This window comes from Mirounga angustirostris, unplaced genomic scaffold (genome assembly GCF_029215605.1).
Source record: "Mirounga angustirostris isolate CCGP_5_RB_7025 unplaced genomic scaffold, mMirAng1.0.hap1 SCAF_10, whole genome shotgun sequence".
Classification (NCBI taxonomy): domain Eukaryota; kingdom Metazoa; phylum Chordata; class Mammalia; order Carnivora; family Phocidae; genus Mirounga; species Mirounga angustirostris.
Window position 1 is genome coordinate 127,834,785 of NW_026991718.1, and position 58,924 is coordinate 127,893,708.

At 56.0% G+C, this 58,924-nt stretch overlaps 1 protein-coding gene across 9 annotated transcripts; it reads left to right on the forward strand.

The window, feature by feature from the left end:
• The first annotated feature begins 295 nt into the window (after nt 1-295).
• Nucleotides 296-56,870, forward strand: BCAS4 (breast carcinoma amplified sequence 4). 9 transcript variants are annotated; one of them, XM_064573347.1, is made up of 7 exons: nt 688-823; nt 1,409-1,540; nt 8,668-8,878; nt 15,812-15,883; nt 24,956-25,057; nt 30,002-30,136; nt 52,923-56,192. In XM_064573347.1, exons 4-7 carry the CDS (start codon nt 15,842-15,844, stop codon nt 53,244-53,246), a joined length of 603 nt encoding a protein of 200 aa, XP_064429417.1. In that variant the 5' UTR covers nt 688-823; nt 1,409-1,540; nt 8,668-8,878; nt 15,812-15,841; the 3' UTR covers nt 53,247-56,192. The 9 variants fall into 9 exon arrangements, with proteins under 9 accessions (XP_064429416.1, XP_064429415.1, XP_064429422.1 ...); XM_064573348.1 differs by lacking the exon at nt 1,409-1,540 and having other exon boundaries at nt 685-823; XM_064573349.1 differs by lacking the exon at nt 8,668-8,878.
• The last annotated feature ends 2,054 nt before the right edge of the window (nt 56,871-58,924 follow it).

The following is a 58,924-nucleotide window of genomic DNA, read 5'->3' on the forward strand; positions in this document are numbered from 1 at the left end:
TGGGAGGAAAAGGACCACTACACCCGGTTTCCCTAATTCCCAGGACTCTCCGCCTGGCGCAAACAAGATGCTGGAATTAGGGCGGCCTTGGGGGCGGGCGCTTTGGTCTTTAAATGAAAGGATCCCCTGGACGGCCGTTCTCTATCCTGGAGGCTGGAATCACCCGCGGAGCTTTAAAACCTACTGATGCCCAAGCCCCACCCCCGGGATTCCGGCTGAATCGGCCGGGGTGAGGCCTGGCTTCCGGGCTTTGGAAAGCTCCCCGGGGCTTTCTAAAGTGCTGTGGGGGCTGGGAACCGTGGCTCCGCCCGGATTCCAACAAAAAGGGGTGGTCTATACTGGCGGTTCTCAAACTCGGCTGTATGGTGGCATCACCAGGCGAACTTCAGAAAATACTGGTGCCCAGGTCCCAACCCTAGAGACTGTGTGTGAGCGGGACTTTGGAGGGTTTAAGGGTCCCAGGTGATTGCAATCTGCAGGCGGGTTCGAGAAGCTTTGCTTTACCAGGTGCTGCGAGGGCCGGGCGCAGTGAGCGCCGCGTGCCACTGGGTGGCGCTGCCCACTCGGCCCGGCGTTCGGGGAGGCGCGCGGGGCCGCGGCCGGGTGCGCACCTGCCCCGCCTCCTCCAGGCGGGCCACGGGGCATGCAGCCCGTCGGGGGCGGGGCTCCGAGGCCGGGATGCGGCCCCGGGTTCCCCGGCAGCCTCCGCCAGCTGGACCCCGTCGCGCTCCTGATGCTGCTCGTGGACGCCGACCGGCCGGAGCCCGTGCGCAGCGGGGCGCGCGAGCTCGCGCTCTTCCTGACCCCCGAGCCCGGGGCCGAGGTAGGGGACGGGGGATGGCAGTAGGGGAAGCCGGGTCTCGGGGTTGGGGGGTCTGGGCCCTCGCACCCCGGGGCAGGAAAGGGTGGGTGCGGCCTCCGGAGCGCCGGGACCCGAATCCTTGGCGTCCGCGCCGCATCCTCTCGCACCCGGCGCACGGGCCCGAGGGCCGCCTCCTTTGCCGAGAGGTGATGCCTGGCGCCCCCCGAGATCCGCGGCAGGTCGCGCCGCTCCCTCCTCCCGCCGACGAGGCCCCCGGGGACCCAGACTCGCGTCGCATCCCGACCAGGGCCCCCAGCATCGGCGGGGACGGGGGAGCGAGGCGCGCTCGGAGCTGCTGCCCTTTGCCAGGCGAGGCCCTGGGGAGGCCGGCCCCGGGTCCTGCCCCCGGCCGGGCGCTCAGCCCTCTCGGCTCCGAGCCGGGTGCAGAGGCCCGGGAGGCGGCGGGCAGGCTGCGTCTGTGCGGGGAAGCCCCGGGCCTTGGTCCTGCTGTTGCTAAGAGGGAAAATACCTCGTCTCTGTCGGTACTTTCTATTTTAAAAGCACAGAATAAAAAGTGGATCTGAAACTAGGCCCTTCATCTTCCAGCTGAAGCCAGTCTGTTACCAGTGCCGTGAAAAAAGTTATTTATCCAAGTCCGCCAGGAGTCATTTAAGGCTTGAATTCAACTCATTCTCTTTTTAAATCTCAAAAGCAGGACGGAAGTACAGCCAATAAAGGGTGAGCACCCTCTCCTTTTTCTCTGCGTCCCCAACTCCAGTCCCCAGAGATAACCATCACCAACAATGTGGTGTACCTCATCCCAGACACTTAAAAAATGCATTTACTGGGCGCCTGGGTGGCTCAGTTGGTTAAGCGACTGCCTTCGGCTCAGGTCATGATCCTGGAGTCCCGGGATCGAGTCCCGCATCGGGCTCCCTGCTCAGCAGGGAGTCTGCTTCTCCCTCTGACTCTCCCCCCTCTCATATAAATAAAATCTTAAAAAAAAAAAAATTTAAAAAAATGCATTTACAAACGTGGGTATGCATATATATTAATAATACTGTGTGTTATTTTTTGTAAAACCCCACCTGATACTGTAATACTGTTCTGCAATTTGCTTTTTTCCACTCAAAATAGCATGGACAGATGGGGAGTGATTGCTAATGATGAGGTACAGAGCTTTTCAGGGTGATGAAAATGTTCTGGAATTAGTGGTGATGGTTGCACAACTTTGTGAATATACTGCAAAGCACAGAACGGTACACTTCTAAAGGGTGAATTTTATGATACGTGAATTACATCTCAACTTTACAAAATAGCGTGGACATATTTTCATGTCAGAATGTATCCATGAGAGCTGTCCAATAGAAATATAATCTGAGCCACAAATATGAGCCATTCGTGTAATTTGAAATGTTCTGGGAGCCACATAAAAAAGGAAAAAGAAACGGGTGAAATTAGTCTCAATATACTTAAAGTAACAGTGCCTCCAAAATGTCAATCGTTTTAACATGTAATCAATGTAAAAAAAATTTTAACGAGATTTTTACTTTTTTTTTGGTACTAGGTTTTCAAAATCAGGCTTTTTATGTTTTTATTTTTGAAAGTGAGAGAGAGAGAGAGAGAGAGAGAGAGAGAGAGAGATGGGGAGGGGGAAGGGCAGAGGGCGACGGAGAGAGCATCTTAAGTAGATTCCACTCCCAGCCCAGAGCCCGTCCTGGGGCTTGATCTCATGATCCCAAGATCATGACCTGAGCTGAAATCAAGAGTTGGACACTTAACCGACTGAGCCACCCAGGCAGCCCCACATCAAGCTTTTATATTGAACCAGCCACATTCTAAGTGTTCGATAGTCCTGTGAGGCTGGTGGCTTCCGTGTGGGAGAGCGCAGGTCTCTATCGTTCTTTGTCTTCCTAGTATCCCCCAAAGAAGTAACAATTACTCCTGTTTCCTGGGCACATACTATGTCCCAAACCCTGTTGCCACCGACCCAGTGGCCAGGAGGTTTTTAGGTCGATTTTACAGCTGAGGAAACGGAGGCCCTCACAGGATCAGTGCCATCCGCTGGAGGGACTGTAACTTATGACCTCTGCCCCCAGGGACGGGCGTTCGGGTTGTCTACAGTTTTTCACTGGTTCAAGGAATGTGAGTGTCTTTCTCGTTCCTTCTCTCCCTTGCTCTCAGCAGAGAGATGTCATTGTGCCCAGCGGCTGAACCTCAGCTTCATTTTGTCTCTATTAGGAACAGCCTTCAAGAGAAACTGCGGGTATTAACTTCATTTTCTCACTCAGGGCTCTCTTTAACTCAGACACGGGCTGGCTCACACTCATTTGTGAGGGATGTAATGAAGAGCCCAGCTCCCTGTAGCTCGGTGCAGCAATAAACCCACTTAGAGCACTATCTGAAGTTTATTTACCAGAAGAAGCAGAAACTGCTGGAGCAGAGTCACTTGCAACCTCTACTTAAAGATTAATTCATTAGTGGGTCCCCACACTGAGGTTGTTTGCAGCTGGGTCAATGAGCTGGAAAAGGGAGATCTGGTTTGGGAACAGGCCTGGGCAGCTGGGCCCTTCTCCCGGGGCCACTTCTGGCTTTTAAATGGATCCCAGACCAGCCGACTCCAGTCCTAGGGGTGTCCTGGGGGTTCCCAGTGAATGGGCCTGCTGCATGCAACACCTTGAACCTCTACTACGTACGTGCCAGGAGCTGGGGACAGCAGTGAAACATGCAGGGGCCCTGCTCTCAGGACACCATTGGACCACAGACACATCACACGCAAAAGCTCTAGGTGGTGATGCGGTGGTGTGGTAGAGGGTATCAGTGTGAGTCAGCAAGACAGGGGGCGGGCAAGGTCTCTCCAGGGGAGCAGAGACCTGAGTGGTACCCACTGAAGAATGTGCAAGAAAGAGGAAGCCCAGGGACCTGACTTTTTTTGGGGTGCAGTCAGGGAGGGCTTCCTTGAGGCGGCAGCATTTTAGGTTGAGCCCTAAAGTGTGAATGAGACCTGGCCAGGCTAGGAGGAGAAAAATCACCCAGGCAGAGGGAACAAAACCTGCAAAGGCCCTGGGGTGGGACGAAGCAGGGTGCCCTTCAGGATAGAAGAACAGCAGGTGGGAGGGGGAGCCATGGGAGGTGTGGCTAGCGAGGAGGGCAGAAGCCGTGCCCAGGACTGCAGTCTGTCTCCCAGGATCCAGGCGCTGCTGCAGGGTTGCACGCGACATCGGCGGGCAGGTGAGTGTTCTACTGTTTCCGGTGCCTTTAGGGTATTCTGTTCAACCAGTTTTTTGTGTGTTTTACTTTCTCTCTTTTTCTGGTTTGAACTTCCTCTTTCAGGAGGAGTTTCAGGGCAGTCTCCAGATGGCAGAGAGAGAGAGAGACATTTGCCTCTTGGGTGCGCTCTGATTTATGGGGGCAGGTCGCTCAGGGCGCTCCCAAATGGCTGAGCGCTGATACCCACCCACGGGTGAATTCCTGGCCAGGCTCTTTCAAAATCCTATTTGGTTCCTCTGCTGGGACACAGGACAGGCTTGTGAGGTTCATGGCCTGGATGGAAGGAAGTCAAGTCAGCACTTTCTCAGGCCCAGGGTCTCTGCTTGAGTGAGCAGAGGATGATGGCAGAGAAAACACCTGGGTCTATTTTTTTTTTTAAGATTTTATTTATTTATTTGAGAGAGAGAGAGAGTTAGCGAGAGCAGGAACACAAGCAGGGGAGTGGGAGAGGGAGAACCAGGCTGCCCGCCGAGCAGGGAGTCCGACACGGGGCTTGATCCCAGGACCCTGGGATCATGACCCGAGCCGAAGGTAGACGCCCAACGACTGAGCCACCCAGGTGCCCCAACACCTGGGTCTTTTAACTGCATGTGGACTAGATCAGCAGTTGCAAACTGGTGGCCCCCAGTGCTGAATCTGGCACTCTGATGTGATTGGATCTGTCAACGTAGGGTTTCTTAAATGGAGGATTCTCATGAAAAACTCTGAGTTTCTGGTTTATTTAAAATATTAGGCAGTCTGTTGTTTTGTTTTGTTTTTAAGTAAGCTCTATGCCCAATGTGGGGCTTGAACCCACCACCCCGAGTTAAGAGTCACCTGCTCCACCAACCGAGCCAGCCAGGTGCCCCTCAGTCAGCAGAGCAGGTGACTCTTGATCTCAAGGTCATGAGCTCAAGCCCCACGTTGGGCGTAGAGTCTACTTAAAAAAATGAAATAAAACATTAGCCGGTCTGGTAGGTCTGGGTCCCTGTTTGCCACAGTCCGCACTCCTCCCTGTTGTCTTCCCCGTACCGAAGATAGCATCAGTTACCATTTACTTTTGTGCTTGAACTTTTGATTTTTCTGTCGTCTTGTAGGGGAAAAAATGGAACGACTTCCCCAAACCATGTGTTTGGACTAAAGTAGGAAAATAAACTAGCCAAAGATGCCCTGGAGTTTCATGAAAAAAGACATCAAAGAGGCTGTTTCTTTGTGAAAGCAAAGGATACTCTATTATGTCCATCCTGCAAACACCATATGCTTATGCCCACCCCCCCCCAGCATGTGTCCTGCCCTTGTGACCTGCTGGTCCACTTTCCGAGTTCAAGTGGGGGATGTTCAGATGCCCTGTCTCCAGATGGAGTTCTGTGTTCATTTATTCCTCAGATCTTCATGGTGAGCCCGCTGTGTGCCAGGCACTGTGCTGGGTGGGGTACGAGGGAGAGGCCTGCAAGGCCGAGGGGTGCCTGCCCTCAAGGACTGGTGCTGCAGTGAGGGAGGTGAGCAGACAGTCATGATCAAACAGAGTCATTAAATGGTGCTCAGTGCCATGGAGGAGACAGTGGAGGGACGATCACAGACGCCCAGGGAGGCTTGGAGGGAACCACCAGGCAAACCTCCAGCAGCGCGTGCATGGCCGAGGGGCAAACGTGAGGACCGGGGAGTGGGTGGACCTCGGCGGCCAAGGGCGAGAGTGGGCAGGGCGAGACCAGGGCCTAGGGCCAGGGGGAGGGCTCTGGATTCGATCCTAGGGTCCTGGCCGTGAGCAGGGGTGCGCTGGCCCTCAGCAGGGGAAAGCCGTGATCGGGTTCCTGGCCTCACGGCTGCAGGGCTGGAATGTGTTTGTAGAGGCTGGAGCGGGAGCAGGGGAACCACAGATGTGGTCGTCCAAGGACACGTGGCCTGAGCTGGCCATGTTCCCTGAATCAGAACCTTTGGAGGTGTGAGGGGCCAAGGCCAAGGCGGGTACTTGAATGGGGCAGCCTCTCTCAGAAGGAAGTTCCTGTCTTTCTACCCAGTGGAAGGGGTCATCCCTGGGTCTGAACATCCTGCGGAGGGAGTCAGCTCTGGGTGGCAGCGCCCGGCTCCAGGGGAGAAAGGCGAGGTGCACGGAGGTGTGCGTGGTGTATAAACAACGTAAACAGCAAAAAACCCACACCTATTTCATGCATCTATACATAGAAGATGAAGTCAAAGCAGTCTCCAGGGGTGGGGCAGGGCATAGCCAAGGTCGAGAGCGCCGATATAGGGCATGGTACCCAAACTTTGCGGAAGGTTGGAGTCATCTGGGGATCTTCAAAAAAATCATTCTGGTGCTTACCACGTGTACCACCCCCAGCAGCCCCCCCAAACCCCAGGTAGTCTGATCTCACTGGTATGAGTGCCCCCTGGACACTGGCATTCTGAAAACTCTCCAGCAGGGTTTTAAGCCTGGAGTGACCTAGACTGATGGGTGTGTTGGACAATCAGTGTGGTTGCTGATTATGGGGGGCCACCTGTGAACAAGGCCCAGGGCTGGGGGGCTGGGCTGGTAAACACTCCCCTGGGGATTCTGATGGCCAGCCTGCTTCCAGCGGCAGCGCCACGAGGGGGCCCGTCTGTCCTGCCTGCTGCTTTGTCCACAGCACCAAGTGACTTGGTCCATATCAGTTAAAGAAACATCCTTTATGGCTATGTGGACCCCCCCCCCCAATCCTGCTCCTGCCCAGGCCTCGTGGTGGGGCGGGGGGGGGGGGGGCGCGGGTTCTGAAGCCGCTCGGCCTGGGGTCGGACCTCGGCCCTGTGCTCAGTGCCCCTCTGCACCTCGAAGGCTCATCTCATACGGCGGTTGGGGGGTTGGATGAGCGAATCCACAGGCGATGTGTGGCATGGGGTCTGGCCCGTGGTCAGCAGGCTGGGCACATCAGCTGCAGTTGTTCATTCACTCATTCTACAGGCGTTGGTCGAGCAGGTGCTGGGTGCAGACACCTTCCCAGGTGCTGGGAGGGAGAATAGGTGAGAGATACTTTTGTCCTTAGGGACAGCAGGTGTGGGGGTTGATGCACAATAATTGTTCGGTACAGTGTTGGGCAGTGGGAATTTCGGCCCTTTCGAGCGGTTCCCTGGTGCTGAAGATCGTGAGTTTTCACTCACCAGCACGGCCTCGTGGAGGCCTGGAAACCCGGTGTCCACTCTTTGCCCTGCGTACGTGATTCCAGTTTTGGGTTTGCAAAACAAGGTTGCTGAGCCCATGGTCCGCATGAGCCACAAGTTTGCCTAAAGCTGCCTTGGGTTCTGAATCATTCCTTGGTGCAAGTGTGACGGAAATGTGGCCTCAGTGTTCTTTGCAAGTGAACTGCAGTTCGTTTTGCTCTTAAAATAAGTTTTGTTTTAAAAAATAAAACGTGGGGCGCTTGGGTGGCTCAGTCGTTAAGCGTCTGCCTTCGGCTCAGGTCATGATCTCAGGGTCCTGGGATCGAGCCTCGCATCGGGCTCCCTGCTCCGCGGGAAGCCTGCTTCTCCCTCTCCCACTCCCCCTGCTTGTGTTCCCTCTCTCACTGTGTCCCTCTCTGTCAAATAAATAAAATCTTTTAAAAAAATAAAATAAAAATAAAAAATAAATAAAACGTGTCTGCATACATCACAGAATTCCAAGGTCCCAGTGGCCAAGGAGTGGTTAGGGAGCTTCCTCCCCCCCAGTTCCCCCGCCCCTTGCTGCTCAAGCGGAGGCCACCGCTGTTCCTGTCCGTGTCCCCTTCCCGCAGGCATCACAGGTCCTTCCCCAGCCCCACCTGTAGCCTTCCATTGGTGTATCCTGCTTCTTTCACTCAGTATGTCTTGGAGATCTTCCCATATGAGCACATAGAGAGCTGCCCGATTATTTTTAGCTGCTCAACAGAATTGCATTGTCTGGATTTCAGTTCAGGCAGCCATTTCTCTACTGATGGATGATTAGGTTACGTGGATTCTTTACTCCCACAAAACCTGTTGCAAGAGGAGCTCTGTCCACACATCATTTTGCGTTTGTGCAAATATGACTGTCAGATAAATACCTCGTGGGGGAATTCCTGGGTCCAACGGTACCTGCATTCTAAATTTTGGTTGCTGTTGCCAAATAAACCCTTTTAGAAACCAGGGTCAGGGCAAGCGTGGTAGAGTGGCTCAAACCTTGAGGTCAAGGGTCCCTCAAGGCCTGGATGGGAACTCTTTTTTTTTTTTTTTTAAGATTTTATTTACTTATTTGACAGAGAGACAGCGAGAGAGGGAACACAAGCAGGGGGAGTGGGAGAGGGAGAAGCAAGCTTCCCGCCGAGCAGGGAGCCCGATGCGGGGCTCGATCCCAGGACCCCGGGATCATGACCTGAGCCGAAGGCAGACGCCAAACAACTGAGCCACCCAGGCACCCCTGGATGGAAACTCTTGTTTGCCCCGTTTTGGGGCCCGAGAGGAAGGAGTTCCCGTGTCCCCTCTTGGGAAGTGGGTTGTCTCCGGACGCGTCGGGTCCGTCCAGGCCCCAGCTCCCCGGGGGCCCTTCCATCCTGCGCACAGAGACGAGGCTGTTCTTTCTGCCTCCTGTCGGGCTGGCGGAAGAGTGGACGCGGACATTAACAAGGCCTTTACTTTGCTGTCATCTGAAGGGGCCCCCACGACTGCTTTGGGAGAAGAGGTGACATTCCTGTTTGCGTGCCCAGGGCGAGGGCAGGCCCCACGGTCCTTCATTTTGGCCCCGGTCGGTCGTGTCCTTGGGGACCCTGGGCCCACCCAACCGGAGGAAGCCCAGGGGGCAGGCAGCAGGCGTGATGTCGGCAGAAGCCGAAAAACCCGCCCTGGAACTCGGCTCGGCTGCAGGTGGGTGTCCTCTGGCTGGCACTGTGATTTGATTTGAAAAATGCTAAGTAGTTGCCAAATTCTAAAAAAGAGGAGTTTTCTCATAAAAAATCCAATGTCTGTCTTCTCTGAAATATTGCAACAGAAGAGGTCTTCAGTGGCCCTGTTCCTGGCCTGGCCGAACGGGCCTTGTGCTTTCCTAGGAGGGTTCTCGTGTGCACGTGTGCATGCGTGTGTGTGTAAACCGCGTTATTGCGATATAATACATATACCATACAATTAAAGTGTGCATCTTAATGGCTTTTTGTGCAGCCATCAACCCAAATCAAGTTTAGAACATCTTCATTACCCCCAGAAGAAACCCTGTATCCCTCAGCTCCTATTCCCTGATGACCCTCATTGGTCTACTTTCTGTCTCTATAGATTTGGCTATTCTGGACAATTCATACATGCTTACTTTTTATTTATTTTTATTTTTTAAGATTTATTTATTTGAGAGAGAGAGCATGAGCAGGGGGAAGGGCAGAGAGAGAGAGAGAAGCAGACTCCCTGCTGAGCGCAGAGCCCCATGCGATGCAGGGCTCCATACGGGGCTCGATCCTACGACCCTGAGATCATGACCTGAGCTGAAGCCAAGAGTCAGACGCTCAACCAACTGAGCCACCCGGGTGCCCCATATATCCTTGTGTTTTAAAGACACAAGCCAGAGGTTTAAAGGCCACACTCAGCCTGCAGACAGGTTTGTTTGGCTGTCATACTGTGTTTTAATTTGGGGGGTTTTGAATTCTCAAACTGGGAAAGGTTGCATAAATTCCTGGGTCACTGTCTGTCTTGAACGAAACAGGTTTGGCACATTCCCACCTGGTTCACTCTCTGGGGTCCAGTAGCAGCCGCCCTCTTTAGATGGGGAAGGGGTCTCCTGTTAGCCACAATCCCCACCCCTCCCTGTTGTCTCTCTGCCTGGAAACTGGGTATTAGCTGCCACTCACTATCCTGTGTTTGCTCTGTGTTTCTTAGAGAAAAGTAGAAGGTCTCTTTCAAAAGTGAGAAACCGAAAATAAGCAGTGTGCAGAAAGCATATTCCCTTGTAGTCATTTCCTGCCTGGCTTCTGTGTCCACTGCATTGGAAGGCGGTAGGGTCCCAGTTACAACCGTCTTTTGTATGGGTATGGCATCTCACCGAGAGTAACCCAGAGAAGTTACTTCATTGACCCTTCTTAGCTTCCATCTCAAGACAGAGTCTGAGGATTGTCTTCCCCCAACTTTCAGATGGTAAACCAGGGCACGGAGATGTCAGAGTATAGTTAAGACCACACAGCATAACATGCAAGGGTGGGGCTGGAGCGCGGTCTGGGCTGCAGTTCTCAGGCTGTAGCCCCGCCAGGAAGGCTTGTTTCTTCCTCCTTCCCTTGCTCATTTTTCTTTTCTTCCCCGCTCCCTTCTTCCCTCCTTTCCTGCAACAGGTGTTCTCTGGGCACTGTACTGGTTACCAATTGCCAGGTAACAAACTAGCCCAAGTCTTCGTGGCTGAAAACAGCCACCATGTTATGGTACGTGATTCTGCAGGTCTGCGGGGCTCCCCTGAGCGGTTCTGCACCCATAGTGCTGGCTGGGCTCAGGGGGCTGCATTCTGCTGGAGCCTGGCTGTACGCAACATGGCCTCACTCATGTCAGGCAGTTGGTGCTGGCTGGGGCGCCTCAGTCCTCCACGCGGCCACTCTTGTCCTGTGGTCTCTCCAGCAGCATTGCCTACACTAATTCACATGGCCATTGTCTTCCGAGAGGGTGAATCAGATGCTGCAAGGGCTCTTGATGTCACAAAGCATTGCTTGCAGCCGTTTTATTGGTCAGAGCAAGTCACGGGCCAGGCCAGATTCGGGGGGAGGGAAGAGTGGATCCCACCTCTTCCTGGGCAGGGTGGCAGAATCAGATTGCACAAAGGTATGCAGACGGGAGAGAGTCAGAGGGACAGCTCCGCAAGTGTGAGCCACCTACTAGGTGTCAGGCATTGCTCTAGGCCCTGGGAATGCAAAGGTGAATGAAAGGCACTAAGACCCCTGCCCTGTATGAGCTTTTATTTGGGTGGAGGAAGATGACACGAAACAGGCAAAATGTATAAGATGTTAGACAGTGATAGAGGCTGAAGAGAGAAATAAATTGGTGCAGGACAGGGAGTGGTGGGGACTACAAGGCCAGGGAAGGCCTCACTGAGGAGAGATGGTTGAGCAAAGACCGAAAGGAAGTGTGCAGTGAGCTTTGTCAATAATGGGAACAGCAGGTGCAAAGGCCCTGGGGTGAGGATGTGGTTGGTGTAGTTGATGGGGAGTGAGCTGTGGACAGTGAGGTCAGAGAGCAGATGGAGGGTCCAGATGGCGTGGGGCTGGTGAGGCATCTATTAGGTGTTTGCTGAGGGAGGTGGAGGACAGGGGAGGACTTTTTTTTTGTTTCTAATTCAGATATAATTCATGTAACAAAACATTTACTATTTTAAAGTATACGGTTCAGTGGGTTTTAGTCCATTCACTATGTTGTGCAAACATCACCATGACCTTGTTCCAGAGCATTTCCGTCCCCCAAGAAAGGAACCCCATGGCCGTTAGCACTTCTTCCCTCATTCTCCTGCTGCCCATTACCCCCCAGCCAGTGATCTGCTTTCTGTCTCTGTGGATTTGCCTCTTCTGAACATTTCACCTAAAAGGAATCCTGTGATACTTTGCGTTTTGTGTCGGGCTTCTTTCACTCAGCTTCATGTTTTCGAGGATTATCCATGCTCTAACATGTATCAGGTCAACATTCCTTTTTATTGCCACATAATATTTCTTTTCTTTTTTTAAAGTTTTTATTTATTTGTTTGACAGAGAGCACAAGAGGGGCAGAGGCAGAGGGAGAAACAGGCTCCCCGCCAAGCAGGGAGCCCGATGCAGGACTCAATCCCAGGACCCCAGAATCATGACCTGAGCCGAAGGCAGATGCTTCACTGACTGAGCCACCCAGGCGCCCCTGCCACATATTTCCATAGCGTGGACGTGGCACATTTTGTTTGTTCATTCATCACTTGATGGACCTGAAGTTGGTTCCACTTTTCGGCTCTCATGAATAATGCACACGTTTTCGTAAGAACATCGTGTTCCCAGTTCCCTGGGCTGTGTTGCTGGGTCACAGGGTAACTTCATCTCACCTTCTGAAAGAGTGCCAGACTGGGGTCCACAGCAGGGCGCCGGGTCACACGGCCCCCAGCGGCGTGCCAGGGTTCCAGGGGCTCCCGACGCTTAGTGGCATTTGTCATTGTCCAACTTGCAGCTGTAGGGGCTCCGGTGGCCGCGAGGCCGGACGGCGGAAGACTTCCCACCGACGAGGGCTTTGGTGTCGACAGAGGAGTAAGCGGAAGCGGGGGCCAGCGAGCGAGGACTGTGCCCAGTGCCAGGGGGCGAGGGGGGCGGACAGAAGTGGTGGGCTTCGGGCCACGGTCCGAAGGCGGCCCAGAGAGGATTTGCAAACACATTGGATGGGCCGGGCTGAGGAAGGAAGGTGCGTCAAGGATGCTCCCAGGTGCGGGCGCCTGGGTGGCTCAGGTCATGATCCCAGGGTCCTGGGTTCGAGTCCCGCATCGGGCTCCCTGCTCAGTGGGGAGCCTGCTTCTCCCTCTTCCTCTGCCTGTCTTAGAAAAAAAAAAGGTTGCGCCCAGGTGTCTGGCCTGAGCAATGGACAGTGGGGTTTCCACTTGCTGAGTTGGAGAAGCCCATGGTGGAGGGTCTGTTCGTGGGGTTTTGGGTGCCCGTCACTGGTGGGCCGGGGCCGGCCCCGTTTTGGCTCCCTGGCATGCCCAGCTGGGAAGCTGGGATTGGCACTTGGGGAGTTTGATGTAAGAAAGGAGATGCCATGATTCACGTGTGTTAAAAATGCCCACCCACCGGCCCCGCTGGCCGTGCCCTGAATGTCACTCCAGGCGAGCCATTTGCCTTCCCCTCGGAGTGGGACAGTTTATGCCCAGGGAAGTGCACAGGAGGGCAAGGGCATTCATTTCGCTGACGGGCTGGTGAACAAGGCGTGTGGGCTGCTGCCTGCAGGACTCTCATTTCTGAGGCCACTTCGGGGATTATCTTGAGAGAAAATTGTCCTGTGAATGATTTGTGGGCATGATGGGGTGGCTAATCCTGAGCTCCTTCCTGTTGGCTGGGAACGTCTCCGGGCTCGTTTCTCCTTAGCTGGCCAGTCAGCAAATGCTTTCTCAGCTCTCTCCTGCACTGGGGCCCTGCCCCAGGTTGGGGGGGAGAGGTGGGGGATGGAGACTCTAGCTGACAGGCAGCAATAAAGGGGACACATCTCCCCTCCTCTCCAAAGAGCCTCTTCGTAGTTATAAACTTCAGCTCTTCAGAGTGCTCAGGGTCAAATCTGGCTTCAGAGTTTATTAGCTGTGTGACCTTGCGCGAGTGACTTAAGCTCTCTGGCCCTCTGTTTCTCAGTCCATAAAAAGGGGGAAATTATAGCCCCTACTGTGTAGAGGTCTTGTGAGAACCAAATGAAATAATCCCTATATTAACAATTAGCCATTGTTTGTTTTTTTTTTTTTAATTTATTTTTTGACAGAGAGAGACATAGCGAGAGAGGGAACACAAGCAGGGGGAGTGGGAGAGGGAGAAGCAGGCTTCCCGCCGAGCAGGGAGCCCCATGCGGGGCTCGATCCCAGGACCCTGGGATCATGACCTGAGCCGAAGGCAGACGCTTAACGACTGAGCCACCCAGGTGCCCCAGCCATTGTTTTTTATTATCTAGTGAGAGAGATACATAAAGCAACCACTTATTATGCACCTGTGTGTCAGCCCTCTGTCAACTGATCAGACCACGTTCATTATGTGAGGTTAACGTCCTAACAACCTGCCAGACCGCTGTGAAGGCAATGTCACAGGGGAGCCGACCAAAGTGCAGAAGTCACACCCTTGAATGAAGGTCCCACGGTTGGCAAAAGAGAGGATGGGATTTGAACCCGGGACTGACTAGCCTCCTTCCCGAACCCTCCAGGGTAGGGGGAGATGTGCTTCCTCTGAGCAAAGAGCTTCAAGCCCCGCCGGGGAAGGAGGTGGCCCGTCCAGCTGGGGCGAGGGCATCCGTGTCCCTCTGCAGTTTTTGCCTCCCTCGGCAGGTCTGGGGTCTGGGGTGTCTGCACCTGCACCCTGGGGGGAGCCTCCATCTGTGCCCATCTGTGCCCTTCTCCTGCTTCATCCCCCCCTCTGCGAGCAGAAGGAAGCGAGCAGAAGGAAGCGACCAACCTTCCTGTCTCCCATCTCTCTGGCCTCTTGTCTCCTTCCCTCCTTAGCGCATTAAAGGCTTCTTTTCCCGTGATCTTACTTTTTGGGGGGCGGAGAGAACTTCCTGTGTGTCTCTCAGTCCTCCCTCCGCTGTAGTCCCCTTCCTTGTCAAGCCTCCCCCGTGCAGGCACAGAAATAGTCCCAGCTGCAAGATGAAGGTTCCAGAGTTTAAAATTGCAACTCGGTACTATTTTTACTCCAGCCAGAAAGATTTTTATTTATTTATTTATTTATTTTTTTGCACAGCCATTGATTTTGTGGTGTTAGCAATGGCTCCTATCACAAGCAGCAGGCCCCGGCAGGGCATCACCCTCTGTCCCGGGACAAGCAGGCGATGAGGGGAGGTGTCGGGGCACAGGTACCAGGCCTGCCCAGAAATGTCTGGGGTTGCCTCCCTGGAGCGGAACCGTCTGGCCCGGGTAAGCCCGAGCAAGTGGCTCACGTTCTCGGCGACCTTTCTTGCTAGATGCCTGGTCATTACAGAAACAAAACAAAACCGAAAAGAGGTATTTTAGAAGTCCTGAACACGGTACATACTTGAGCGGGGAGAAAAAAGGTTCAAACTAATTTTTGCACAAGTGATTTAAACGGGGTTGTAAACTGGCGGACCCTTTCAAGGTCATGTTTGGCTTGGCCCGTGCTTGGCAGGACATGAATCCATGCTACCATTTAAAAATTGGGACATTTTCCATAACATTAAAATTTCTGGCTTCTCTTGAAAAATGGAAGGCTCTGGCAGCCCCACCTCTGTGTTTACTGATGGCTGCTGGATGTTCTAGATTTGGGCAAGCACCTTCAGATCGCCGCAAAGCCCCGGCAGCCTGCTTTACTCCTTGATGTCACTCATGACGTCACTACCCAGCCCTGGTACCTCGAGGTTTGAACCCTTCAGATAACATAAAGCACTCGAGTCTCCCTTTGTTAGACACTGTTCCCCAATTCCTACTCCCCAGGGCCAAGGAAGCACCATTAATAGGTTGCCAGATAAACTACAGGATGCCCAGTTCAATTTGAATTTCAGATTGAATGATCATTTAGTGTAAGTACATCCCCTAACTATTAGCAGTTTGGTCTGTATGGTTCCAGGCCTTTCTGGTAAACCACGTACGTCCTTCGTGTGTTGGTATAAGGATGGGTTTCTATTTCTGCCTCTTCTGCCTCTTGTGTTAACTCTCCGTGGTGTTTGTTAGGGGGTGTTTCTCACGGTTTCTAAGAGCTTTGAGGCTGTGGACTCAAGCCCAGTGGGAATCCTGGCCCCACCACTTGCTAGCTGTGTGACCTCGAGCAGGCTTACCTCACCCCTGAGCCTCAGTTTCCTCATCCGAACAATGGGATAATAAGGGTAGCTTTGTCCTGTTTCCTGCTAGTTTTCATTCTTCTCCTCTCTCGTGAAATCTGCACGGAGTGGATGGGCCATGGTGGCTTTAACCAGGCCTCGGTCCACAGGCTGAGTCAAGATTGTGGCCAGCTTATGATGATTTTAAATGAGGCTAGGAGAGGTTTTGAAAAGGGAAAGGAGGTCTGAAGGGAACTGGGCAGATAATCTTAAGATTAGTTTGCTTTAAAAAAAAAAAAAAAACACAACAATGAAGGGCGTTTGTCTCCCTGGAAACCACTTGCTAATCTCCAGGATATTGTCTCTTTTCAGGCGAAGGAGGTGGAGGAGACCATCGAGGGGATGCTCCTCAGGCTGGAAGAGTTCTGCAGCCTGACTGACATGGTGAGTGTCTGCCTGGGAGGCGTGGATTTAGGCCCAGGCCAGACTCCAGGCCCTTCCTGGAGTTTTCTGGGGAAGCCATTTTGGTGGTGATTTAGCAACCAGAAGGAATGGGGCAGCGGCCAGCGGTGAGGGGAAAACCACGCGCACACTCTCTCACACTCTCTCGCGCTCTCTCAACACCAAGGCTTCCTGAGGCGGCCATCTTGAGAACGCCCATCCCCCCCAGAGGGCGCTTATTCCACCGAGGAGCCCGGAGTGGGCCACCAGGTGGCACTCTCGGGCACCGATGCGGGGAGCCGTTCAGCGGGGATGCTAAGACTATATTTAACTTTCCTCGGCTCTGCGCGGTCCGCCAGGCAAACATGGAGACGGCCAGGAAATGGCTTCAGGCCTGCAAGGCCTAGAGGAGCCTCTGGCCCAGGCTGTAGCCCGAGGCGGGGTTGGGCGTCAGGTTCCTTCCCGAATCCTTTTGCTCTCTCGGCTTTTGCCTCCCACTCTGTTCTGTTGGATCAAATCCCCTTGGCTGGGTGGAGAAGAAGATGGAAGATGGTGCCTTAGGCCCAGAAGACAAGGTCTCCACCCCAAATCCTGTAAAAAAAAAAAAAAAAAAAAAATCTCCTCTAGATCCTCGTGTCCCCAGAACTGTAGCTAGCCAGGTGTGGGGCCCTGAGGAGCCATGATAGAATTTTCTGGAAGCTCCCAGCAGCCTGGGTTTAAGGCTTCTGCCCGAAGACCCGAAAGGTAGAGCTCCATATTGTGATCAGGCCCTGCCTCTCCCTGGAGCAGAGGAAGCCCCGCTGGACCCAGTGGGGTAGATTTGTGCCCCTGTGAAGCACGTGTCTGGAGACGTGTTTGTGAGAGCCCAAGGGTAAAACACTAACAGCAGACTGGACGTTTATTGAACACCTACTTGGTGCCAGACGCGGTGTGAAGCGTGATGTCCGTATCACCCCATTTCTCCTTAAAGCAGCACAAGGCAATGGGCACCGTGTCATCCCCATTCATTCAACAGACCTACCTCGTGCCATCCTATGGGGACACAACAGTGACCAAGACAGAAATGTCCTCAAGAGAACATGTGTGTGTTTTTCTCTTGAGAACCAATTTTCTAGTTTGGGTGTGGGTCCAGGTGGGAGCCAGGGATGAGACAGACTTTGAACAGCCCAGATAGTCCTTTCTTCATCACCAGCCATTGGGCACCTTCCCTGACTGGGCGCCATGGTGAGCCTGAGGGTGCAAAGAGAGTCAGCTTCGTCTCCCTTCCCCCTGCTGCGGGAGCCCCCTGTGTGTGACCAGGGCTGTCACCCAGTGTTGAAAAACCAGCCTGAAGGTGTGTTCCAGGTGCAAAGGGAGACTGCAGAGGTCTTGAAGAGGGAGAGAGGGTCTAGAAAGAACTGGGCACATGATCCTAAGACTCAATTTGCTTAAAGAAAAAAAAAAAAAATGAAGAGCAGAGGCGTTAAATTCTGCCTGGGAAATTGGGAAGGCTTTGCAGAGCAGGTGGTGATTAATTTGGGGCTTGAAGAAGGAACAGAAATAATTCAGCCGCTGGGGAGGGTGAGCGTCCAGACAGAGGCACCGACCCGTGGGTATGGTGTGCTGGGCGCAGTGTGGACCCTGGGGGCCCACAGGCAGGGGGCGGATTTGGAAGATGGGTGGACTGGTGGCCCAGGGACACTCTGTTCTCAAGTTCAGCCACCCTCCTCCTTGAAAGGAGACCCATTACCTGCCTGAGGGGAGAGCTTGGGGCAGGAGTCAGCCTGGATGGGGAGAGGTGCCCGGCCACCCTGCCTTAGAAATCGCCAAGGCTTCTGTGTGTGTGTCACCTGGAGGCCAAGGGGTCAGGCAGCGCTGACAAGGCCCTCCTCGAACCAGAAGGCTGGCGATGCATTTCTGCAAAGATTTTAAGACTGAGATCATGCACATGACCCACGGACCCAGTCCCACCTACAGATATGTTGGATGTTTCTGGAAGGAAAAGAAAAAGGAATTTGCTGCTGACGTTTATAGAATGTCATGCAAAAAATCAGGATTTCTGGCTTCTTTTGGAAGAGCAAAGATCTGGCTCCCCTGGGGTGCGTGGGCCCACCTGGCCGGCATCGGCCAGAGTGGTGTCGTGGTCACCCCGCTGTGGACAGCGCGTGAGCTCTCCAGCGGTCGCCGTCCACTGCTCCTGTGAGGGGCTCCCCGACTCCAGGGCCACCTGCCAGGTACATCCATCACGTGCTCGTGTGTTTTATGACAGAGTGTGTTTCTCAGTACTTTGGGCCCTACTGAAAGCAAGCAAATGAAATGAGACCAAGAGGGTCCTGTGTTTTAAGAAAGGGAACAGAGTGGGTTTCCCATGGGGGGGACAACCATTTCATGAGTGTGTTTGTAAACGAGTGCACCTGCATTAAGAGAATGTGTCTGGTATGATGCTTTTGTGGCCCCCGCAACAGTGCTCAGTGCTGACGCCGTTTAGATTCTGGAAATCCTCCTGCCCCAACAGCTGAGGCTCAGTTTACCTGGTGCATCTGTGCACGTGGCACGGAGAGAGGCGTCCAGCTCTCAGCCTTGGCTTGGAACCTCCTTTTCTCGTTTGATCCAAGCTAGGGATGAGTGGGGGCCTCTGGGGAGCAGGTGATGTCACACCATGGACACTGTCCCCTGGGTCCCTGCGTTGGCCTTTGGAAACACTGACCAAGTTAGAGGTCTGAGAGAGGCCAGGCTCCCTGGTACACAGTCCAGAGGGAAGCCGCTCCATTTCTGATCACATCAGGCTGTTAGGAACGAGAGTCCGGCTTCCTGTCTGATGAATTAACTCCACAGCCAGCCTGTCCTTGATCGCTCTATGTGACTGGAATTCACGACCCTGTGCCTGCCACCTGTTTAGACCTTAGATATAATGCTGGTAGCTGCCACTTTGAGCTCTGACTCTGCCTGCTGTGGGGCCTTGGGCACAGCCCGTCCCCTCTCTGTACCTTTCTTTTCTCTTCTGTAAAATGGACATAATGGTCCTGATTGTCTATGGCTGCATCGAACTACCCCAGAACTTAGAGGTGTGTGTTATGCGGGCCAGGGCAGGGCCCAGAGGGGACGGTGCATCTGAGCCACGTGCCACTCGCTGGGGCAGGGATGTCCAGGTGGCTCCTTCTCTCACTCATCTGACATCTGGGCTGGGAGCGCTGCGCGGCCGGGGACCGGTTGGTGTAACTTCTCCCCACGCAGCCTCTCCTCGGGGCTGGCCTGGGCTTCCGTAGCGTGGCGTCTGGCCTCCCGAAGCAAGCATTCCAACAGAGGGGAAGTGGAAGCCGCCAGGTCTCCGGAGGGTTGGGTATGGAAACTGACGGTCTCACTTCTGTCATATGTTACTGGTCACAACAGTCAACACACCCAGATCCGAGGGGAGAGGACACAGACCCCACGTGTCCATGGAAGGAATGGGAAGAATTTGTAGCCCTCTTTAATCTACCGCAAACGGTATCCTTCTCCTCAGAGTTAGGGTGCGGACTCGATGAGGCGGGGATGTGCTCGTTCCGTCCTCTAGACTGACCACAGTGAAGAAGACCGACGGTAGCAAGTGCGGGCAAGCGTGGAGCAGCAGAAACACTTGTTCACGTGCTGGTGGAAACGCCAGATGGCACAGCTGCTTTGGAAACGGTGTGGCAGGTTCTTACGAAGTCACACGTGCGCTGACCCTACATCCCAGCAATTGTAAAGCGAGGTAGTCACCCAAGAGAGATGAAAGCGAGGGTCCACAGAGACCCGTACACAAATGTTCCGGAGCAGCTTCGTTCACGATGCCCCGAACCAGAAGCAACCCAAATGCAAAAGAACAAAGCGCCCCGAACATCATGGGTGCCTCACAAACGTGAAGCCCAGGGGAAGGAGTCAGACACAGATTTGCATGGTGGTGGAAGCCAGATCGTGGTCCACTCTGGGAGGGCGGTTGTGACCGGGGCCTACTGGGCTGATGGGATGTTCTACACGTTGGCTGGGGTGCTGTTGATGCAGATGAGGGCACACATACACATTCGTCCAGCTGCCCGCTTAAGGCCGAGCCCTTCGCCGTCTGTCATTTCCTACATTCAAATGAAAATAACTGCTTAGCAGGATGCTGGCTCTGTGGGAGGTGACCCATGCATGGTGGCTCGTCATTATCAAAGCACCAGAAGGTCGTGACGCCGGTGAGGATTTGTACGGCCTCCAGCTCAGTGCCCTCTGGAGTTTGGGTACCTTGTCCGAGCCCTCAGAACCCCACCCCTGGCAGGGAGCAGACTCTTACTTCGCTCACATGGATGGAGAAAATTCTTTGTTGGCCTTGGTCCAGCACTTGCATTTGGCATTGGTGTGTGTTCTTGGGTCAAGTGCATTTGGCTCTCCTTCCTGGAGGCCCTGAATCATCCTGGACAGCCGTCTCTGCTCAGTGATAACCCCCACATCCGCTGCCCAGACTTCTGGGCTCTGGAGGCCAGCTCCGGGGAGGTGGGTAACCAGGCTGGGGAAGGGTCTGCCAGGTCCTCAGGCCAATAAACCCTGCTGGGCGTTCGTCCTGGCAGAGGCTCAGCCAGCATTGATTCTTCACTGACCTCTCTTTGCTCAGATGCATGTGACATGATGGTGTGAAGTGGGTGTGAGGAAAGAAATGTGTTGCTTTCCTTTGACTCCCCTGCAAGAAGAGAAGCGCCCAGGGCTGCCATGGACGCCATGCTGGGAGACTCTAGGGAGCGGTAGGGACTATGGTTAACCAAAGGGGGCAGCTGTACCCAGCTCTAGCCGATTGCTGTCACATGGGACACAGACTCAGGGCGGCCAGGTCCTCTGCTTTTTCACAAGAAGCTAGAAATCTGGGCTTCTCGGGAAATATCCTTCATTTCCGATTGTGGCACCTGGTGTGGGTGCGCTTTGGTTTTTCTCAGACATGACGCAGGCTGACTCTGCAAGGCCTGGCAGAACATGTGCACAGACCTCTGGTGTCACTGGTGGCCTCAGACCAACCTGGATAGGAACCTTCCATCTGCCACTTGGTAGCCTCGTGACCTTGGGCCGTCGCCATTTCGTTTTCCTGTCCTTGCTCATTGTCCTCAGCCACGAAAGGTTGAAGATAAAATCGTTTCTGATTCACAGGGCCTGTTCTCAGCACGTGGCGAAGGTTCGTGGGGTGCTGGCCTTGTGCCCCTCCCACCCTTATTTTCCGCCTTCCAGTTCCCAGCTCAGGGGAACCACAAGAAAGGTTTGGGGGCCTTTCAGACCCCCAGGATTACTCTCTACTTTCCCCCCACGCGTGGAGGGGGGGCTAGCTCCCCATGGCCTGCAATTCCAGTAATCGGAGAGGAGCCTTCAGAGAGGGGCCTTCTTGCCCGGCCCCAGATGCTCTCTTCCTTGGGTTCCTTCAGAGCTAGAGGAAGGAAAGGACGTGCTCCGTGAATCTCCTCTCTGCAGCATTCCCTTCTCTCTGGTGGGTGGGTCACTAGGACCAGGCCCTCCTGATTTTCTTTGTTCTCACCCTATTCGTTTTTTTAGAAATTAGCAGAAAGAAAAGATTTGCGTTTGATCCACTGTGTCCCGACCCTGCTGTGAGTTATCTACTCTTCGTTGAGTCACTGAACCTTGGTGATTTCTCCAGTTTAACCTTGTGGGGGGGAGGGGATGGGTCTGTCTAGAGATTTGGCCTTGGGGGAAGAAAGGGAAAATATTGAGGGCTTTTTCCTGACAAGGGGCAAAAATGCGGTGCCTACAGGAGCCAGGCAGGATCTGGACCTGAGTGAAGGGGGCAGGGGGTGAGGCATTAGGGAGGGGTGGCGACTGTGTCACCAGGGAGCTCATGCCCCACCTGGAAGTTGCCGCCACTGCTCAGCCCAGCCTTCCGCGCCGGGGAGACTTAGGCCCAGTGTTGCCAGAGGGGCTGACTTTTAAGACACCTTGTAAAGCCCCACTTAATCACTTGAGTATTTTATTTATTTATTTATTTATTATTTTTTATTTTTTTAAAGATTTTATTTATTTATTTGACAGAGAGAGACAGCGAGAGAGGGAACACAAGCAAGGGGAGTGGGAGAGGGAGAAGCAGGCTTCCCGCCAAGCAGGGAGCCCGATGCGGGGCTCGATCCCAGGACCCTGGGACCGTGACCTGAGCCGAAGGGAGACGCTTAACCACTGAGCCACCCAGGCGCCCCTCACTTGAGTATTTTAAAGCCATGTTTATATGTTTTGTTTTGCAATAGTTTTAGATTTGCAGGAAGAGAGCAGAGATGGTACAGCGGGTTCCCACACACCCCTCAGCCCCCCCCCCTCCCCCCAGGGTGAGCATCTCACATGGCCACAGTACCTTCGCGGAACTAGGAAGCCCACATGGGTGTGTTGCTCACTAAGCTCCACACTTGATTCTCCTTTCGCAGGCTCCCTACTGATTTCCTCTTTCTGGCCAAGTCCCCACGGGGCATTCGGTTGTCCTGTCCACTTGGTCTCCTCCTCTGTGACGTTTTAGTCTTTCCTGGCTTTTCGTGACCTTGGCAGTTTTGCGGAGCTCTGGCCAGGTATTTTGTAGAGGGTCCCTCAGCTTGGGTTTGTCTGATGGTTTTCTGGTGGTTGGACGGGGGTGGCGGGTTTCTGGAGAGAATCCACAGAGGTGGCATCATGTCAGGGGCGCTTGGCCCCCGTGGTCCCCTTCCCGTGGCCTGTGTCCCGTCATTTCTTCCTGACAGACTCTCATGGATTCCTGTTGTCCTTCGAGTTATAATCCCATATCGCCTTATGTATTCTCTTGTCCAGATTATTCCCGCTACGGCCATTTGGCTCTTTCCGGTTGGCTCCTGTGTAAACACTCCCTTACAGAGCGCCTGGCTGGCCCCATCACTGGAGCAGGCGACTCTCGATCTCAGGGTCGTGAGTTTGAGCCCCACACTGGGCATAGAGATTACCTAAGGAAAAATATGTTTAAAAACAACCAAAAAACACTCCCTTACGTTCTGGAACTGGAAGATTCTCCAGGGGCTTGTTTTCCCTGCCCCACCTCTAGAATCAGCCATTTCTCCTAAGAGCCCCGCTTGAATCTTAAAGTTGGAAATCAAGTCAAGTTAAAAAACTCAGACACTTTGCGAACCACACGAGGTGCATGTGTGGGCCCCATCCAGTCAGAGGTGGTCTTGTTTAACCTCCAAAGCATTCTTTCAAGAGAAGTACTGTATGGTCCCCATCTTATAGACTAGGAAACCGAGGCACGGGGAGGTCAGCGCAGAGACGGAGGCCAGGCGGCATGATGCCAGATGCCACCCTCTCAGGACCTGTCTGTGCCCTTGTGGGGCCAGGACGTGGGACAAGAATGTACCCAGGACGGTGACTTGGAGCCAGGTGCCCAGTGAGGTGGCAGCACCGTGACCAGAGGAGGGGGACCAGGAGGGAAGAGTTTGGTTTTGGACACTCAGGGAATGGGGTCGCTTCTGAGACCCAGGGCACATCCTGAAGGACGATGGGAGCAGAATTCCAGGAGAACCACAAGAAGAAAAAGGAGGAAAAGCAGATAGTTTTGCAGGCATTTTTGAAATTAAAATTTTGTGCTGAGTTGTCACTGTGTTAGTTATCGATTGTTGGTTAACACACTGTCCCAAAACTTTTGGTCCTCACTACTTGGCGGCGCCTGGGGGTCAGGCGTCCGTGCGGCCATGCTGGGTGGTCCCTGTGGTCCTCCTGGCAAGGTGTTGCTTCTGCTGGGGCAGGACCACGTCCAGCGAAGCCAGCAGTTATGTGCCTCAGTTCCTCTGTCCCTAGCCACGCGGGCCTCACTGCAATGGCAATTGGCTGGTGATGGAGAGGCCCGGTGAGAAAGAAGATGGGGGAGGGAGAGGGAGCGTGCATGAGCTAGAGAGAGAGAGAGAGAGAGAGAGAGAAGGCCAGCAAGCTGGGGGGACAGTCCTCTGGAACCCTGTCTCCAGAGTGACCGCTCTCCTTTTGGCTGAGTCGTCTCTGTTAGAAGCGAATCGCCAGGGCCGGTTCACGGTCCAGGGGAGGGGATCCCACAGCGGGCTTGAATACAGCAGGTGTGAATACCAGGAGGCAGTGGTCACTGGGGACCATGTCAGGAGCTGTGCCAAACACTTGTGCCAGATGTTCTCTCCTCACCTGCATGCCAAGGAAGCAAGAAGCAAAGGCAGGCTCAGAGGAGTGCGGTGACTTGCCCAAGGTCACACAGCTCACAGTGGGTAGAACCGAACTCAGACACCAGGCTGAGTCCTGCGCCCAGCTCCTGGTGTTCCCACTGGTGTTCTGTGACTGTCCCCACACCCCCACTCCAGCATGGCTTTGGAGCTTAGCTGAAAACACAGATTCCCAGCTGACCCCAGACATAGAAGGGCCTGGGAATCAGCATTGGAAAGGTCTCCCTCAGGGGGTCCCGATGCTCCCTAGCATCTGAGAGCAACTTTCGCCGCCTCCCTGCACCATAAGGAGATGCTAACGTGGAGATGGAATCTCTCTCTCCCACACACCGAGGGGTTAGGCTTGGTCCTTTGGCTCTTAAAGAAAATCGAGGCATAGGCGTCCGATTTCAGTGCCCCAGGGAAGGATGTGGCTTCGTAAAGGTCATAGCCACTTTCGGAGCCCTTCCAAGCAGAAGCAGTGGAAACTTAAAAGAGATGCTGTGTGGGGGGGGATGCTTAGCGCAGCGTCCACAGAGAAGGGCGCACTCGGATACAGGAAAGCTGTGGTTTTCATTCACATTATTAATGAATGTTAGTAATTATTATCGACTTATTAGTATCATTAATTTCAGGGCAGTGAAAACTTACCTCAACTTGGGTTTAGAGAAGAGATTTCGATTTCTTTCCATTTGCTCCAGTTGAGTGGTTTGGAAAATGGACCTCTTTCGTTTGGGACTGCTGTTGTCAGGTGTTTGTGGGGGCAACGATCGGCAGTTCAGTAAGTAACACCTGAGTAGGTCTGGGGCCCGAGAGGCGGTGGGCTATCCCTGTGCAGGATGCCGCTCGGCCTCTTGGCCATCCGCGAGGTCTCTGCAGACCCTGGGCGACCCAAGAGACTGGCTGGAGCCTGGGGTACCAGGGCAGAAGGCCTGATGAGCTGTTTTGTTTCTTGCAGATCAGGAGCGACACTTCACAAATCTTGGAGGAAAACATCCCGCTCCTTCAGGCCAAAGTGACAGAAATGCGTGGCATCTATGCCAAAGTGGACCAGCTAGAGGTGTGTCTGGGATCGTGAGCTTTCTTTGCGAGATCCGTGGGCTTGTTCTGGGTCTTTCATCCTCTCTTCTGAAATGCCAATCCGGTCTCGAGCACATCCGGCGTTAGACCCAGTGCAGGGGGTTGGTGGCCAAAGAGGGGCTGTGCTTACGTGGTATTTTTTTTTTTTTTAAAGATTTTATTTATTTATTTGGCAGAGAGAGAAAACAAGTAGGCAGAGAGGCAGACAGAGGGAGAGGGAGAAGCAGGCTCCTCGCCGAGCAGGGAGCCCGATGCGGGGCTCGATCCCAGGACCCTGGGATCATGACCCGAGCTGAAGGCAGCCGCTTAACCGACTGAGCCACCCAGGCGCCCCTTACATGGTATTTTTAAAAATATGACAAACACGAATTTATATAAAGTACCCCACTTAAAAATTAGGGTACTTTTTAAAATAAGAATCTGACTTTTAAGCCGCTTTTGGAAATTCAGAAGCTTTAACAGCACTTAGCCCACATTTCTTTAAATACTTTAAATACTTTAATCTCAAGGTTTATTTCTCGAGGTCTAAATACATGAAGTATACGCATCGTAAGTGTATGGCTCAGTGCATTTTTACACACATCAACTCCCATATGAGGATGACCCAAATTGAGAAGTAGAACGTTTCCAAGCCCTGGGCTGTGTTTTTGTAGAGCTAATGGCCGCCGCCCCTCAGATGGGGCCTGTGTCCTGCAGCTTACCACAGTCCCCACCGTGCCCTGTTGCCTCATTGCTGACTTACTTCACCCACATCTTATTTGCGGGAGCCCCGGGCTAAGCCCAGGGCATCTCGGTTTTCTCCTTGCTGCACTACAAAGTTGACACCCTCACTGTCCCATCTCCCGGAGGAGGAGCAGAAACTCCAGGAGGGAAGCCACTTTCCCGGGGTCCCACCACTCATGCCTGGAAGCTGGGACTTCAGCTGGCATCCGCTGGAGCCCAAGCTCTTCATCGTTCCCGGGGCCCTCAGCCTGGGGCCCTGGCTCCTTACACAGTGAAGAGCCCGGGAGGCTGGGAGGAGCTTGCCGTTTAATCGCGGTCGCCTGGACAGAGGGGATGTGAGCCCCTCCGAGCCGTGGAGGAAAGGAGCGTGGCAGTCCACGCTGGAGTTAGCAGAGAGTTAACATTCTTGTCAGGAGAGAATGAGGCAGGAATATAATTAAAACTTTGCCCTTGGAATAGCTGATTCATTTGAATTTTATTCCACACGTTCGACAGAGGGAAGAAAATGTGAGGATTTGAAGTCCTGGTTCTCGCCTCGCTGGGTTGGCCCAGCCCTTCCCGTGGCAGGCAGTCTGCTCATGCTGAGGGCCTACTGTGTGCCACTGCGGGGCTCTCACAGTGAGAGAGACAGGGGCCGTCCGTGGCCGTGTTCCAGCAGGAGAGACCCGGCCATGAAGCATTCCTATAACCGTAACAAATAGCCACAGACTTAGGGACTTAACACAACACGGATTTGTGTCTTAACAATCCTCCCGAGATTGGAAATCCAAGATGTGTCTTACAGGCTAACACTGAGCTGTCAGCAGGGCTGGTTCCTTCTGGAGGCTCTGGGGAGCCTCCGGGTCCGGGCCTTGCCCACCTTCCAGAGGCTGCCGGCATTGCTTGGCTCATGGCTTCCACCCCACGCGTAGCTTCTTCCAGACTCTTTTACTCTGCCCCTCCTGCTTCCCTCTGACAAGGACCCTGTGATGACATGGGGCCCACCTGGATAATCCAGCATCATCTCCCCATTTCAGGATCTTTAATCCCATCCGCAAAGTCCCTCTGGCCCTAGAAGGTAATACGTTCATAGGTTCTGGGAGTGAGGACGTGGACCTCCGTGGGGGCACATTTAGGTGCTTGGTGAGGACCACTCTACTCTTCTGGTCGTTGCTGCCACAGGCCGAAAGGTGAGTCTGGCCGGGGCGGCTGCTCGCCACTCTGCCCAGTTGGCTGTGGACCCCGGGCCCTTCCAGGGAGCTCAGGACCACCCTCAGATCAGTGCCGCCTGCCAGGAGGGGCTTGAGGACCACAGGGTGACCACTCGGGCAGGCACTTGGGCCTTTCTCAGTTTTAGTATTAAAAACGAATCCATACAGGGCACCTGCTGTGAGCCAGGGACTCGAAGTGCTTTCCTGGGAAGAAGGTGCTCCACCCGCCACCGCCCCGGGAGGAAGGTCCCGTTATGGGTCCCCTTTGGCAGAGGAAGCAGGGAGGCACAGAGAGGTGAGGTGATCTGCCCACGGCCACACAGCTGGGCGGGGGTAGAGCTGGGGTGGCAGACGTCTGCTCCTGACCACTCCTCAGTGCCCAGTGTTGGCTCTCCTGCCTGGACCGTGCCCTGGTCTGAAGCCGGGGGGCCTTTTGCCAGAAGTGTTCGCACCCGTCAGTACTTGCCAGTATGTTTGGGAACAAGGGGGCTTTCCTCTCTCCTCCCTGTCTTCCCTCCCTCCCTCCTGATCATAAAAGTCGCACAGTTTCATTGTAGAAAAGACGAGGTAGGTGGGAGTCCTCCCTACTCCCAAGGCGCGGCCACCAGCGCGACGGAGGAGGTGGCCCTCCCGCTGTCCCCCCCCCCCCCCGGCCCGTCTATGTTGGAGCCTCTCCGAGTCAGGCCTCTCGCTGGAGGGCCCTTCGGAGGCTCTTCCAACGCCGGCAGCGCGCTTCCCCAGCGTCACCTCACACTCCCCAGCAGACTGACGCTAGCACGGGGAGCACGGGGAGCATGGGGATGATGGGGACGACGGGGAGGACGGGGAGGACGGGCACCGTGGGACCCTCTGCTGTGTTTCACAAGCAGATGTGCCTCTGCTGGGGGGCAGCTCCCCGGCCCCGTGGCCCCTTGTCTCCCGTCCCCCCCAAATCTCGTGCGGCTCATTGGACCTTCCAGCTCTGCTCCTGCCAGAACCCTGGGGCGGCAGGGGCGCAATGGCATCTTTTTGCTCGGGCTGCTCGCGTCCGCGCCCTCCATCCAGCGGAGCCCCTGCGGGCCCGCCAGGCTCTGGTGTGGGCCTCGGGACCGCCTCGGACTCCACACCTGATCTTTCAGGACCTACATTCTGTAGGCTGACGGATTGTGAATAAGCAGACAGGAAGTTCGGAGGCTGAGGAGGGCTAAGAAGAAGACAGGGAGGGCGCCTGGGTGGCTCAGTTGGTTAAGTGACTGCCTTCGGCTCAGGTCATGATCCTGGAGTCCTGGGATCGAGTCCCGCATCGGGCTCCCTGCTCGGCGGGGAGTCTGCTTCTCCCTCTGACCCTCCCCACTCTCATGTGCTCTCTCTCATTCTCTCTCTCTCAAATAAATAAATAAAATCTTAAAAAAAAAAAAAAAAGAAGAAGAAGACAGGGAAACTGGGGGTCGCCACAGTGCCGGGGGCTGTGGTAGATGAGGCAGTGAGGGAAGGCCTGTCTGTGGAGGGCCTGAGAGATGGGCAGGGTTCACCCCGTCAAGGACAGAGAGCAGGACCCGGCCTGGAGAGAGCAGGTGGAAGGGCCCTGTGGTGAGTGGGGCCTGCGTTTTCAGGGAACCCAAGGGAGGCCGGTGTGCCTGGTGTGTGGGAGGATGAGCGGCAGGGCTGGGGATGGTGGGCTCCTTGTAGGCCTTGGCGGGGGCGGGGGGGTGCGGCATGAGCTTCCTTCTAGTGAAGGGAGGCTCCCTCGTAGGGCCCAGCCCTGAGATGTCCTCCTTCCTCTTCCTGGTGAGAGAAGCTCTCTTCCAGTCCACTGTGGGAACAGGCAGGTCCACAGAGGTGAGGCTTTTGTGACATGGCTCTTCGGTGGCCTTAGCCATGTATGCATGCAACACACACACACGTTCACACACGTGACCACGCACACACACTTAAATACATGCGCATGCAGACACACACGAACACACGCAGGAACACGTACATGCACGAACACGGACACTCACGTGTGCTCAGTGTGGAGGAAGGCATGAAGAGATACCACAAAAAGGAGGCAGATGGGTGGGTTGAATTTTTCTGGGCCTACACAATATTATTTTTTTTTAATTGTGAATTTATTGCTAACATTGATAAAAACTGGAGACTTTTCATAAAATCTACAGGTTTTTGTTTTTTGTTTTTTTTTCAAAATGATACCTGACATTTATTGAGGTCGATATGTGCTAAGCACTTAACTGCTTAGCAAGGTTGGTATTATTTGTCTTCAGTATAGTAGTACCATCATTATTATCATCTAATGGGTAAGAAAATTGAGGCTTGTGGAAATTAAGTAAGTTGCCAGAAAGTACACAACTAGTAAGTGACGGAGCCTGGATTCTAATCCACAGAGTCTGACCCCAGAGTGTTCTCTCCCTCTTCTCTCTCTCTCTCTCTGTTTTTTTTTTTTTTGCACCTGGGAATTTTGTATCAGAGGCCTGGAGCGGAGTGGCCCCCTTGGGCTTGGACCCAGCTTTCTGGGCCATCCTAGTCTCCACTCAGCCCTCCTTCACCTGCTTGTCACCTGCCTGCGCCTTAGCAGCCTCTGAGTTTGAGACTCTCTGCATCCCCATCAACTATGAAAGTGAGCATTTTGGCAATTTCTAAAGAGCTCATCTTTAATAAAGAAGGCTCTGCAGTCTGATGGATATGCACCTGACTCCTCTCTCGGCCACTTGCTGGCCGCATGACTTTGGTCAGACGACCCGACCCCTCTGAGCCTCAGTGACTAAGAGGCTCTGTAACATAGAGGCTAAAACTAGGGTCCCCATGGGGAGAAGGTGAGAGGACACAGTAGACGTCTGGCCAGGCCCCGCCGGGGAGCTGTTACTGTTACGGTCAGGGCGTCTGAGGATGTCCCCGCTGAGCAGGCCCCGTGTGACCTCCCCGGGAGCACACGCCGAGGCCAGCCCCCCTCCGCAGGCTGGAGCAGCGCGGCCAGGACTGTGTTCCAGTCCGTGGCAGATGTGGCATCCCCGGCTCTCCCTTCTCTCCGCCAGGCCTTCGTCAAGATGGTTGGGCACCACGTCTCCTTCCTGGAGGCCCACGTGCTTCAGGCCGAGCGGGACCACGGGGCCTTCCCGCGGGCTCTGCAGAGGTGGCTGGGCTCCGCGGGGCTTCCCTCCTTCAGGAATGTGAGTATCTCCCCACCGCCCGCCTCCTGCCAGACCCCAGAGTGGGGAGAGGGGCTCAGGAAGTGAGAGTTCAAAGGGCATGTCTCACTTCCACAGACAGGAAATGGTGTCTGGCTGGCTGGCTGAGGGACTGCTGGCCCGGCTAGAGTGTCTCCGTCCCTCCCTTGGGCGCCTCTTCTTGTCCTGAGCTTTGAGCTTCGGTGCTGTGACCACCTGCTTATTCATCCAGCATTTATTGAGCGCCTGCTGTATGCTGAGCACTATGGTCCTTCCGGGGTTACCGCAGTGAGCAGGGACAGCCCCTGCCCTCCTGTCCTGTCCTTATACACCTAAGGACGTGCTCAGGGTGACATTCAGAACTCAGGGTGGGTCCTCCTTCTGAAGGCACGAGTCAGCCTCCAGCCGACCAGAGGGGCTGGGGACGGTGCAGGGCCAGCCTGCACGTGGCCCTTTGTAACTTGCAAAGGCCTCTTCCCTCCACATCTCTGCTTCCCTGGGATCCTCCCTACAACCCCAAAGAAATCATCATTGTATCCGTTTTGCTGATGGGAAGACTGAGGCCAGACTGATTCTGCAGCGGAGACCTTCAGTGTTTAAGACATATCTGTCTTTGCAGCTTATTATCTGCTGGTCCCCTAGTCCAGGGGACACTGGGCAATGTCGAGATATTTTGGTTGTGAGCTGGATGTGAGGGGGCTGTTGGCATCTAGTGGGTAGAAACCAGGGGTGATGGGGCCCCTCGGTGGGCCAGTCAGTTAAGCGTCTGCCTTCAGCTCAGGTCATGATCTCAGGGTCCTGGGATCGAGCCCCGCATCGGGCTCCCTGCTCAGCGGGGAGTCTGCTTCTCCCTGTATGCACGCTCTCATTCTCTCTCAAATAAATAAATAAATAAATCTTTTTAAAAAAAGAAAGAAAGCAGGGGTGCTGTTACACTGTGCAACGTACAGGACAGCCCCCCATGACAGAGGATTCTCTAGCTCTGCACACGAGTATTTCCGAGGCTGAGAAACCCCGCCCGAGGCTGCATTCGGTCATTTAACAGTGGTTCCTGTCAGGTCTGTTCCAAGCGCTCCGTCTGCTGGTTTCTGTGGCACCTCGATCTCACACCAGTCTCTGGAGGAAGGATCTTTATCATCGCCCCCACTTTACAGAGAGGGAGACTGAGGCTCTGGGAGGTGAAGGGACTTGTGGGAGGCCACACAGCCTGGTGTGATAAGGCAGGGTTGGACCCATCACAGCTCAGCCAGCTGCCCTGTCCCGCCCCTCAGCGGGGTCTCTCACTGTTCCTAGGGTCTGCCTGGGGGTCCCCCCTCTGCTCTTCCAACCCTCTGCCTGCCCGCGCATCTCCACTTGGTTGACCGTGTTTCAGGCGCTGCACCAGGCACTTCGTGTGTGTGGACTCATTTATTACCTTTCCCAGCCATCATGTGCACTGGGCATCAGCATGATTCCGATTTGGTAGGAGATGCAGTGGAAGTTTGGAAGGTTTCAGTGGTTGTGGTCTTGCAGCCCACGGACAGCATTTAGCTGGTGTACTCGTTCTATTTGGTCAGGCAATGTTATTTCAACGGTGTGACCTGGGATGCCTGACTGGGCTTCCCTGTCTGGTCCCTGCCGGGAACCCGTTGCTCCGTCTTGTCTTACACCTGTGCTACTCACTTACCTGCCACCTGGTGAGTCACTGGCCCAAGGCCGGTAACAGCTAGACAGGGGCCTCACAGATCTCATGGTCTTGAAACTCCTATTGATCCTTCAGAACCCAAGTTAATGCCACCTCTTCTGAGAAGCCCTCTGGGATTGCCCCATCTCCAGACAGATGCAATCTCTCTGTCTTCCAACAATGATGATGTCAGGAGCTGCTTCTCTGTCCTCCTCTCCCTTGAGCTATGGTGACTGTTCCTTGGTAAATAGGAGCCCCCCCTCCCCCCCCCCGCCGCCTCCAGTCACACAGTGCTGATGGTTTAGAAGCACATCGGGGGGAAAATCAGAGGACCTTGGCTGCCCATGCCTCCAGCAAGTCTCCTAACACTGGGGCCTGTTGGGCCCTTGGTCTTTGCACTTTCCAGTCTTTTTCTGTGATCTGCAGTTGTCCCCATGTGGCTGGCACTAATGTCCCCATTTAGAGGCAGAGACTAAAGCTGAGAGACAGAGAGATGTATCTGAGCTCGGTGCTAGGTTTGGAACTCAGGCCTGCAGGCCTCTGAAACTGGGGTTCCCCTGCCCACTCCTGGAGCTGGGCATGCTGGGACCTGCACTCTTTCATCTCTACCAGACCTCGGGAGGTGGGGCCCCCCTAGGCCTACCTGCGGTGACTTGTTCCAGGAAGTGCATTCCAGCCAGGGGTGGTGAGTCATTCAGCAACCCAGCATGTTAAACTTGGCCCCGGGAGGGCTTTGTCTGGGGCAGGTGGTGCCCGTCAGTGTGTGCACGCGCGTGTATGCAGACCCAAAGATGTCCAGGGCTGTACCTGCACTGAGGGTGTGAGCTGGAGGAGTCCTTCTAGAATAATGATCATCACAGCTTGTGGTGGGGCCCTGACTGCAGGCACCAGCCATTCCCACCCTGTGAGGTAGGTCCAGTCATTGTCCTGATTTTACAGAGGAGGAAACTGAGGCACCAAAGAGTCGAATTGCTTGTCCACCCAAAAAATTGTGAAGCCGGGATTCAGATCTGTGAGTGAGGCCTGGGCTCAGGGCCGGTAACCTGCACCACTTGGCCCTGCATCATCTCTGTGCCTAGTTCTGCCCCTGGGACCACTATCTGGGAGATGGGGGTTCTCTTAGAGTGCAGGGGTGGATTCCCCCAAAGCCAGGATTCCACACTGGCTCCAGCTGGTTCCTCTCAGTGAGTCCACAATAGGCCTTCCTCCCCTCCCCTGACAGTGTGAAGCCCCCCCCAGCCCCAGATTCCATCTCCTGCCCTTACCCACCCTCTTCAGACTCCCTCCGAGGGTCCCCGAGGTCCCCATGGAGTGAAGGGTTGGGCAGGGGTTTCGGGGCTCCCTTGGCCCCGTGGGAATGCTGGCAAGGGATCTTGTCCCCGTAGCGTGAGCTGTAGCACTCCCCTGAAAGCCCACCACCCATCACTGCGCCCCCATGACCCTTCCAGAGTCAGGGGAGGGGTGGGGACCCTCTCGTGGGGCCCAGGAGGGAGGGCCCTCAGCTTTCACCCCTGGAGCTGGGCAGGGGCCTTTTGGGGTATGTTTTTCCCCCTTCCTGCTAGCCCATGAGCTGAAGCAGGAGTTCCTGGGGAGGGCAGGGGGGGCACGGAGAGAAAATTGGTCCTTGTTTTTATTAACTTGGCCAGCCCCACCTTCCCTCCTTCCTGCCCTCCTCCTTCTCCCTCCTCCCTCACTTTGCAGATGTAGTGGGAGGCCCAGGGAGGGTGCAGGGCAGCTGGGCCGGGGTCTCCCCGCACCCCAGGAACAGGGCCAGGAAGTAGTCCACCCACCCCTGCGCCCAGCACCAGGGACCCGGACCGGCGCCTGCCCATGTGACAGTGCCGGGCTGTGGCCTGGGCTGGCCTGGCAGGGCCTGGGGGTGCCAGCCCGAGGATATACCACCTCCTCACGAGCTCCCCTGAAACCCAGGCCTTTTCCTCTGACCTGAGCTGCCAGAGAGGCAGGCCGTCGGTCCACAGGCTGAGATAAGGGCTGGCCTGGTACCCCAGGCCCTCTGTGCCCAGGTACAAGAATATACGTGGTCCGTGCCATGATTTTAATGCTGATGCACGTGTGTTTATGGGACAATGGTCTCTATCTTCATGCTGTACTATGTAAAAGTTTCCCATTACACTTTTATATTGTTTTTTATGGTGTTCCAAGATTTTTAACTTGTAGCCTTTAAGCATTGGACTTCTCTCTCGCTGTAGCTGGACCCCATCTCCGGCATGTTTTAGCTGTGTGTCCGTGGGCAGGTCCCTTAGCCTCTGTGAGCCTCAGGCCGCTCAGCTGTTGGTTCACGGGTGGCAGCACGACCAGGGAAGCTCAGCTTGACGGGAAACGGGTTTGGTGTTTGATGCAAAGTGACGAAGAATAGTGGTGGGAAGAGAAAGGAAGGGAAAGACTCCAGAACTCTCCGAAGGACGGTTCTGATGCTGAGCATCGGCAGATCCGAAACGCCAGCTTTGCCTGGAAATGAACGGAGTGACCTGGGACAGACTGTCCAATCGTTCAGTGGTCCGCAGGTATCGTGGCGATGGTGACACAGAGCCAGCCCTGCGGTGGCAGGCACCGTTCGCAGCTGGTCAAGGCCCCAGAAGGTGGGGGGAGGGGTGCTGCTTTTATCCCCTTTGCACAGGCGAGCAAACTAAGGCACAGAGAGGTTAAGTAACTTACCCAACGTTACACAGCTGGGCATCAGGGTATGAACCCGCTTTCTCAGCGCTGTCCTTCGTTGCCTTGGGAGAGAGCTGTGATCTCCTCCCCCAGAAAGCTTGTGTCTAGTGGAAGAATATAGGCAGTGACCAAATCCTAAGAAAATTCAGTACATAGTCATTTCAAAAGGGGACCCTGGCTTGCTCTGAGGGAGCCAAGGATGGCCTCCGAGGAAGGGCCCCGTTAGCTGGGACCTGGATGATGAGGAAGTCAGTGTGATGTTAGGAGAAAGGGTGCACAGAGGCCCTGAGGGGGGACAAGGGGACAGCACGCGCGGCAGAGCAATGGCAGGATGTGCAGTGTGGCTTGGCCTAGTGAACAAAGGGGAGAGTTGGGGGACATGGGGTCACGGCCAGGTTAGGCAGGGTCTCGGGCCACACACAGGTGTTTAACACAGTTTTGAGGGCAATGGGGAGCCATGGAAGGGTTCATAGCAGGGGAGTGACGTGGTAAGTCCGTTTTGCTTGGAGAACCGCCAGGCTCCTTCTCTCCCCTGAGCTTGGGCTGGCATCCAGGGTCGGCCGTGCCGTGTTGAGACCTGAACAGTGTCGTGTGAGAACCGAGTGGGGTGAGTGGTACCCTCCGAGCTCCTGGGTGCAGTTGGTAGGAGTGAGAGTCCTCAGCCTAGAAACGTCCCATGCGGTATGCCCTGAGCTCGCTGGAATCCTCACCTCCCTGGGCCTTGTGGGGTTCCAGAGACCCCACCTGAACAGGTGGCTGTCGGCTCGGGTCAACACAGGGGGCCCCCCACACCTGGAGATCTTTCTAGGCATGTGCGGAACTGGAAGTGTGAGCTGGAGCCACGGGGCCTTGGGCCTCGGCAGGGCATGGGAGACCATGTCAGGTGTCCCCTTGGCCCAGGCCCCGTCACAGCCCCCTGGCCACCCTCCCTGTGTCCTGCTGACCAGGCCTTCCTGTCTGCGCCCATGCCCGGAGGCACAGAGAAGCCTCGCTAATTTGTTTGGTTTGTTTTCCGTCGAGCCAAAACGTCGTGTTCAGGAGGTGTCATTTTGATTAATTTTCTGGTGGATAAGAGTATGATGCTTTCCAAGGAAATCTCTTTGGCTAACAGCAAAACCACTCGGGGCCAAGTGGTAACACCCACACAGAGCCAGGCTGTCCGGGTGGACTGCAGCCTGGCCCGGCCCCCCGGCCCCCTCCTCGGCCAACGAAGGCCCACGGGCAGCCTGGCAGTGTGCAGGAGCGCGTCTGCCGCCGAGACACCGTGAGGACTAGCGGGACCCGCGGCGACTGTGGAGCCCACGCCTCATCAAAAGGGGCACAGATTGGGACACCTGGGTGGCTCAGTCGTTAAGCATCTGCCTTCGGCTCACGTCATGATCCCAGGGTCCTGGGATCGAGCCCCGCATCGGGCTCCTTGCTCAGTGAAGAGCCTGCTTCTCTCTCCCTCTCTGCTGCTCCCCCTGCTTGTGCTCTCTCTCTCTCTCTGACAAATAAATAAATAAAAATCTTTAAAAAAAAAGGAGGGGGGGCAGATTGTCTGGCAGCTCACCGGCATCCTCACTGGAATGAGGTGATGGCCAAGTGTGACCCGATTTTCCTATTTTGGAGAGAGAGCTGGACCTCGAGAGTCTTCTATGAACCTTCTGGTGTCTAAAAGTCAGCAGCGAATGTTTCTAAATGGTAATTGCTGTGGGAAAAATCTGTGGCCCCTGTGGCTTGTGTCTAGCATACTCCCCAGCTCTGGACTTTAGGCTGATGGCCCGTACCTCCTCAGAGGTTTTTGGAGGCAGGGAAGAGTGAAGAGGCATCTTCTTTCCCTCTCTGCGCCGGCCCCAGCGGGGGCCCTTCAGCCCTCAGTAGCAGCGGGACTACCAGCCTGCAGTTTTCATGAGCATCTACTATGGCTCCGACGATTGCAGTTCTGTGGAGCACATATACGAAGGGCTTTCTGTGCCCTGTCTCTGCTTGCCCTGTCTCTGCAACCCCAGAGGGAGCTGTTGTTATCCCTGTTCACTGGGGAGGAACCTGAGGTTCAGAGGGGTCTATATACTTGCCCAGGGTCACCGGGCCTAAGTGGCAAAGCCAGGATTTGACCCAGCTTTGACCTTGGTCGGTGTGTCTGTCCCCTCCCTCTGCGCTCTTTCTAAGGCCTGGGACCACAGCCTCAGTGGTCACGGTCATACACGGAAGATCCTTAGGTCAAATCTGCCCTACCAACGTATGTTCTTTGCCCAGCATGGGGTGTGTGTGTGTGTTTAATCTGAATGAGTTGCCAGCATTTAAAAACCACATTTCACATAAGCATCTGTACTTGTCTTCTCTTAAAAGAACAGAGGTCTGGGTTCCTGAGCAGCATCCCTGCCATCTGGCCCAAGTCGCCCATGCTGGGTACCTGCCTCTGGGCCTTTGAGGTGCCCACCCAGGTGGAGCACGTAGTAGTTGTTCAGGAAATATTAATCAGTGGATGCTCTTCAGGCTTCCATGGCCCTTGATGGCCTCCCCCGATTTCTCAGGAGGCGGTCTCCAGGCTGTGCAGAGCTGGGATGAGTGTCCCAGCCTGCCCCTCTCCCCTGCAGCCTGGGGCCGCCTCTTGGGTTTTCCTGGAGGTAATGGAGGCTGTGGGCGGAGCAGCCCTGCCCAGGCGGGCCTCTAGGAGTCAGCAGTGCCAGGCTCGGTGTCTCCTCCCCTCCAGCTCGCTTGCTCTGTGCACCCCCCTGGCTCCCTCCCCACCCAGCCCAGCAGAGGGAGGGAGGGAGGGAGGGAGGGAGGGAGGCTCTGGCTGGCTGGGGACGCCTCCCCCTCCCTCAGCCCAATCCCCCTGGAGGGGTGACTCCCGGAAGGAGGCATGGCTTGGCTGGGGCTTTATCTGGCGGTGGAGGCCGAGCCAGGCACCAACACAAAGAAGGCAGAGGAGACTCCAAGGCTCCTTCTCCCCGGCCCTGAACTGGCCTCTTCTTCTCCTTCTGTCCCATCATCCCTTGCGGTGGAAATGCAACATGAGCAGATGGCAAATACTAACGCAACAATGGAGGGCTGAGTGGCGCTTGGTCCCCAGCCCCCCTACTCACCAGCCACTCCCCCCCCCCCCCCCATCAAACTGGCCCTCCGTGAGCTACATACTCACACGGTCATGGGTCTATTTGACTCCAGATATTTGGTGGCATGTGTGCTGGGGAGGGACCGAGGCTCCCGGCAGGCTAGTTTGTGAACCAGATTCTTTTTTTTTTTTTTTTAAAGCATTGCATTCTTGTTGAGACTTTGAGGGTGACTGAGAAGAAAGTTCCTTTCGACAAGGACGGGTTTCTGTTTCACGGGGGGCTGCTCGTTGAAGGCCATGTGGGAGCATTCCAACTTCTCCCGGGTGGGTGGCGCGCAGTGAGCCCTCTCCAGCACCGCAGCCATCAGCTTTGGCGTCCACCATCGGCCTTGCTGTGACCGCAGCATCCTCGGGGCTGGTGGACACCGTGCCCTTTGCACATGCTGGTCCCCTCCCTGCCTGGGATACCCTCCCTGCACCATGCCTGGTAATGTTGATTGATTGCTCAAGGCCAAGGGGAACGTTACCACGTCTGGGAAGCTGCCCGTGTACCCCTGGGCCAGTATTCCTCGGGGCTCCCCATTTCCTGTCCATCCCCTGGTGTCCTAGCACCTCAGGGTGTCATCTGTATCTTCACCTGTTGTTCCCCCAGACTGAGTTTCTCAAGGGTGGGGACTGTCTTATCTTTGACTTAATGGTAAGCAGGCGGAGTGCTCTGGGCTCTTCTTTGGGCCAGCGGGAGCCAGCACTTTACCTGGGTTCATCCTCATGCCCACCTGTTACACAGGTACTCTTACCATTTCCGCGGTACAGATGAGGAAACTGAGGCTCAGGGGAGTTAGAACATTTGGACTTCACCAGGGATTGGTTCCTTTGGTCCTAGAGCCCCATGTTCTTCGTGCTCCAGGGGTCGAAACACTGGGGTCAGGTGGCCTTAAATGCAGCCCGGGGGCCGGGCAGGGACTGCCGACTGAAGAGGCAGCTGCCCTCAGCACCAGCCCGGGACTAAGGCTCCGAGTGGCCTGACGTTGGCCTTCTTTTAAAAAAAGAGAGGTTGGGAATGCAGATTTTGATGTGAAATCGATTGATTTTGAAAAGAAATCTGAGGAGACCTCTTGGCTCCCAGGCCTCCTATGGAGCCTGGCCAGGTGTGGGGTCAATGCCTGTTTACTGAGGGAGTGGGAGTGTCCCCCTCAAGGTCACCCTTCATAGATTCTGCTCTCCCTGTTCCCATGTTATAATGCACTGCCCCCCCCCCCGACCCCCAAGTGTAGACCAAACCCCTGTGGTACTCGGAGGGGGGTAGCTGAAAGCATGGTCCAGACCAGGGCCCCACAGCCTTGGCATTGCTGACATTTGGGGCCAGATCGTTCTCTGCTGCGGGGCTGTCCTGCACATCGTATGATGTTAGCAGCGTCCCTGGGCTCTGCCCAACAGATGCCTCCCTTTATGACCATCATAAAAGTCCAGAAATTGCAAAAGTCCCTGGAGGCAAAATCGCCCTGGGTTAGGAATCGCTGACCCAGATGAATGACGGTTCTCAGAACCGGACGGTCGTATGTGGGGCTCATCATCGTCCCCTCTTTGCTTTCTTGTGTTTCCGGTAAATACGGAAAATTTCCAAAATAAGGAGCTTATTTTTTTTGAAGATTATTTATTTGTTTATTTGAGATAGAGCAAGAGAGGGCACAAGAGCATGAGCTGGGGGGAGGGGCAGAGGCAGAGGGAGAAGCCGCCTCCCCGCTGAGCAGGGAGCCCGATTCCCAGGACCCTGGGATCATGACCGGAGCCGAAGGCAGACACTTAACCAATTGAGCCACCCTGGCGCCCCCCAAAATAGGAGTTTAAAAACATGAAAGCATGGGTTCTAGAGCCCAGCAGCCCTGGGTTTGTGCCTCGGCAGAGTTGCTCACCAGCTCCGTGGCCTTGGAACAGGGTCTCACCTTTCCCCTCTGTGAAATGGGGGAGCACTGCTCAAACCTCATGGAATCGGGTTGAGGGTTGCAGCGTGCAGGATGCCCTCTTTACTTGGCAAACTCCTGTCGGGCACCTGCTCGGACGTGAGCACTGTTTGGGTGCTGAGGCTCATACATCACTAGGTGGGGGAGCCAGGTGAGGACGTCCTGCATGGCAGGCGCTGTGCTGGGTGCCCCGGACTGAACTCGGGCCTCAGCTCCTGCTTGTTGTAGTGAGGTGGGCAGCCATCACTGGCCCGTTTTATAGAAGAGCAACCGAGGCAGGGAGAGGTCGAGCCGCTTGCCCGCAACCAGCCAGAGGAGGGAAGGGAAGCAGCCCAGATGCCCCCAGCCGCCTGGCTCCAGAGCACCTGTGGGGTCACACGCTGCCTCCGGGGGCCGGGATTCGTGTGTGTGGCGCTCAGCACGGGGCCAGCACCCCGCAGCTGCTCTGAGTGTGGGCTGCTGGGATCCGTTTTGTAGAAACTGCCTTTTGAGCGACTGGGGGTTCCACCTGCACCCCCAAGAGCTGGTGCAGAGCTGCCGCCCATCCCACCGGTGGGAGTTGAATGGGGCAACCCCCTCTTCCCCGAGCCACTGTCGCCCCTGGGCCGGACTCCCCCCAGCTCATGCCCGGACTGCAGCGCACCGCTGGCCGAGGACATGTCCCAGGTGAGGCTGGGTCATGGGGGACAGGCAGCGGGGGCATCTGGGGTCCGCCTCTGAGTCCCCACCACTGTCAACACATTGGGGGCCAAGCTGGCCACCACGAGGGGAGGTCAGCCCCTGTCAGGCTCTGTGTCCATCTGGATCCCCATCTCCGAAGCGTTCATCTGCCCGTCTCTGCCTCTGTCCATGTGTCTCTGGGCTTCTGTCTCCTCGTGTCACACACACCACACAAAGCCTCACCGTGCCCCCTGGCCCCCCTCCCTCTTCCTCCCCTCACCAGGAGCCCTCCCTCCTCAGATAGAAAGAGGGGTGGAGTGGAGGGGCCCCCAGGTCTGAATCTGGTCCCATGTGCACCAGCTGGGCTCCGCCGTGGACACCCACCGCCCCTCTCAGAGCCCTGGTGTCCTTGGGGACGGGAGCGCACCGTAGGAGGGAGTCCCGCAGTGACACGCGGTACGTGGGAGCCACTAGTAATACCAGCTGTGAACTGAGCACCAAAGGGTGACGGGATGATGAAGCCGGGTCCCCGCCTAGGCTCCCGTCTCCCCAGAAGGTACAGCTCCCGGGCGGGTGCTATTAGCAGCTAAATCTGAAGAGGGCTGCATGCCCCCGACGCGTGACAGAGAAGGAGAGGGGGTCAGGGCAGTGGCTGCCATGGGAGAGGGAGGACTGGCTTGGCGCTGGATCGCCGACGGTGACTAGCTGCCATCGGCCATCCTGGTTCCGAGGGATGTGACGCGTGCAGGTGAGCCCTTCGTCAGCGCAGGTACTTGTGTGATGCCTGAAGCTGGGGTTGGGGCTTCTGGAGGAAGTGCGATCCCTTGGATGCCTGAGGGGCCTGGGAAGCTCTTGAACTTGGCTCTTTTCATGGTCAGCTTTCTTCTGGGAAAATAAACCACGTCTCATTAAGCAGTAAATTCGTCCAGGTACCTGCTCCGGCTGATACCATCGCACCTGCTCTTGCTGCCAGACCTAAAGTCAAGGCCAAAGTTCCCGTTACTTGGAGAGTCCTAATAATTAACCTGAGAACCTCAGTCGGAAGGGGGTAATGCTGGCTTTTAAATGTAGTGAGGAGCCGGAGCAGCGAGGGGCTGCGTCCAGGCCTGGATGTTGCTGAGCACTGGTGGGGAGGTGCCCACTGGGGCCTGGGTTGGGGGTCTCAGCACTGTGGCCCCCGCACCCCCTCTTCCCCTCCTGTGACCGGCAGCTCACAGCTGGCTTGGACCTGGCTCCAGAGGCCTCAGGCGATACCCCGAGGAGTGGGTGTCGGTGGGGGGGCAGGGGGCGGGTGGGCAGGAGTGGCTCAGCTGGCATTAGTCGTTGGTGTGAGAGAAATGGGAAGCCACAGGCCAGGGGCTGCTGCTGGGGCTGGCTGCCAGTGTGTGTGCCTCCCGTAACTTGTCACTGATCAGCAGGTGTTTATCGAGTATCTACTGTGAGCCGGCTGCCTTGATTGATAGATGAGCCATGCCTTTTAGTGGCTGGGGAATGTCCCCACACTTACAATTCTTGAGGCCCCTTGTTATTAAAAATCAAAGCAGTACCAGCCCCGGTTCCCACAACTGTGGTTTAGTTTAAATGTTCATGTTTTGAAACTGAATGCATTTAATACTAAAAGTGCAATGCTATGGAATTGTACGCTTGGGCTCTTTCTGAGCTACTGACGGTATTTAAAAAGAATATGAATTCGGGGGGCCGTAATAGTAATGAAATTAGTCAGCAACCATCGGGCACTTAGCGCTTTCTAAGCACTCCACAGTTATATGGGCATAACACCCTGCAAAGTAGGAACTATCATTAGCCCTGTTACCAGGTGAGGAAACGGAGGCACAGAGAGGGTAAGTAACTTGGCCAGGATTGCACAGCTGGGCAGGGGGACCACTGCTGTCCGAGGGATGGGGGAGTGGGACGGTTTCCTGTGCTGGATGAAGGGACCGACTGTCAGCACTGGCGGCTCCATGTGGGGCATTGGAGAGCATGTCAGAGCAAATCCAAGGCCCTCGGTGACCCCCAGGCCCCCACGACCCCCGCCTTCACGCACATCCTCATTCCCCGAGCAGTGAGCCACTTTGGAGGAAATGGGCAGATTAGGTAGGAAGCCCCTTAGACTTGGCCCCTAGATCCTCCGGAGGCCCCAGAAAGTGAGCTCAGCCTCCACCCAAACCCTGTGTCTGGTTTTCTTGAAAGAGTGTTGGGGTGTGTGTTGGGGGTGTGGGCACGTGGCCAGCCTGCAGGGTGTTCTCTGTACCCTGGGCTTTTGCTCCTGGAGCTGGCCCCGCCCACCACCCCCCGTGCTGAGGCACACAGGGGCCTCTTCCTCCCCCGCATTCCCCTGTAAGTCCTCCTGGGCTGCTCCAGACCCCAGCCCTTCACCCCCTCCTTCCCCAGCCCCCGGGCCAGACTTAACTCCTTTGATGCCAAATCTCCACGGACCTCCCCTCTGTTCTTCTGTTCATTCTACATTCGTTTCTTCATTCGTTCATTCAGCAAATACTTAGCCACCCACCTGTATGAGCTGTTCGGTCTTTCAGATCCTTAGAACCCAAGGAGGACAGAAAATATTCCTGCCCTCCAGCAGCTGACAGTCTGGTGCCCCAGGGGACAGAGAGAAGCAAAGAAGAAGCATGCAGGGAGTTGGATGAGGGCAGGAGGTGGTCAGGGAAGGCCTCCCTGAGAAGGGGATGCACTGGAGGAGGTGGGGAAGGGGGTGTGCAGCTGTCTTGGGCAGCTGCAGGAGCAGTGAGACCTGAGCAGGCAGCCCGCTGGATTGGGGAGGGGAAGGTGGAGGGAGCGGAGAGAGCAGACCTGGGCCCAGGGCTGGGACTCAGCTCTACAGGATTCAAGATGGCCTGCGTCTGGCCTGTGGGTCCAAGTGGAAGCTAGGAGTTCTGAGCCGCTGGGATGGTCCAGGGAGAGATGCTGATGGCCTGGACCAGGGTGGAGCAGTGTGGGGCTGTGGACACAGGGTCCATTCTGTGTGTGGGGGTGGGGGGTGGGGGGAGCATGGTGTTTAATTGAAATTCCTTATGGAGAAAATTGTAGATTCACACACAGTTAAGAAATAATACAGAGAAATCCCTTGTACACTTGGCCCATTTTCCCCCAGTGGTAACATTTTGCAAAACTGTAGTACAGTATCCTGGCCAGGTATTAACATTGAAACAGTTGGTTCTCTACAGTTGTATTGGTTCTGTAAGACGCTGAACATCTCCAACATTACAGGGATCTCTGGCTATCCTTTCATGACCACCTTCACCCCTGCTCCATTCCCAGCAGCCACTAATCTGCCCTCCGTTTCTCAAATTTTGCTATTTCAAAAATGTTCTATAAATGGAATCCTACACTGGGTAACCTTTCAGGATTGGCTTTTCTCGCTCAGCATCATTCCCTGGAGATTCGTCCAAGTTGCCGTGTGACTCAAGAGTCGGTGTGGATGTGTTTGCAGGTGGAGCCCCAGTTGGAGATGTGAGTGTGGGGTTCAGGTCTGGAGGTGTCCAGCATGGAGCCAGTGGCTTTGGCCCCGAGGCTGAATGAGGCCACCCAGGGAGGCAGAGGGGCGCCAGGTCGATGACTGAGTGCGAATTGATTCAGCATCAAAGTGCACGAGGCACAGGGATATGGCCAGCCCTGGACAGACAGCAGACAGACGAGGTCCTGGCAGGTGGGGTGGGGCTGCCCCCGGGCTGGGTGTCTGGGGTGGGTGTGAGAGAGGGAGCGAGCTCAGGATCTTTCCATCCTCTGCCCTTCTCTCTTTGCAGCCAGAGGGCTGGGCCCCACTGGCTGGGCTCCGAGATGCAGGGTTTAGACCAGGGTTTTCAGGAGTCCTGAACCACATGGGAAAAGAGCAAAGTGTTGCCTCTAAGATGAGATGGAGTCCCTTCCACAAAGACTAACCTGTCTTCTGAGATGGCCTCTGTCCTTTGGGAATATTATTTCTTTGACAAAGGGGTGGGGCCGGCAGGTGGGGGCTGGTGGCTGGCCAGTATTTTCTCATGGCCTCTGGCGCAGTGACCTGGCTGGGGTCTGGAGAGGTCCTGAATGTACTCTCGTCCCCATCTCCTCCCCTCCGGGTCCTTGTCCCCAACCTGCCCCAGCCACCCACTTCCTGGCCCCCATCCTTCCCTCTCCTCTTCTGTCTTACTTCTTCGTGTCATCCCTCTCTCTCCATTTCCCCCACTTCCCCTCCTGCATTCCATCTCTTTCTACTTTTTTTCAGTCTCCCCTATCTTGTTTCTGCATCTTCTCTCTCTTTCTCGGGTGTGTCTCTGTCCCCCTCCGGCTCTCCCTCTCTTTGTCTGTGTCTCCTTCCCTGTCTCCGGTTACCTCCTGCTCTGCCCATCTCGAGGCCTCTTTCTTTCTTTCTTTTTTTTTTTTTAAAGATTTTATTTATTTATTTGAGAGAGAGAATGAGATAGAGAGAGCATGGCGGGGGGGAGGGTCAGAGAGAGAAGCAGACTCCCCGCCGAGCAGGGAGCCCGATGCGGGACTCGATCCCGGGACTCCAGGATCATGACCTGAGCCGAAGGCAGTCGCTTAACCAACTGAGCCACCCAGGCGCCCCATCGAGGCCTCTTTCTTTCTCTCACTCTCAGATGTTATTTTCCAGACCTTGAACATCATCCCTTGTCACTCTCAGGGGGCCCAGTGGATAAAATGTCTTAATCAGACCGGGACAGCACGGGGGGCGAGCTCCTGGAAAAGGGCTTCCCGAGGCGAGTGCCAGGGCTTTGGGGATGGCATTGATGGCGGTGGCTGCAGCCCAGGCCGCCTGCTCGGAGGAGGCAGGCCCGGCCGAGGTTTGTAAGCCCAGACCAGAGCTCTGAGGACAGCTGGGTCTGAAGAAAGGGTGGATTGAGAGGAGGCTCCCAAGGCTGCCTGGATGGCCTGGGACAGGGGACAGTTGGGGCCGTGGCTCTGAGGCAGGCTCCGTCAGCTGTCAGGAGGTGGCTGCTCAGCCCGGGGACAAGAGTCTTTCTCCACGCTGGGCAGGGACATGGGGCAGGCATGGAGGCGGCTTCCCAACACCTGCTGGTTCTGGTGGACGCCTCTCTAATTGCCCTAATGGCTTGTTTATTTGATGGAGAACCGCTATCCACGTTAGGGACCCTGACAGAATGGTTGATCGAGTCTGTGTTTGCTTTCTGCTTCCCAGAGCTAACTGGTGCTATTTTCAACATTCTTTTGTGGAGCCAACCACGTTTGAGGCCAGCCAACAAAACCTCCAAGGATTCTATTGATAACCAGCATCAGAGCGAGAACCGTTCGGCTCGCACATGACAGTAGCCGGCTGGGGACCTTGGCCAGCTGTTGATAGAGGCCACAGACACTCGTCTGGAGGTGGACCACCACTGGCTGGACTCTGGGCATAAGCGTGCCTCCTGTCGGGCCGCGGAGAATCTGACAAGGCGGTTGCTGAACTGAGCAGACCCCTGGGAGGGGGTGGCTGGTTTGATGCTCTGGGCTGGGAAAGAAACTTCCTTTCCTTGCTGTGTCGAGAGTGGGTCCGTCCTGGCTCCACCCGAATCCATCCGCCAATGGCCCCCCTCTGACTCACCACTGCTCCTGCGGCTACCCTTTGCCCCGTGAGGTTTCCTCGGCCAAGGGTGCTGGCCCCACGCTCCCCATGGAGCCACCCGTGAATGACCCTTCTGAGGCGTGAACGCCTACCCTGGGAGCCCGGAGACCCTAGGACGGGCTGCAGAATTCGCAGGGCCCCTTTGTTAGAGCTTATTAAGAATTTCCAGGTAGTGACAGCGAGCACTGAGGGAGAGCAGGGCCCGTGTGACTGCACGGGGAGGGGGGCACACCCATGAGGCCGGCCCTGTCACCTGCAAGTGTCACACCCTGAGTGAGGTCCTGAGCCTGCTGAGTCTCAGTCCCCACATCTGCGTAGCGGGATTTACAGTTAGAACCTCTGCACCGGGTTGTCGTGAGCCGTGATTTCAAGCAACGCAAGGTTTGGCGGCTGTTATTGTCATGACATGTGTGTTATTATTTAATAGCTCTTCTCTGTGTCGTTGGCTCAGTCCTTTGCAGATGCTGCTGTGCGCGCACTTGATTTATTTATTTGTTTTTCAATGACGTTTCTCTTTTGGGTGACTGTAGATTTACAGAAAGCTCGTGAAGGCAATACAGAGTTCTGGTCGGCCCCTTAATCACTTTCCTTCACTGTCATGTTACAGCACGAAGACACTGTCGTCAACACCAACACACCATCCTAGTCACTAAATTTCTGGCCTGGCTGGGATTTCACCAGAACTTTCGTAGACAACCGTTTTCCGCCCCAGGCTCCCCTCCAGGCCAGCACATTGCTTTGAGTCTGTTTTATTTTTTTTAAAGATTTTATTTATTTGTTAGAGAGAGTGTGGGCGAGAGAGAGTGAGCGAGAGTACAAGCAGGGGGAGCTGCAGGCAGAGGGAGAAGCAGGCTCCCTGCTGAGCAAGGAGCCCGATGCGGGACTCCATCCCGGGACCCTGGGATCATGACCTGAGCCGAAGGCAGCCGCTTAACCGACTGAGCCACCCAGGCGTCCCAAGTCTGTTTTATTTTTAACAGGACTGGTGTCTTCAGTAGTGGGGCAGGGACCTGGCAGGGCAGGGGTGCCAGGCTCGAGCCCCTTCAGGTGTCCCCATCTGGAGATGATGCTTGTCACCATTGGTCTCGGGCTTCTGAGCCCTGACTTGGCGAGAGGCCGGCCCTTCCTGCTCTGCCTCAGCTGTCGAGCACATTCAAGTTCATTCACTTCTCACCTGAGTCTCGCCTCCCTGGGGCTGTGGCCCTGAAGACTGACAGAGGTCCCATCCCCATGGAGCTCAGCCTGGTGGGGAGACCGAGGAAAGAGGCAGACAGGATACGCACCTTTGTGGTGCAGCGGGGGAGGGAAATTGGGGGTCCCTTAGGAGGGCCAGAAGGAAGACACCAGCAGGAGAAGACCCCAGTGGCAAAGCCTTGAGGGGGACAAGCAGGTGCAAGGGTCCAAGTCAGGACAGACCCTGGGGAAGGCTAGGAACAGATTTCCAGGCTGGAGGGTTCTGCGTACTGGGAGGTGACAGACTGTGAGGCTGGATCATAGGGTTCTGGGGTCGCAAACCCCAGCCTGAGGGCCAGCCAGGTGGCTGAGGTGAGAGCACGGGTCCCCCCTGAAAGGGGCTGGCCAGAACTCAGCCAGCTCGTCATCACCACTCCGTGCACCAGAGCTCTGGATTTTTTAAACAAGAAGCTGGAGATCCATCTTTTCTTTTCTTTTTTTAAAGATTTTATTTATTTTTATTTGAGAGAGAGAGAATGAGAGAGAGAGAGAGCATGAGAGGGGGGAGGGTCAGAGGGAGAAGCAGGCTCCTTGCCGAGCAGGGAGCCCGATGCAGGACTCGATCCCGGGACTCCAGGATCATGACCTGAGCCGAAGGCAGTCGCTTAACCGACTGAGCCACCCAGGCGCCCGAGATCCATCTTTTTGGCATTTCATTCAAAAACAGGAGGATGCAAACGACTGAACAGAAGCAACAATACTAGTAAAGACCCTCAGCCCAGTGGAGGCCACGCCGGACGCAGCTGTGGTCTGGGTTTGGCCAGATGAGTGACCTCGGTGGCAGGGCCTGTAGGCGACAGTGAAGAGTCACATTATCTTATAAGTGTTGCACTTACCAGAGGATCAGATTTGTTTCTTAGGACAATCCCTCAGGCTGACATGTGGAGAATGGGTTAAGGGCGAGAGCCTCAGCTGGGAGCAATGGGACGACAGCAGTGATGAGGAGAGGGATCTGGGAAGAGTTAGCAGAAGGGATTGAGGACAGGGGGGATGCGGGCGTCCAGTTTGGGCAGTGGGTGGGCCTCGCAGTGAGTCACATAACTATTGAGAGCCTCAGTTTGCTCATCTGTAGAAGGGCTTTGTGATACCTGTGCAGATTTGGGTTTCCGGAACATAGCAGGTGCTCAATTAAAAATACACACGTAGGGATGCCTGGGTGGCTCAGTCGGTTAAACGTCTGCCTTCTGCTCAGGTCATGGTCCCGGGGTCCTGGGATCGAGCCCCGCATCGGGCTCCCTGCTCGGCGGGAAGCCTGCTTCTCCCTCCCTCTGCCTCTCCCCCTGCTTGTGCTCACTCTCTTGCTCGCTCACTCTTTCGAATAAATAAATAAAATCTTCAAAGAAAACCCCAAAAGAATATTTTAAAATACACATGGAAGAACATGGCAGTCAGACAATTCCATGAGTGGCCATGGGATGAGAAGCAAAGCCCAGGGCCCTCGGAGTTCAGACAGGAGGACTCCAATGCAAAGCATCAGCTGGAGGGGGAGCCAGGACTCGGGGAAGAGGGGCCCTGAGGGAGGGGGGGCCAGGCTTGCAACAGCAGAGTGTGGGTCAAGGGTGGAGAGATCAGACTCTGGGTCTGGAGCTGAGGCCCCCAGGAAGGTCTAGTTCTGGAGGAAGCCGTGACAGGACTCCTCCCACCTGGCTGTCCTGTCTTCGCTCCCAGACCGTGTGTGAGTTTGGATTTAGTAGCCGTATCTTGGCAGGACTTCCCGGGGCTCCTCCTCTGCTAGTTTCCATGTTAACGCTTTTCCTCCAGCTAAAAGCAGAATCCTTGGGGATCCACGAACCTTCTAGAGCTGCTGCCTGGGGTCAGCATCCACCCATAGCGAGGCTGCACCAGCTTGTCCCTGCTGCTAGGACCCTTCCGGGCAGAGGCCGCGCACTGTGGGAGCCCCGAGCCCCGTTCCTCTGTCACCAGAACCTCAGCAGCCTGCCCCAACTGCTCCGGTCCCTGGGCTGGCGGAGGTTGGGGCTGGTGGCCCAGCTGGGTGGGAGCGTTCGGAGAGGAAGGGGGACAGCTTTCGTGCAGGCACAGCGAGGCTGGCCAGTCCAGCCCTTCAGGCAGGATTGGACACGCAGGGGCTGCTCACAGAGAGATGGGAGGAGCTCGGCTCACAGCTGTCAGAGCATTCTAGAAGACTTGGGGCCCTGGAGCAGACACAGAACCTTGCAGGCAGAATAGCCAGGCGTGGCCTGAGGTGCAGAAAGCCCTGGGCCGGGACGGAGCAGGGAGGCTGGGACTGAGGGGAAGGTCCCGAGGGCTGGTGGTGGCGGGGGACAGGGTCCAAAGCTCACGAGAGCCCACTTTGATTCCTAGCTCGGCCTTTTCCCAGCTGGGTGACCCTGGGCATGTGACCTACCCTCTCCTCTCCCAGCCTGTCTCGTCCTCCACGGTCTCAGTGCCTGCCTCCCGGGCTCTGGTGCGCAGGGGAGCCAGGGGGTAAGGGAGGCAGCCGCTGGGCTTGGCGGGAGCCCCAGGCTGGCGGTTCCCAGCCCATGGGGCCCAGGGTCAGGGACGGGAAGCAACGCCTTCTCCATCCAGCTCCTCGGGAGCCCCGTGTCTGAGTGATGTGACTTGAGCCTGGGGCCACTGCGGGCTCCGGTGCCCACAAGGCCCGGCAGGTCCCGCGGACGAGTGAGTCAGGCCGGGCGGGGACGGCGGCAAGCGGGCAGCCCAGTAGAGGGGCCAGCTGCCTGCACCGCACAGGAACGTGGGCCCAGCGTGGCCAGATCGCTCCTTTCAGGAGAAATAGGAACTCCGTATTTATTTGAAACACCCCAGTTCTTCCATGTTGGCAGCTAACTCATGTTTAAATTTACATGAGCCAAACCAGTCATGTCTGCGGGCCAGATGCTAACCAAAGGCCACCAGTCTGCGATCTCTGAGTCGGCTGGAAGGTGGGGCAGCGGGGAGCTCCTGATGTCCCTCGGGTTGGAAAGCCGGCAACGAAGGGACATCCCGAGCCCCGCACTGAGAGCGCACCCCCAGCCCCACTCAGCCCCAGGGCTTCCTGGGTCCTGGCTGGAGGCTGGGGCTGGGGCTGAGTGGCCCTGGTTTCCAGTCCAGCTCTGGGCCATTTCCCAACAGGCTGATCTTGGGCAAGTACCTCTCTGACCCTCAGTTTCCTCTTCTGCAAAATGGGATTAAGGATACCTGCCTCTCTCAGCAGCTGTGAGAGCAGATGGGCTGTGAACCTTCAGGGCCCATCCTCACCTGGGTGCTCAGAAAGTGCTCAGTACTCAGTCACTGTGGTTGTAGACAGGCTGGGGGCTCGGTCTATGCAGATAGAGCTGTTTCTTCTGTCTGCTGCTTTTCTCCCCGCCTCCCCTCCCGGCCCGCCCCAAGCTATGTTTTTTAAGTTTTAGAATTAGGGCAGGTTGCTGTGATAATACAGAGGGATCCCATGTACCCCTCACCTGGTTTCCCTCACTGTTACGACCGTATTTACTGTGGTGCGTTGTCCCAGCTGGGGGACCAACCTCGATGGATTGCTAGTAACTAAACCCCACAGTTTGTTCGGATTCTGCTAGTTTTTCCCTAATGTCCTTCTCTGTTCCAAGATTGCATCCAAGATACCAACCGCGTTGTTTAGTTCACGCCTCCTTAGCCGCCTCTGGTCTAGGATGGCTTCTCAGACTTTCCTGGATTTTGATGACCTTGACAGCTTTGAGGAATATTGGTTAGGTATTTTGTACAATACCCCTCTATTAGGGCCGATCTGATGTTTTTCTCGTGGTTAGACCGGGGCCACGGGCTTGGGGAGGAAGACTGCAGAGGTGAAGTGCCTTCATCACATCCAGGGCACAGGCTGTCAACAAGATGTAGCACTGTTGGTGTTGACCTTGACCACCTGACTCAGGTAGTGTTCGCCAGGTTCTTCCTGAGCAGTTCCTTTTCCTTTTCATATTCTGCTCTTTGGAGGCCACTTGCCAAGTGCAGCCCCATCAAGGGGAGGGGCAGCTAAGCTCTGGTGAGGCTCAAGGGGCAGAGAAAACCCGACCTTGGAGAGGCCTGGGAGGCTCACTGACACCGCATTGAGCCTAGGGCACAGTAGGTATAGTGATTGAAGTGGGGGGAGCCTCTCCCAAGCCCCAGAGAGCTGGGGGTGCTTGGTGACCTAGGCGAGGAGTGTGGGCCTCTGGGCACCCGAGCTCCCCTGCACAAAGTCAGCCTGGGGCCTCAGTCCCCCAGGGGTTGACCAGGCTCTGGGGCTGACCCTGTGGACCTCAGAAGCCAGCCCACGAGTGGGGCTGCCGCGTGGCCTGCTGGGTGAGGCAGGACGGGCTGGAGCTGGAGTGATGGCCCAAGGGCAGCCAACCAAATAGCACTCCGGCCCAGGACAGTCAGCACAGTGGGCCTGGCGCGGAATCCTCCAGCCCCGGTCTGGTGACCTATCACCCAGCGCCCATTATATGGGAGATACAGGGAAGGAATTTTGTCCTGATCTCTCTAGGAAGACAGATTTCATTCAGGGGCAAACCGTGGCCGGGGGTCCAAATCTGGCCTGCCACTGTTCTGTGAAGTTTTCCTGGCACACGGCCGAGCTGCTGGTTTGCATATTTATCTGTGGCTGCTGTGGGCCTTCAAGGGCAGAGTTGAGTCGTTGCGACAGAGACCTGTGGCTTGCAAAGCCTAACGTGTTTACTGTCTGGCCCTTCACAGAGCGAGTTTGCAGACCCTGGCCCGAGCAGAGAGCGGACCAGGGTTCAGGATGTGTGCTTAGGGCCTCCCAAGAGGGAGACACGAGGCGGGCCAGGACTTCCAAGGAGGGGGTGGGGATTTCTGGAAACAAGTGGGCAGGTGGCACAGGGCAAAGCCAAGACCCTGAGGTGGGTGAGCTTCGCTTTAGGAAACAGTGATCCGCCCTGAACGCAGTCCTGCGGTGGCCCCGTGGGGACTTGTGTGAAAGCTTCCTGGTGGCGCAGATGACCAGGGAGGCCAGCCGTGAGGGGTCTCCTGGCAGCAGCAGGCCGTCGAAATGGCGAAGTGGCTGGGAGGGACCTGGAACCCCAGGAGAGCAGCCCCTGCTCCCCAGCTCGGCCGCCCGGAGCCCACGAGATGCTGTGGCCCGGAGCTGCCAGATCGTCTGATTTTCCAAGGGAAGCTGGCAGTCTGGTGTTCATGAGAAATCTCCTGATTTGTTGCCTGTTTGCAATTAATTCCATTTTTTAGACATCATGAAGCAGACCGAGCACATCCGTCTGGTGTGTGGGCTACAGGTTTGAGAACTCGGGTGTCCAGGGTGGGAGTGAGGATGCGCGGATGTGGGTGGACAGGGAAGAGCAGGCCAGGCCCAGCACAGTAAGCCGGCAGGCGAGCTCTGGACTGGGGGCAGAGGGGGAGAGGGGACAGTGAAGGGAGACTCTGAGAGAGGGGGTGCAGCAGAGTCCGGCACCTGCAGGGTCAGATTGCCCCGTCTCCCAACCAGTCCCAGGCCGGTGGAACATTCCTGCCTGCAGGCTGGGAGCTGGGGAGCCCGCAGCTGGACACTCCTCCTTGCTTACCTGGCAGCCCGCTCCACTCCCCACCCCCAGGGGAATCTGTAGAAGGAGGGATGGGAGGTAGAGATCTCTGAAGTCCCCTCGACATTCCCAAGGGTTTGGGTTTGTAGTTCTGTCCCCAAAGACTTGGGCCCTGTCTGGGGATGGGCAAAGGCTGGGCTTCGAGCTGGACAGGCCTGGTGGACTCCAGCTCCCTGGTCCCCTGGCTCCTGCCACTTCAAAGACACAAGGAAGACCCCAGTTTTGCAGATTGCCCGGAGAATCCAGCAGAAAACGGGTGTGGAGGACTGGGTTTCCATGGTGTCCTGACGTGCCTGTGATTGGGGCCTGGCTTCCAGGATGTGCTCTGTTCTTCCCAGCAGCAGCTGGGGCATCTGGCTGTTTTCAGCCTTGCACACCAGCCCTTACCTGCTGATTCAAGCCGCTGGTTTGCAAGTAGTCAGTGGCTGCACTGTGGGTTTATTGTTTTAGGATGCCTGGTTGCAAGTGACAGCAACCCAGGTCAACTTGGCTGAAGCAAACAAGAGAAGTCCAGGGCTCATGGACAGGAGCCGGCCCAGGGTAACTCCCGCCTCAGGCAATGATGGATTCGGCTGCTCAAATGATATCGTCAGGACTTCGTCTCACTCCATCTCCCAGCTCTGCGACCCTGTGTTGGCTTCAATCCCAGGCAGGCCCTGCACTGTGGTGGCAGAGGTGGCCCTCAGGTTCATGAACCATCCTCCCCCACGCCCCTGGGTCACAGCTCCGGTGGGTCAGGCCTCCCACCCCCTGCAGCCCCCACCTGAGCCATAGCGGGTGGTGAGGGTGGCCAGGTCCGGCACAGGCACGAGTGATCTTTCAAGATCAGGACGCCGATCCCAGAGGGCGGTGGAGGCTAGACAGGCCTGTGTCTACCGCACCCCCCCCCCCCCCCCCCACTGTCTAAGAGCAGCATGTGTGCCCTTGAGACCACATTTGGAGTCCCCTGGCTCATCAGAGGTCACCCCTTCCTGGCTGACTTCAGGCTCAGCTCTCCAACCAGCTAGGAGTCACCATCCCGCATTTCCCCACGTGCTCTAAGATGTTGGCGGGGGTTTGGTCCAGGGCCACTAGGAGGCTCTTAGGATGACTTCTCCTTGGTTCTGTTATAATTATATTGATTTTCTCCCTTTTTTGGAAGTCTCTCTCCTTGAAGGAGGAAGCAGAAGCCCCGTCCCTGGGGGGTGTCTTACCCATTCAGAGCCACCGCCTTTTGAATGGTGGAACTATTTCAAAAAAAACAGGGGGTCAGAATGAGGCCACACTGGCCCCTCATGGGCCCCTTCCCTTGTCTGGGGACCTGATGGTCAGGAGAAGGGACCTATCATTTCAGGATCACAAAATGTTCTTTGATCCCCATGTGTCAGGACCAGGGAACTGGTCTTCAAGCTGTCATTATTTGCTTGATAGTTATATTTTCTAGATTACTACAATGACCAATTTTCAGGAGAAATGGGGCAAAGAGATCCTAAGCCTATGGGCTACCCACAGATTGCATCCCTTAGGCTATGAGATATATCTTGTGGCTCATTTCTCAGTTGTGCTCTGGTCATGGAGCTATTGGAGGCCTTGCATCCCATCCATGGTGGCAGGGGGCAGCCCAGGAAGGTGCTAGAAAAAGGGGGCAGGTGGTAGGCCTGGGCCCCAAGTACCCCCAAGTAGGCTGAGCCAAGAATGGCTGACCCAGGGTTGACAGATGGAATGTTCTGTTGCCCTTTCATGAGGCTGGCCCTTCGCCATGATGAATGGCTCATCCTGGTTTTCCAGCTGTGGGATGGTGACACGGGGAGGTATGTAGTCCTCAGACACCTGAGCACATTCTGTCTTACTTGAAATACTTTGATGGTTTCCTTCTGTGGGGCAAAATTCAGGGCTTTGGGGCTCAGACATGAGAATCTGTGCACTCCCGCCCTAAACCTGGCTGCTTCCCTTTAGGGGATCCTGGCCACAGCCTCCTCCCTGCTCCCCTCTTTCCCCTCAATTCTGCTCTTTCTAAAACACCTAATTCCACACACATACTCCCGATTAGTGACTTCAGTGGCTCCCTGGTCCCTTGGGATGAAGCTCTTAAGCGCGGCCTCTGAGGGCCCATGTGATCTGGCCCTGGTTTATAGCCTCATCTCTGTCCACACGGTGACCTGGCCCCAGTCCAGACTGAGCCGCTGGAGTCCCCAAGTACCCCTCCCTCCCCCGCCACAGCACTGTGACATGCCATTCCCTCAGTCTGGAAGCCCGCCCTGCCTGCTCTAGCCCTGGGAAACCTCCCTGACCCGCCCCCCCCAGGGGGAGTTGGGCCTCCCCCAGTTTCCACAGGTCCTTGCACCTCCCCACCATTAGCCCTCACATAGCAGTTCTGTTGGTTCCTTTGTCTCTCCTGCCAGTGAGCCCGGGTTGTCTGGGGCTGCCGTCTTGTGCGCAGATGGGCCCTGGCTGGCGCCGGCTCTCAGGACCTGGTGGTGGAGTGGACAGAGGCTTGGAGGACGTGGGACGTGGGTCAGGCACCCCCGCTGAGCCTTGGTTTCCCCCCCTCCACCGTGGGGATGGTGGTCAGGGCGTCGCTGGGGGGAACAAGTATTTGGGGGAGGCCAACTATGCACGCAGCGCAGTGCGGGGCACACGGAGGTGCTGGGCTTTGGGGGAGCTGTTGCTGGCCATGGGCCAGAGCCCCCACCCCACCCCTGCCCTGGCACCTGCACCTGCAGGCCGCTCAGAGTGGGTCTCAGCTGGAGGGGGCCAGGGGGTGGGACAGTCAAGGGAGAGGAGTCAAGGGAGTGGGGGGAGAAGAGGAGGGTGGCGAGAGGGATGCCCAGTGGAGACCTGCAGAAGGACCTCGTCCCTCTGCACCCCTGAGCCCCACATACCTCCCATCTCCCAGCAGGGCCTAGTGTCCCTCCTCCAAGAGGGCCGTAGTCATTGGGATGGGATCGGCCACGGCTCTGCATGAGAACCATCTGGGGATTTCGAAATACCCCGGGGCCGGGCCACACCCCTGATCAGTGTCCTCAGAGGCACGGTGGGGCTCCGGTGGGGCTCCGAGGCGTTTCCTAGCTCTCCGGAGGCGAGGGGTGGGGGGGCACCGTGCCGCCAGTTTGAGAAGCCCTGCTTGCCATGGTCCTCTGTGAAACTGGTTTCTCCGCCAGAAAGGGTCTCAGCAACCGGAGCTCGGGGAGGGCTGCTTGATGGCAGAGCTCTTCTTCCCAGCCTCCTCAGCAAAGATGCGCACCAGATACAAGTGAGCACTCCTTAAATTGGTTTTTGATTTTTTTTGAAAAAGTAACACATTCAGATGGCACCGACTCGAGGCGGCCCAGATGGGGACCCGGTGGAAGAACGCTCAGCCCGCCCCCCGGTTGCCCGGCAGCAGGCCCGGCGCGCGGCTCCGCCCCCCCCGCCCCCGCGGAGCTCACGTGTGCGCGCACGCACGCACACGCACGCACACGCGGGCGTGCGGGACACCTGCCTCGTCGGTCCGTCTCTAGCCGACCTGTGCGTCCCCACGCCGGCAGCGCTCCGCCCTGGGCGGGGACCGGCGCGGGCGGCCCGACGCCCTCGCGTGTGTGGGTGGGGGGGGGCCTTGGCCCTGCCGGGCAGGGCCACCAAAGGACCGTGGCCTCGTTGTCGCAGGGGCAACACTCCCCGGGGCTGAAGTCATTCCTACGACTGGAAATCCTGGGTCACAGAGCGAGGGAATTCCGGAGGCTCACGGGCACCTCGCTTTCTGTCGTTCCAGAAGCCGCCGGCGCCCCTGCCCTTCGAGCTGCCCGCGCTGTACCGGACGGAGGACTACTTCCCCGCGGCCGCCGGCCAGGCCGCTCTGCGGACCCCCGGCCCCCGGCGCCGGCGCGTGTGAGCCCCCGCAGCCGCGGGGTCGGCCTGTCCTACTGCGGTCCCTTCCCGCTTTGAATCCCCTCCCTCGCTGCACGGGAAGCCACGTGGTTCGGAGACGCGTTTGGGGCCCACGCGGGGCGGGGCCCGAGCGCCCATCTGGACCAGGAGCTTCCCGCCGGGGCTGGGCCTGCCCGGCGTTCTGGGCCCCGGGCGGGCGGGTCCGAGCAGCCACCGTGGCTCTAGGCCCCGGGACTCGGAGCCCCCCACCCCCCCACCCCCGTCTCTCCGTGAAGGGCTCTGCGTGGGAATCGTGGGGGGCCCGCTCGGTGCCACCGGGCGCACGGCTCCAGGTTCGCCTGCGGTGGTTGACTTGTCCGCGAACCCAGTGCCCGCCGGCCTGTGAAACATCTCAATAAAGGTGTCAAGAGGTCACGTGTGGTCTGGGTGCGAATGTTTTCTCGAAGGGAGCTCGTGCCACCGAGGCAAGCCTGACCCTCCGAATCTGCTCGTCGGGAAGCCCCTCACCCGGCCTTTAGATTCCCAGCAAGAATGGAGAGATCGTTAGGATTTCCAGGGGTCTTCAAAGGTGGGTTGGCCTTCATTTCATTTCATGCCGATGAGTTTCCTGCTCTTGTCCTGGAATTCCAGATTTCTCACCTTGGTGATGAATAATTCTGGGTTTTGTGAGGGTTTTGGGGGTTGTTTTTTTGGAATTCCTCACAGAGCCAAGAAAACACACACACACACACGCACATCTGAACTGCAGACCTGTATTCGAATTTCAAGGAAATCTAACATAATGAATCGAGAGAGAGCAGTAGAAAAGCAAGGAATAAAGCTGGATCTTGACAACTTTAGGACACATTTTTAGAATTAAAGATACAGGCCAGAGGCTCCTGGGTGGCTCAGTTGGTTTGAGCATCCAACTCTTGGTTTGCGCTTAGGTCGTGATCTCATGGGTCATGGGATTGAGCCTGCTTGGAATTCTCTCTCTCCCTCCGCCCCTCCCTCTGCTCTCACATTCTCTCTGTCTAAAATAAATAAATCTTAAAAAAAAAAAAAGATATAGGTGGACACCTTGTTTCAAGAGAAGCCAGCATTTTCCTGTGGAGATTATTTTTTTAGTAAAAAACTTGTTCTAAACTTGTATTTTATTTTTTTGATTTTTTAAAAAGATTATTTATTTATTTGAGAGAGGGAGAAAGCATGAGCAGGGGGAGTGGGAAAGGGAGAAGCAGGCTTCCCGCTGAGCAGGGAGCCCGATGGGGGGCTCGATCCCAGGACCCGGAGATCGTGCCCTGAGCCGAAGGCAGACGCTTCACCGACTGAGCCACCCAGGCGCCCCTTGTATACGTTATTTTAAATGATCGAGGTGTAATTTACATACAGAAAGGTTCACCTAGGTGGAAGGTCCAGTGATTTCTCACAAACCCCGCCCCGGGCTACCAGCACGCTGACATCTGTCCGTGCAGGCGGCCGTCGCGGGCGTCTGTACTTCGTGTAACCTCGGATGGGTGGACGGGGCCCACGTGGTGCCGTCTGTGTGTCGGCTTCCCCGGCTGACACTGTGCCTGTCGCTACATGTAAGCGGCAGACTGTTCATCCTCGTGGCCGTGCTGTATTGATTGGGACGCTTTTAATGAAGGAAGCTCAGATACTCCCTGGGCCCTGTTGTGTCCGCTCAGGGAGAGGGAAAGTTATTTTTCAGACAAGCGGTGAGGAGACCAGTTTCCGGAAGGCCGAGTATATGTGGCTTGCTGGCGACGCCCAGGCCTCTTTCCCTTTCGGGGCCTGAAGCAGGGGCTAGGGGGAGGTGAAAGGGAACGCCATGTGATCAAGCCACAGCATCGTGAGTGTCCTAAAATAGAGACCACAGGACTGTGGCTAAGAGCTTCTAGGCTCTGAGGTCAGGCTGCCTGGATGGCTCCAGCATCTCTCAGCCCTGTGGCCCTGGGCTAGTTGCTTGCCCTCTCTGAGCCCAGCTTCCTTCTCAATGAGAATGCAGCGAACAAGGGCACCTGCCCACTGGGGGGGTGTTTGTGTGGATGATATGAGGGGACCCGTGTGAATGCTGACCTCAGGGCCGGCAACGGGCACTGCAGTGGGTGGCGTTGCTATGGTGATTGGCCTGGCTGGAAGAAGGGCCAACTTTTGTGCTGTTTCTCAGTTGATGGGTGGCATCCAGGAGCGTCAACAGCGAGTGACTTAGGGACTGCCCTTAAATTTCGGAGTAAGAACAGATAGAAGCATGCACTGGCCTTCACTGTGTTTCGCTGTCCTTGGATCCTTTCAGGGACACCCGCTTTCCCCCAAGTCAGCAAGGAGGGGAGAGCTTGCATGAGAATATCCGTGGGAAAGCTGACTCGTGGCCATTCCAAGTTTGCTGGGAGTCCTGATGCCAAACAGTGAACTTTGAGGGACATTTGGGGACACCTTGCGGGGAGGGAGTGCCAGGACACAGACCCTGCCAGCGATTCTGACCTCAGTCCTTGCTGGTGTTCTGGAGGCACTGCCCTTGTGCTAGGTGAGCTGATGGCCTGTCGGGTAAAGGAAAGCCTTGACTGCTGACTCAAGCAGGCCCCATAGCCCTTGCCAGGGTCACTTTGCTGCCCAGGACAAGGTTC

Bases quoted from the DNA above. Each gene is read 5' to 3' on its own strand.
- BCAS4 (XM_064573345.1), top strand. From the start codon at position 644: ATGCAGCCCGTCGGGGGCGGGGCTCCGAGGCCGGGATGCGGCCCCGGG. The intron at 824-15,811 runs GTAGGGGACGGG...GTCTCTTTTCAG, and splicing joins CCCCCGAGCCCGGGGCCGAG to GCGAAGGAGGTGGAGGAGAC. The intron at 30,137-52,922 runs GTGAGTATCTCC...TTATTGTTTTAG, and splicing joins GGCTTCCCTCCTTCAGGAAT to GATGCCTGGTTGCAAGTGAC.